Consider the following 72,089-nt stretch of genomic DNA (forward strand, 5'->3'; position numbering starts at 1 on the left):
CCAGGTAGTAGAGGCAACTGTTGCCCCCGTTTCAGAGACGCTGTAGCTAGGATTAGAGAGGTTATGTTACCTAGCAAAGTTTTCACGGCTTCTGGTGGTAAGATGGCAGACCTGTGATATGAAGCAGGTCTTCGTTACATAATTAGTTCTCCTTATATTATAAAATTTGAATTACAAAATTTAGTTTATGTAAAATGGATGGTGCCTAATAAAATTGTAAGTGCTACAGAAGCCCTTGTTGAATTTCATTGAGCTGAATTACAGGATTGGGAATATCGAGATACCCGAGCCATGCCCAGCTTGCAGTGTTAGTGTTCTTCGGCCAGTTACCGGCTTTCCCAGCTGAGATAGTTTCCTCCCTGCTCCCTGTTGCACCAGGCAGACCCAATTTCAGGTTGCCTGGTTTAAAAGCAATTATACCTCTAGAGAATCTTGTTGCCTCTGATTCCTAAGTGCTGGTTGTTTATAGAATTACTGCTCAGATCCCTTTAGTTCAAAATGAACATGCCAATGAAACTGAAATGAGAATCTGCACTTCTAAATTGGATTATCGGCCTCCCTAGTGTACCAGTGTGCACCATTCCTCCCTCAGCAAAGTTGCCAGGGATTCTCAGCAGTTTCATTGTACGGCTTCTGCTGGATGGCTGGAGCTAGGTGCATCTAGTTAACTTATTAGTTATGCTGTGTCTTGGGGATGACTGTTGCCACAGCAACAGACCAACAGACCTTCCTAACCTTTTTAAATAGGTTCTAAACCTTTTCAAAAAAAGAAAACTACATTGAGAGGAGGATAAAATCCAACTATCCATTCTAAATTAGTGTGCTTCTGTAGGGGAGGAAAACTTTTCCTCCCTTCTAGGTTCTTTGGTCGGTCTAATAAATGACATAAGACAGATTAACAGGAGAAAAACAAATTTAATTTTGTACCCATGGGAGCCTCAAAAATATGAGGCATGGAGAAGTGACCAAAGCAGGCAGCTTTTATATGTTTTAGACAAATGATAAGTTTGTGAAGGACTGACAAAACAAGGGGGTTTGGGCTTGGGGTAGCTAATTAGGGAAGTTTTTTTGTTTATAGGTTTGTTTAAACAGCTTTCTGGGCCCCGAATTTCCTATCTCTGGTGACAAGGATGACTTTCCATCTCCTGGTACAGAGAGAGGGCGCATTTCAAAGGGAAGATCTATTTCCTGCTTTCGGGGTTGGGGGGAGGTGCGGAAAGGAGAGTTGGAGTGTACTTCTTGCAGCTGTTTCTTAAGTAGCTTTAATTTAGAATAATCAGTATGCCAAAACAGCATATTTTGGGGTGGTCTATTTTATTTCCCTTCACTACAATGCAAAAAATTTTAAAAACCCAAAAAGCAAAAAAGCAGGACATTTTCTGTTGCTTTATTCCCTCCTGCTTTCTGCTTGGAAAACCCTTGTCTGCGTAAAATGGAGTTGATATCAATATGGCTATTTTGAGACAATAACAATTCATACCGCATATTTTCATTGTTAGCTGTTTTTGTTTGGTGCTAGAATAATTGACTAATGTCAACAGAGGTGGGTTAGCGTTTATCAGTTAGCTGCTGTTTCAGAACTCCACAGAGGAGGCAACACAATGCACTGTTTTCATGAACTTGATAAAAAGAGCAGGTGGGTGGTTTAATTTCCCCTGAATGGAGAATTGGAGGAATTAACAGACTTTCTGGAACACAGTAAGGTTAACTTTCGCATAAATCAGGCTTGGGTCTAATTTCAGACAAGTTACCTATTAAATTTTAGGAAAGATTTAACTGAAAGATTTGTTGAGGATGCTTTCTAAAAAATACATTTGCAGTGAAGTAGTGTGTATTTGTAATTAAATACTAAGAGAAAACTCACTATATTCCCAGGATTTTGAAAAAAAAAAAATTGAGGAAAGACAGCATGGCCTGATGTCAGAGTTGAAGAAACCAAGTGTGGGGATAGATATGTGACCTGAAAGCTGGACCCCAAGATCACATGGAGGATAATTTATGCTCTTGGGTGGTCAGAGGGAAGGATGCTGTTGGGTGCTGATGGTCCACATACCATCTTTGCCATCCTCTTGATTGGCACGTGCTCGTCAGGGAGCAATTTGCCTTCTCTGGCAAGGGAAATAAAAATATGGCAACACATTGGCAGCCGCTAGTAAGAATAAAGAGGCCAAATGGGAAAAATGGAATATGTTTATTTAGCTGGTTTGGGACTGGCTTTAAAAGATACTGTGTACCAAATGCCACTTACCCTCCCAGAATAGAAAATGTTTTCCTTTCTTTAAAAATAGGAACTAGAGCGAAGGGATCTATGCTCACCAGTGAGCTTAGATTTACCCCATGACTCACAGCACCTCCCTTGCTTACCTTGCCTACACGCAGAATGGGATGCAGTCCTGGGCTCAACCCTGGCTGCATCTCAGAACGCCTGGATAGCTTTCAAAAATCTTAAAGCCCACATCATATGAATCAGGGTCTCTAGCATTCTTATTTAAAAAAAAAATCCAGGGTGATTCTAATGTGCAACCAAAGTTGAGAACCATGGGTTTAGGGATCATACTCTCCCAGCTGCCCAAAAGGGGCAGGTTGGGCAGAGGTCTTCATTGCATAGAGCATCCGCTAATTATGGGGAGAAAGCATATTTCATGAGAATGGGAATCAGAAGAAAATATTTCCTCTGTACATAGTGATGTACAACTTTTTTAAATAGGAAAATATTTTTAAATGGATCTAAATTCTGGGCATAAGAGGCAATAATGACAAATGGCATTTGTTAGCACCTAACTTGGTCCAAGGGATATGAGCAGGTACTTTTTGTGTGATGTTTCTTTCAATCCTCATCGCCAATCCTATAAGGTAACTGGATTTATCCACTTGACAGATGAAGAAATAGAGGCTCAGGGAAAAATAAGATTACACAGCTGGTGGAGCTGGAACCAATATCTGGAGCTGAGGGATTGCAAAGTTGCTTCCATCACACTCACTGTTCTTCCCACAGCTTAACTTGAGAGAAAGCGGTGCATCTAGCTTCCTCAGTGTAGACATCTCCCAGAGCGGGAGAAACTCCGGTGCCATTCTGCATTCTTCGTACTATTTGAAATTGCCTGTCTTCCTCCCTGTTAGTCCCTCTTTACTTCTATTTTATTTTCGTCTCGTATCATATTCCTGCTCTTTTCGCTTTCCCTGCTAAGGCCAATATTAGAATATTTAAATTGTACTTTGCAAAAGCTGTTTTCTGGCACATTGAATACTTATGTGTGTCTCTCTCTGTGTGTATATATATATATATATATATACACACACACATTTTTTTAACCATGATTTGCATACATTCACTCACAACACACATTTCATTAAACAGATGGGGAACTGAGGGGACGCGATCTCATTGTTTCTCTAAGATATGAAATATTTTCCCCAATGTAAGAATTTGACCATACATCTCCCATACTATAAAACTTTGCTATTGCCAAAAGGCTCCACACTATAAATGAGGGAGAAAAAGTGAAAGACCAAACTCCTCCCACACTGTTGGTTTCTATAGCTGGCAATTTGTGCACCCTGGGTAAGTGCCTGCTATTTGCATTTGTCTGGGGAAGCACACTGAGATGCTAAGGGTATGCCCTAAAATGATGATTTGAAGAATGATGTGAAATCGAGGTGGGTCCTTGTGTGAGTCATGATGAATAATGCCTTTGTCTGCAAATGGATGATTAGCTGCAATCGAGATTCCTGTTTCCAGTATAGTTCAGGAGAAGACCTATTACAATATCAATAAGCTGCCTCCATTTATATAGAGTTGCAGCAAATATAATTGGTGAGTTTCTCATTTTTCCATGTTCCTCCTCCCCCTGACTTATTTATGAGCCTTACACAGTAATGAAAAAGATACACTGTAATGAACGACTGCTATGTGGAACATGTTTCCAACACTGCAAAGTTTCTTTTCTTTTGGACAAAAGTGTTCCTTTCTTTCTCCCCATGATCTGTGTTTTGATGAAATAAAACAGAATTAGAAAGTTGGAAATCCATAATTAATACGTTTACCATGCCAAATGGTTTCTTGCTAGAGAGAACACTGGCAGGAAGCAGTCAAAGAAGCGCTTCCGTCCTGTGACTGTCAGTCAGCAAAGCCACACGAGTTACCTACGGTCGAGGGGTGGTGTCTTCATAGCAAGGTTAAAAGTAGGGCACCACCGCTGACCACCACTGACTTTTCTTGAGTGGAGTTTCCTGGGATCCTCAAGGCATTTACCGCATGTCTCCAGTTCTTTATTAAATTTTTGTCATAATTAAAATGTAGAGGCAACATTTTAAAAAATCTTGGGAAAAAGTCATTACCCCAGCAGCTGCAAATTTGCAAAGCCAAACCAAACCAACAGTACAGTTGCCCAGTGTGGCAGTTCCCGCAGACATTCCTAAAAAAAAAGATTGCTATTAGGCACTATTTTGGAACCTTAGCTTCTTCATACTTTCTACATTGAAAAAAGCCCAAACATTCCCGATGGAAATCAGAGGTAATGTATGGCCTGCCTCAAGAATGATAGCTTTGTATCTGTTCCTAGAAATCATTAAGCCTCATCTTCTCTCTGCTGTATAACCCCATGTTGTGCTGGAGCCATAGAATTTTCATCCTGCTACTTTTTATTTGTGGTATTTATGCGTTTTATTGATTATGTGACATAATAAAACATAGCAAGTCAGAACCGTATGTGCTATATATTTTGTTCAACAACGATACAGAATGTTAGGGCTCTGCTCTCCACTTGGAGAAACATCTTGCTGGGATATAAATAGATTTATAATGACTGCTAGGCTATGTACCTGCAAAATATGCTGGTAGGTAGCTCATTATAGAGCTAACATCATTAATAAAATAGCTGAACAATTTCACAAGTACAGGAATATCTTTTATATCAGTAGCTGTAAGGAAAATACCTAGTGTATGCATAATTTGAAACTCATTTTAAAGGTATAATTTATCATCATTATCTACATATTATAGTGGCAAAACAGGTTTAATTGCTTTTGACTGGACTGGCATGATGATGAGGAAAAAAAGTTAGTAGCAGATGGCCCCACTGTCAAAACTGCATCTCTTCGCCCAAAATAAAGTAACAGACTGAACAGAGGATGTTTCTGGTTTCTAGCTCGATCGTATCTTGATAAGTATGAATTAGCATTTTCTGGTATTATAATTGTCTAGAGAAAAGTGGAAATAGTAATTATTTACAGAAGACTAAAATAGCTGTGAAATTCAACTTTAGCAGGTTTAAATTATCTAACATTTTTGGATTAACAGAAGTATTTACTTTTGGTATGATTTAGTAGGTTTCCAAAATATTTCCATTCCAGTTTACAATATTAAATTGCTGGCATGTGGACATTGTAGAGCACATCCATTTTGGTATTGCCTAATATTTATTCTTTTCCTCTTCCTAAATGTTCTCCATTCTTTCAATAATATCAATGACAGCAATTATTTTATTTGGAATAACCAACCTGTATGTGAAGAAATAACTTATCCAGCAGCCCTTACAGATATCCCCATTTTACATCTCACCATGTTTGAAATTTCAGTATTGCTGCATCAGTTACAAGACAACCTGAAGGGGTCCTCCTACTTTAAACACAACACAGATAGATAAATGTGATTTGAGATTAAAAAAAAAAAAAAAACCCACCCTACCCATCGTGAAGTTCCTCAGCAAGTCGAAGAATTTAAGATCAAATCATAAGAATTCAAATGATAAAATTGCAAAAATTAAGTCTTTTTCTTTGTCTTTTAAGACTTTGATGGCCTGAGAACACAATTATCAGGTGGTAGATTACACTGTTGGCTGGTCAATGCAAGTAAATTAACTGCTTCAGCTGAGAGAAGAGAAATGCCAGCTATAGCAACTTAAGTGAAGGTGACATGCTATCTGCAAAATAATGTGAATTCGAAAGTGCAGTTTAACCCCAAAGTGAAGAGAAAAAAAGAAAGAATGGAGCAATCTGCCAAACTAAAATAATGCGCGACAGAGAAATTATTCGGAAATGGAACTGGTTATAGAGATACAGATTTATTATTTGGTTGCTGTCATGATAAATTTGCCTCAGCTATGCCCATACATGTTACAGTATTCATGTCTGAGATGAGTGGAGATGTTGCAAAAGGCTTTGCACAATTGAAAATTCATTCTGAAAATATAAATGAGTAAATGTTCTTTCTTAAGAGTATATATACATATATATACACACAGGCACATGCACACACACACACACAAATTTTGTACTTAAAAAGAAAATGGTCAGCTAGTGAATTGAAGCATCCACATAACATAAAAGATTTGAGACTATGAAATGAGTCTATTATTATTACCTATCTGTGTAAATGGTTTAGAAAACTGTTTCAGTGGCCGTAAAATGGTTATTCTGATCTAGTACCAAATAGTGACTTTCAGCATTAGACCCGATGTGGATCAACATCATTAATAAGTATTGCTCATTGATTATTAGTAACATATTTAAACTAAACAATTCAATTTAATCTAGCCACATTTTTCTTGTATTTGTCTTCACATACAGCAGTTTTTGCTACCATTTGATATATTCATCATGAAGTAGATTTAGCCAAATGTTATGAAAAGCAAAAGATTGAGAGGACATGCAGTTTGGAATAGGAGAGAGATGAGATAATGCCTCTAGCTGGGATTCATGGAGCCCGCCATGCTTGGGAAACCATAATTTTGTGGCAGGTTTGGAGAGAAGATTCACAGTTTGTTTGATAGACTTCCATGAACAAATCTTACTACAATCTCCTTTTCTAATGATCTGTTTTCTCCAAGAAATATTGGTGCATATAGGTCTAGTTTGGACGGTTCCAATGATACGGAGCTTGCTTCTACTCTTGGAAGTTTTCGATCACACTTCTAGCGGAACTGTCTGAGGCTTCTATGGGCTCCACCACCATCCGCATCTCATCACTTCCTTTTAACTAAACATGTCTCCTGACTCCTCTTTCTTCAGTCACTTTGGCCTCTGACATGAAGGCATTTTACGTACCTCCCACCTAAACACTGTATTTTGTAGTAAGGGTAAGGGAGGAAAAAAAATCTTTTTGCCTCTACTCATTTTAGGCTCTTTGGCTAGGGCCTTGCAAATTGAACTGAGAAAAGACAGATCAACGGGAGAAAAACAGGAGTTTATTAACACAGGCATCACATATACATGTGAGACTACTCAGTGATGAATAACTCGTAAGAGTAGTTAAAACTTGGGTTATATAGCATCTTAGTAGAACAACAATAAAATTGTAGAGAAGTGACCAGAAAATGGAAAAGGACTTTGAACTTCCACAGGCAGCAAATTGTGGGAAGGTACATATATATAGGGAATCTAACAGTAAATAAGGCCTGGTTAGGAAGTAAAATTTGTGTCTGTAGACCCTTTCTTGGTGCCATCTCGTCTCTGTGTTAAGGTTATCCCCTTCCTGATGTGGAATATGGGGGAAAGGGTGGTAGGAAAACACCCTCACAAAAGGAATTTATATTCTGTTTTCAGGTAGATTGGAGGAGGGCAGAAAGCTAGTCCTATATCTACTTTTACTCAGTTCCCTTCAGTTCAAAATAATTGAGATGCCAAAGTGGCATGTTGTGGGGTGGCTTATTCACCTACCCTTCATACGCGATAGAATGACAAAATACATTTGCATGTGTATGCATGTCCACTTCTGGACATCTTAAGCTCAGGTATCCAGGCATCAAGAAGATCATTTCAGGTATATTCAAACGTAGTATTTTGCGGGGCATGAATCCTCAGTGTCAACATTGTTATCAGTGTCCCTGTTTTCATTACTTCATCCTTATCACATAAATTAAGTGACACCTTGTAATATGCATGCAGTGCCTCAGTATGTATGATCACATTTGAATCAGCAGCTCAGGGTGGTAGAGAATGGTATGATCCCCAATATCAGGAAACCAAGGTTTAAAGGGTTAAAGTGCCCAAAGTTACACAATAAGAGTGACATGAGATTCAAGCCCATATCTCATGGTCTCCAAAATCTATGCTGTTAGTAACTAACCTTTGCTGTTGTCTTAGAATTTCAGAATTTGGATTCCTTACCATTAAATGTAATCATATATACTTAGTCTATATATGGTTTTTGGTGTTACCATCATTCTGGAGCTATAATTGTATTTTGTTTCTTTTATTTACAAAATATATGCATGCATGTAACTTATCAATTCACTTTTATTTCAATTCTGTATTTACAAAATTCATAATGATAGATTTCCCTACAAATAGTCTGTTTCATCTTTAAACTTATCTTGAAAATGTAGGATTGGCTAGAGTCCTTGAAATGACTGGCATATGAAAGCTTATTGGAAAAAAAAAAAGAAACCAAAAGTAACACCATAAAAAGGTGGAATAGTAATATCTTTTTGTTTTATTACAGTGTACTTGTTTTACGTTTTGAACAGATTGGAACCAACAATCAAATTAATATAAAGTAGAAGCTATTAGTGTTAGGGGCAAGGGAGGAAGTTTTACTCTAATAAAATCTATTTCATCTAACTTCTGTGTGATGATTTGTAATGTTCTCCTCTAGAATAATACAAAAAGAACATTTTGGAACCATGCTGTTGGAAATGCACATTTTACCACCGTAATGTATAATTATAGCCTAGTATAGCAGCTTACATTATCCTTTAAATATTTATCCCCTTGAATAATTGGATTTAGGAGATTTGAATTCATTTGGTGAATATGTCATTAATTTTTCATGTATTTTGATAGTATACCAGTCGTTCACTCGTCTAGCATCTAGTAAATGTAACTGAATAGTGTAGAACTTCACAGCAAAATTATTCATCTTTCTGTATCCTTTTAAATATTTATATCCAAAATAAAATACCCATTACAAACTAGAAAAATTCAGTTACTGACTTACTTCTCTTGGCTAAAAATTAATTTGACTAGCCCTCTGTTTTACTTTCCTTTGTAGTTGAAAGTAATGGTTAAAAATAAATGAAGACAATATTACATCAAAACCATTCCAAAGCTCAAAGAGGTTTATAGGCTGTTTCCATGGTACCCAGTGTGGCAGCTCACCAACAGAGTTTGGCAGTAGCCGCCTCAACAAAATGGGCCTAACTTTTGTTTTCTACAGGAACAGTTAGACTCCAAAGGCCTGTGTTGACAGGTAATGAGATTTAATTCATAAGAGGACAAAAAAAAAAAAGAGAGAGAGAGAGAGAAAATATCCATATTCATTGCTTAATCAAATAAAATTCTTTCAGAGGATTCTGGGAATTCTCCCCAGTTGCTTCCAAAGCTTCCCTTTGATAGCTGTAAACAAATTACCTTACGAATAACTTCTTAATCAGGGAAAAGAAGCACAGTTCTCTACTTGATCTTTCCCTTTGGGTGGTCCCAGCCTGAGAGCACAGTCTTCCTCCCATAGCTAGGCCTCTGAAAAGCCATATAGCATTATGCTGACAGCTGTAGACCGCTTTTTTGTTAGGATAACAAACATCCTGTGTTGAGGACAGCATCAAGCCAGCTTGCAGTATGCCCAATTAGAGAAGCTAAAATCTCATTTGTTTCACCATGGGAGCCCCCTGAAAGCACACCGTTTTGGCCTCATTACAGTATTTTTAACTTTACAAAAACAATTTCATTATGGAAATTAAAGAAGCTCATTTGGCCTTAGCATGTATACTGAAGTTAATAAATTCCAGAAGTATTTCAACTGCCACAGCATGTAGTTTTGTCTTCACTTAATCACAGCCAATAGTTGCTCTGTAGAAAATATGGTGGGTCCACAGAAAACTATCATTTTCATTCGCTGTTTGCTGTGCTTTGATTAAAAAACAAACGAACCTGCAAGAAAAATATTAAAACTTCAACTGTGTTGGAATAGAATGGATTCCTGAAATTGGTGTCTTTGTGGGTATGTTGATTGTACAAATACATAAGCTTGGCATGCTCTGTTTATGTGTAACTTCTTTGGAAGGTATGCACCACCTAAAGGAAAAAATAAAAATAACTTTTCTAACCACTCAGTGCCCATGAAGTTGATGTTGGCTGTATAAAGAGAGTGCTAAGAATTTCCACAGTTACTATTATTTGAAAAAGGAGGAATTTTCCCGTTTCAAAAGTAGTAGTTGGCTTTTGCTGTACCAACCAGAAGGAAAATACAGTAGTCCCGCCTTATGCACGATTTCACTTGTTACCTGTGATCAACTGTGGTCTGGAAGCAGATGACCCTCCTTCTGATGAATTGTCAGAAAGTCAGTAATGCCTGTATCATTCACTTCACTTCATTGCACCACAGAGGGATTTTCTTATCTCACATCATCACGAGAAAAAGAAGAATGAGTACAGGACAACAAGATATTGAGTGAAAGAGACCATGTTCCCATAACTTTTCTTACAGTGTATTGTTATACGTTGTAATTGTTCTGTTTTATTATTGTTACTATTCTCTTACTGTGCAGAATTCGTAAATTAAACTTTGTTATAGGTATGTATATATAGGAAAAAACAGTATATATAGGGTTTGATACTATCAGCAGTTTTAGGCAACCACTGGCGGTCTTGGAGTGTATCCCCCACTACTGTCATCTGAGTAACCGAAGGGTGAGGTTTGGTGGTGCTGAATTTGAGATCCCAAAGAGCTTTATGTAAGATAATACTCCTGTAATTGCCCAAGTGATGGATATGCTCTGCTGGTCCTAGCTACCCTCACATTGGACCTTTGCAGGGCTAAATGAAACTCAGTTATTTCTGAGAGGAGAGGCTTTAGGCCAAAATATATCACACCTGTTTTTCTTTTTCCTCTTCAAGCTCTGATATTCTGAGGTGATCTCATCTAGATCAAGTTGCAATTAATAAATTGATAACATTAAACAGAAAACCTCTAAAATTACATTTTTGAGACTAAATTATTAAAATGTAAATACATACTTCTTTTCTCTCCATCAGAAAGCAGAAAAAAGGGTGTATTAAATTGAAAAAAAAAAGAGGGGGTGGAGAGAGGGAGAAAACAAAGATCTATTTATAAGCCAGAGAGAAACAACTGTCAGAAAACATTGCAATAGTTTGTTTAAAGCATAGAAAATAATGAAGCATAATTTCACCTTTGTGGCACATGGAAATATATTTCTTTTTGTGTATTTTCTCCTCATTCTACCTCCCTTGCTCCTTCCATCCTTCCCTTTCCTCTTCCTTCCTTCCTTCCATCCGTCCATCCATCCATCCATCCATCCACCCATCCATCTATCCATCTAAATTGCTATCTGGAGAATAGTTGAACAGTTACAGACAATCTTCTTTGTAACGTAATGTCTGAGTGCCCTTTATCAGTGAGCACGGTCCACGTGATGACTCTTCGGTAGGGATGTAGGAGAACTCACAGCAATGTAAACCCAGGAGAGATTAGTTCCATTCAGATGGTATCTGTCTTCCCTGAAGATGATTTTACTGCCTCATAGTGGAAAGTTTTATCATTGTCTCTAAAAATGTTATTAGCAATTTCAGCTAAATACTCATGGTCTTTCTCTTATCCTCAGAGATAGTGAACTGCAGCTTGGTAGAGTAGAAAGTTTACTAAGTTGGAGTCAAAAGACTTGAATTCTGCTCTAACTCTGAGTTTTGGTTAACTATTGATGCATAACATTGTACCAAAACTCAGTGGGTCAAAACAAAAAAACCTTTATTATTTTACACAGTCTCTGTAGGCCAGAAATTAAGGAGGGGCTTCTCTGAATGGTTTTGGTTTGTATTCATTTTTCTAGGGTTGTTTTAACAAAATACAACAAACTGAGAAGCTTTAAACAATAGACACCGTCTCACAGTTCTGGAGGCTAGAAATCTAGGATCAAGTTGTTGGCAAGGCCCTGCTCCCTCTAAAACTCATAGTTGAAAACCCCTTCTTGCTTCTTTGATCTTCTGGTGTGTGCCTGTAATCTTCAGCATTCCTTGGTTTGTAGATGCATCACTCTGGTCCTTGCCTCCATTGTCACATGGCTGATTTCTGGTAGGTGTCTAAATCATCTTCCCTCTGTCTGCATCTGACTCTATGTTCAGATTTCCCCTTTCTATAAGGACAGACGTTATGTTGGATTAGGGCCCACCTTAATGACATCACTGAAACTTGATTAGATCTACAAAGACCCTATTTGCAAATGAAATCACATTTACAGGTACTGGGTGTTGGGACTTCAACTTGTCTTTTAGGGGGGAGAAAATTCAACTCATAACAGGACTCTTTTCTGAAGTTGCAGTCAGGATGTTGGCCAGGTCTGCAGAAATCTGAAGTATTGACTGGGGCTAGCAAATCGTGACTAGTGTGAAAGACCAGAATATGCCACCCCAAAATATGTCTTTTGGCATAAAGATTATTTTGAGACCTAGAAAACACAGGAGAAGCTCTGAAGACAGAGAATAAGTTCCCCTTTTGTGAGAGAAATTGACATTTGTAAAGGAAATCTCCATTTGTAAGGATCTCTCCCTTTCTGTACCAGGAAGAGAAGGGTGACTCCTAATCACAACAACCCTTAAAAATGGATAAGGCATTGATTTAAATCTGAATAACAGACCTTAACCTGGTTTATCATACTTTTCCTGGTCACCTTCCCACAGCTTGCTCAGAAACCCAAGCCCCTTTTTCCTTTGTTTTAGCACAATTTGGATTTAACCCAAGTTCTAACCACCCCTTTGAGTTACTCATCCCTGAGTTTCTCCCATGGATATATGAGATATACATGGTAATAAACTTCTATTTTCTCTTGTTAATCTGTCTTTTGTTATGAAGCCTCAGCTGAGAAAGTAGAAGGATAGCAGGAAAATATTTTTTTTTCCTCCCCTACACTGGTATTCCTGTTTTCACAGGGAAAAAAAAAAGTTTTTTTTCCTGTTGGACCTCACTAGAAGCTGCTGGAGGTTCCTCACAACATGGCAGCTGACTTCTTTCAAAACAGGCAGTCCGAGAGAAGGCAAAGCAGAAGCAGTAATATCTTTTATTTTCTAAATTTGGAATCACACACCATTTGGAATCACACACCACATTCTGTTTGTTGGAAGTGAGTCACTAAGTCTAGCCCATATTCATGGAGAAGGGAATTAGACTCTAACTTTTAAAAGGAGATGTGTCAAAGAATTTGTGAATATATTTTAAAATTCCTCTACTTTGTTATTTAGTAACTGTGTGATCTTGGGAAAACCATACCGTGTTTGGAGCTATGACATCAACTCAATTATACTGCAGTTTTGAGCACTTTTTGGCTGTTTTGTATGCCAGGATGACCATAGTCCCAGTCATAGAATCAGAGCTGACAGGGCCTTAAACACCCTTTCTTCTAAATATTTTACATAGCACGTGAGAGTCCTAATCCCAAAGCAACAAAGTCATATAGCGAGTATTTCACCTACCTTTCTAGAATAGTTGGATGAGAGATTTCCCATCTTCTGTTAAGGCCTATGAGAGTGCTTTCCTACTCTGTCAGGCTTAACATGTCCGCTCTTGTCCCTGGTGTTAGGGACAGACATCAAGCTCAAAATTTGGATATGGCAATGGTCTCACTAAGTTTATAAGTCAAGGTTAAGTGAAGAAACAAACAAACAAAAAACTCTAGATACTTCAAGCACAAAGGGAATTAATACCCAAATTACAAGTTTTTACAAAATCGTGGTCTGATGGTTAGTTTTATGTATCACCTTGACTGGGCTAAAGGATGCCCAGATAGTTGGTCAAACATTTCTGGGCATGCCTGTGAAGGTGTTTCTGGAAGGGATTGGCATTTGAATCAGTAGATTAAAGATCCGCCCCCACCAATGTAGCATCATCTAATCCACTGAGGGTCTGAATAGAATGGAAAGGTGGAGGAAGGGCATATTTGTTCTCTGGCTGAGTTGAGATATCCACCTTCTCCTGCCTTCAGACATTGGTGTTCCCGCTTCTCAGGTCTTCAGACTAAGACCAGGACTTACACCATTAATAGCAGATCATGGGATTTATCCATCTTTATAATCTCATGTAAATGATTTGAGAACAAATAAAGGAAGAGAGGGAGAAAGGGTTGGAGGGAGAAGGTAGGAGTAGTTGAATGAACGTAGAGAGTTAATAGGAGAAAACACAAACATTTTCTGTTTCTCTGAAGAACTCTAATATACAAGAGACAAGCTAGAAAAGCAGAAGTCAAGAGGGCTCTACCAGACTGCTTGGTGAATGTTTAGCACTGTATCTATAATCCAGACACCAAAAACCTGTGACAGCTGCCTTGTACCCATGGAGTGGACCTACTACATAGAATGAAGTCTACCATTGTAAATGCCATGTTTGGAGGTTGCTTTTAGCAGCCAGCCACACCCACAGGAAGATGACCACTACCTCACTATGCCAGTGAAGTCTTAATTTCTGGAAGGTGTTTCTAGCTAGCAAAACACAGTTCACACTAAAAATCCTAGCTGCAAGGGAGTCTGGGAAATGTCCTTTTACATTTCGTGGAGGATCCAAATAGAAGTGAGATGAAATGAAGATTGAGAGTGCCAATGCAAGGTTCTACCACATCATGCAATCCAACTCAAGACTTAAGAGGCTCACAGTCACATAACATGATAACTAATCATTGTGGCAATAACCCGACGCTTTGCACTACCATGCCCCCAATCCTTTCTGGTGAATGTTTACAGTCTTTCAGTGGTTGCTAGTGATTATGAACCCCCACCTTCCCACCCACTATCTGAGTTGCAAAAATTTGAAGGCAAAGAGTTTGTCTGCACACACTCCCAGCATCTGATTCAGTGTTTTTGCTTATTAAGAACGCAACACAAAATTGATATGTGAATGAAGGATTGAGAACGGTCAGTGAGCCTTCAGGCTCTTTGTGCCTTCTTGTTGGTGAGGACAGGGGTTGCAAAGCATTTATAAAGGACAGACGCTCCCTCAGTACCAGAACCAGTGCAGATAATAATTCTGAAGAGTGGTCTACAGAGGTTTATGTAATAAAGAAACTGATTTTCAGCTCGCTCTTCAAATCGCATGACAATCAACTATCTGGGTCAATTTAGTTGAAGAGTTCTCTTATTGAGTGCCATTATCCTATACTTTGAAATTTCACTTGATTCTGGATTGGTTTTTAACTGTCTTGTGATACCCTTTTTAATGGCATGACTTATTTATCTGCTTTTTACTTATGCATCTTTTTCACAGAGTCTGCCTATGTTTTAAAAAGTTATTTGAAGGAGGCCAGGATAGTCATCCAGTACAACCTTGTGATCCAGTGTTTCATCTTCAACATTGTTAATTACAATAATGCTATAAAAACAAACTTATGCCAAATAGATCTTCCTTGGAACTATGTGCCTAGAGTAGTTAACAACTTAATGATATACCCATTTTCACTTCAAGTAAGATCCCTCATCCTCTTTGCTTTACTTCTGGATGTTGTACCATTTGCATTTGTGATTTCAGGGACCCACAGAAAATGTGTTTCTGGTCTCATCGATGCCTCTTTTCTCGCTTCTCCCTTATTTACCATGTGTTTTTGTTGATAGGGCAAAATGAGAACTTAAAAATTTATTCTCAAAATGTATGTGATTCGAATTCTAGATCATATCAAAAGAATTTTTCCTGTGTATGCCACTTGAATCAGTTCTGTTTTAGTTGTCTCTCCTGTTTATACTTGAAGCTCAGGTATTTGCATTAGTGGTTCCAGAATTTTACATTGGTGGGTTTGAGGAATAGAAGTCTAGCCTATGTTTTTGTAGCTGTATGTATATTGGGGGAGGAGGTCAGTACATATCTACATATGTGGGGGAGTGCCAAAGAGTTTTGTTCTTGAAGTTGCATGTACATAGCAAGAATACTCTGTTTAGGTTGTCTGTTCTTTATTTGGCTTCCTATGGAGAGTTGGTAGAGATTTTGGGAGAGGGTATTCGAATGCCCCTCCAAACCATGCCACAGCATACCCATTAGGAATTTGACTTTAGTCCCCAGAAAAATAGTGCTCTGTGTCTGAAAAACTGGTCTTTGCATCTAACATATTGATAAAAAGGAAATACTAGAATCCTAGAATATCAGAACTGCATGAGATTGTAAGGGATTTTCCAGTTTTATTCTCTCACTTTACAAATGAGAAAACTGGGGTCCAGAGAGGTTAAATGATTTGTGGGAGAAAAATGAAAAAACACAGTTGGGAGAGTTGATCCATTTTTGGGGCACCCAGGCTAGACGAATGTACTTTCCATTACAGCTCTACTTACTCCAATGTTAAAAGACAAATAGCCTTTCATTGTCTTTCATTGCCACTCAGCAGTGGGAAAATTAATTCAAAAGGCCTGAGATATACTAAACATCAATACTCTAGGCCTATGAGTACCTTATATTAACTCATTTAGGAGAGACAGGCTATTGATAAATAGATTTGGTTGCCCCGGCAGGTGTAAACAGCTCCTTCATTGTCTTAGAAGTCAACTATTCTTTTTAAACATGAGACATACCTCCTGAGAGATACAATTATCACTCCTAGAAGTTACTGAAGAATTTGAGGCTTTGAAGAAAGTTTAAATAAAAATCAAAAGAAGGAACTAATATTGTGCAGTAGGCAGTCTACCCTGTGTGCATTTGATTCCTAGGAGGAACAATTTTTTATAGATCAAGGGTTCCATGTTCATGCTCTATACACCAATAAATTTGAAAAGTGTAGCTGTTTTCTCTCTCTCTCTAAACTGAGGCTAAATTTCAAATAGGGGCATTCTCATGATGCTAAATTTTTTTTTAAAAGTGGTAGAAAATATCGTACAAAGCAACCAAATATAAGATTTTGACTAGTCACTTAACTTCCCTAGTTCTCCAGTTCTGCACTTATAGTTAAGGACTTCTTGATGCCTCCAAAGGAAGTGGGATAAACAGTGATTTATTCATTCATCTATTCATTTACTAACTCATTTAACCCATTTAACCATCCTTCAACAAATAATTGAGGCTCTCTGATGCCTTTTATTTCTAAAAGTGCCCCATTCCTTATCTCACAAAGTGACATTGTGTTGTAATCATTTCCTGCCTGAACCTCTCTTGCTACCAACAGATGATAAGCCCCCTGAAGGCAGGCACTGTATCTTTCTTATTCATTGATAAACTATGGGTACCCAGAAGGCTGCCTGTCACGTAGTACATATTCAATCAATAGCGATCAGTGAACGCAAGTATATACCTATGAAGCCTGCAGCACCCCGACAGAGACAGAAAACCACACGGCAACATTCATGGCTCCGGGTTCTGGGGCGTAGAAGGAATGTATGTTCAGTTTTAAGGAAGCTGAGAAGGAGAGGCATTGATGCATTCTTGATGGAATCCGGAAGAAAGTATTAAATCTTTATAAAAACTGTGAGATAAGTGCTACTCTATTCACTTGTATGAAATGAGGCTTGATACTCTGAAGACTCAGGGATTTCAGAAGTATTGAATCTGGGTCTTGAACTCATATGTCTGTATCTAGACCCCCCTCCCCGACGCTGCCGTGTCCCTTCCCCAGGAAGTGCACAGGTTCCTCTTTCCTAGGGATGTGGCCAGGAGCTCTGCGAGCATCTGAATCACTTGAGATGGAAGAGAGTTTGTGTTAACGTATTTGAGCTGATGGAATGCTTCCAGGCTGTTCTCCTTTGTTTCAGGTGGTCCTCGTGAAGGCAGGTGGTCTGGTAGGCATAGCATTCTTGGGTATCTATTCTAGATTGTCTACATAATGGCCAATACTATTTCATTTTTTTTTTACCTTCAGGTTTGTATTGATTGATGGATCCATAAAGTGCCTTTTCTTCTCATTTTGTGATTACAAAATAAAAGTATTTAAATTCCAAAAACAAGATTTGTGTTTCCACCCTCTTTCCTTGCAATTATACCTTCTGTTTTGATCCCTCGTGCTTCAGATATCCTTTCAGTGGTTTCAAAATGTTACTTCAATGCCATTGGTTACCAATTTAATGATGGCTTTTCAGTTTTCTGCCCACTGGATCAAAACGTTAACCGACCTTTGTCTCTGCCATAAATCCCATCAAAGTGTTTACATCTACCCCCAAATCTCTTTTAAATGCAAATAAATAAGTTTGGCAGACACAAACACCACGTGGATCGTTAACCGAAGCCTGCAGACTGTTCCAATCCTTAACTGCAGCTTGCAGAGATTCTTGACAAAAAAAAAGAAAAGAAAAAAGAAAGAAAAAGAAAGTGTGGATGGTCTCTTTAATGAGGTTTTCCCTCTCATTTATCAAAGATGGCGTAGCTTTGCCTAGCTGGCCTGGTTTGAAAACTGGAAAATAGCTTAATCTGATTCACACAGAAGACCTTTGTAGCAGGTGAAGAAGTACATGTATTAAGGTGTATGTTTCTTTGATTTATTTTTTTAACCCACGCCCTTTACTGCGGGTCAGGCTTAGGGTCTATGATAAAGATGATTAAAGGACACAAAATATTTGGCCATTTGAGGCAGTGCCCTATTGAGTAGAAAATGTATTTTTTTCTTTCTGATTATTTCTCAAATGTCCTCCCTGTCAGGACTGTTGGGCAAATGTTAGAGTGGAATTTTGGGGCTGGAGAACCCTTAGAAATTCTCCAGTTATCTCCTAGAGAAACTCCTCACACATGTACACTGACTCAGTGGCTTGACAACCTTCTCAGATGGGGCAACTGTGGAACCAGAAAGCAGGTCTTCCCATTCTTGAGCAGGACCCTTTCCCGCTGCTTGACAGTGGTTAGTCAGGTATGGAGAGGGTTGTTGGTATTTCCTTCTTTGGAGGGTGAAATATACAGTACAATTGAAAATCTCTTTGGCTTGGTCTTTTCAGATAAGGATGCACAAAAAGCCCAGTTCAGATGAACTTAAGTGAAAAGACGAACTTAGTGATTCATAAAACCTCAAACTCTAGAGCTTAACATGGACGCAGGTCTCTTGGTTTCTGATCTTCTCCCTGGTGTGGTTTCACGGTAGGCTCCCTGCAGTGGCTAATGGCTGTCCTCAGTGCCAGGGCTACATCCTCCCAGGTTGAAATCCAAGGCAAAAGAGAACTCCTTTCTTACCCAGCAGTTTGAACTCATACCCACTTCCAGACTTATCCTTATGACCCAGGGGAATGTGATGCTTTCCATGGAAAGGCCTGCATCACACACCCTCCCATGGAGCCAAGAACATCATCAATTCTAACAGAAGCATAGAAAGTGAGGGAGAAGATGATTCTCTGGAGGAAGACTGCGGTATGTTTCCTTCAGGAAGGTTGAGTGAATGTGGACAGAACAAACAACAAATAATCATGACAAATGACATTCTATGACAGTCTTTTCAGAAGTCAGCATCTTCCTTCCCTTTGTTCATTTGTAAATTTCTGTCAGCTTTCGCCCAGCAGAATCATAAATATGCAAAGAATAGTTAAAGTCCTGTGGGAAAGGAATGTGCTTGAGTATGGTAATGGTTCTTTCATTAAAATGTAAGTTATTATTTTAGAAAAAAATACATGGTAAAATTTTAAAGCAGTGACTTGAGTTGACCACCAATGGGCTTCAGAACTCAGGGTGCATAGACAGAGGCCTCTGGAGGAGAGGAATTTTGTCAAGCTCTACTGACTCGCTCTTCCCCACAGCTCACAATGTACTCCTCAATGAATGTTGCCGCGGTGTGGTGGGCTTCTTAGCATTCGACTACGCAGAATCTCTTTCTCGTTATTCCAACACTACTCTAGCACACAGAGAACAAGTCATCACGTCCTGACTGAGAAATTTCCAGTCTCCCTTTTCTTTTCTGTCTGTTCGAATAGGTAAAAAGAAGTTTAGATTTAGTTTGACCTCAGAAAAATCCAGTGGGCTTGACAGGAGTCTTCTTCGTTTTTTGGTAGTATCTTTTAGATCTCTACGCTTGTTCTGGTTTGGTGGGGTGCTCCCTCTGAGTCTTGGTATTTCAAAGTCTTTTTTTTTTCTTTTTGTCCTGAGGATGAGATGAAGGACTTATGTGGCCACAGGGTGATGTTATTTGAGGTGTTCCGTTTGGGAACTGATGGGCCCTCTGGAAAGTGGACCCCATCCATGTCTTCTGGATGAAAATGGCTTTGCGTGCCTGGGGTCCATGCTACTGTTTGTGGTATTACCTTCAAAAGCAAGGCTGAGAATGAGTCATTTAAAACCCCACCTGGAACTATTCAAACAGGTGTCTGTCCATGCTGATCAGCTCTCATTTCCACACTCGCAGAGCCCTCTGGAATTGGAATGGATACAATAGTGTTATTTAACCCATTCAAATATCCATCAATTAGCAAGTACGTCTGTGTACTTATAGCACACATTTTGTTTGTTAAGTGATCTTGTATGCAGATAATATTCTCCAGCTAGGCTGACCCTCTCAATGAGTGAGAGGTGGGTGAGAAGCTGAATACCATAATAGCAACATGTGCCCAAAGCATCCCTTTTCCTGTGAAATCTCTCATTTGGGCACAGCATGAATATACTTTTACTATTCAGCCAAAAATGGGAGATTTGCTTGAAGCCTTTGATTAATGCAAATAATTGCTGCACTAGAGCAGCTCTGATGCTTGGGAGGCCATTAGTGGTGCACAGCTGCCATCAACCAGGAACAAGCTGCGCATACAAAGATGATTCATGGACTGATGCTGTGGCTGGAGCATACTGAGGGCCCTCCCGGTTGGTCTGGATAACTCTTAGGGTTGAGCAGTGTGTGCATGGGGGTGGGGGATATAGGTGGCTGGGAGAGAGTGCCAGCAGAGGTGGCAGAGCACAACGGGCGCTAAGGAAATGTCTTTAATAACAATTTCTTTTATTATAGTTCTGGCACATGATAGTTGATCTGTTTTGTCTTGGACTCTCACAATGTGGTGGTAAGTAAGGGACTATTAATCACCTTCATTTTACCACTAAGGAAAATGAGGACCATGAAAATGAATGACTTATTCAGAAATCACAGTGATGACAATTGGTGGAATTAGGACACAAATAAAGACTGAATCAAAGTCCACTGTTCTTCCTACTCCACCAAGTGGTACCATTGGTCTTTGTTTGGACGTAAGGATGCATGTGACTTCATCCCTTAAAGAGCATGGTTGAAGTGAACGGGCATGAAGAGTAGGTGAAAGGTATATGAACTCTGTATGAATATTGAATGCTGTGCCCCAAAATAAATATCCAGTTGGCCAAATTTGAACATTATTATCTATGGACTATAAGCTTAGTTGCATGGGTCATCCCTGGACAGTTCTTGGCAAATACCTTGAAACCTGCAACCTGACTAGTCAGTCCATGCAAAATGCATTTATTTATGGAAAAGGCTGATATTAATTAAGTTTGCAGAGACTGGGATGCCAAATTATTCGTTTACTGTAAGAAATGTAAGACCAAGAAGGTTAGGATGGCCCAGTCTCTTCCTGTGCACATGCTGCATGGAATGATTTTTTTTGGTGTGTGTATTATTTGTTCATAGTTCTTCCCTCTTTTCCCACCTTTGCCATGATTGACTCGAGAGCAAAAAACAATATTTATCTGCTCCCACTGATTTTGGGCTTAGCCCTGTGACCTGACTTGGCCAATGGAATATTAGGGGCATGCTGTACAAAATATCCAACTCAAAGCTTTAGATGTACTTTTGTGGTTTGACTTGCACTTGTATTCCTGCTCTGAATAATGAGAAGAGTATGCCTAAGTAGCCATGCTCCTTCAAACCTGAATCCAGGAATGAGAGACACATGCAATAAATCTGAACCCAACCTGGAGTCTAAAATAGAGCAACCACAGTCAACCCAAAGATCTATGAACAAGAAGCAAATGTTTGTTATTGAGAGCTGCTGTTATGGAGGACTGTGCAACAATAGATGCCAAGTCATAACCACAAAGATACTTCTTGATGCACCCTGATGTTTATAGCAGTATTATCAATGATAGCCAAACTATGGGGAGAGGCCAGATGTCCATTGACTGATAAATGGATAAAGATGAAGTATATATACACGATGGAATATTATTCGGCCATCAAAAAGAATGAAATCTTGCCATTTGCAACAACATGGATGGAGTTAGAGTGTATTATGCTAAGTGAAATAAGTCAGTCAAAGACAAATACCATATGATCCCATTCATATGTGGAATTTAAGAAAGAAAACAGATGAACATATGGGAAGGGGGAAAAGAAGAAAAGAGAGGGAAACAAGCCACAAGTGACTCTTAATGATAAAGAACAAACTGAGGGTTAATGGAGGGAGGTGGGTGGGGGATGGGCTAGATGGGGGATGGGTATTAAGGAGGGCACTTGTGATGAGCACTGGGTGTTGTAAGTAAGTGTTGAATCACGGAATTCTACTCCAGAAACAAATATTGCACTGTACGTTAACTAACAAAATTTAAATTAAAAAAAAATGGAAGGAAAGAAAAGAGAAGGAAAGGAAGAAAAAGATAGATACTGCTTGAGCATGGGATGGAATCAGATGGTTCAAGGCCTCAGTCTCGTTTGTCTCCTTCATGAGGACATATCTACTACCTGGCCCAGATGGGATGAGTCCTTGGGTCTGATCACCTTCTCTCCTGAGTGAGCATTCCCATGATTAGCTTTCTTTTCCTTTGTTGCTATGGCTTACTAACTCCTCTTCTGATCAACCTAGTCTTTTTTTTTCCTTGGGTAAGAAATACTTTCAAGTTAATTCACCTACCTCTTCTGCATTTATTTTAAAGTTGTAGTTGTAGAAAGTAACCATATTTCCCTGATTTTTAGTTGGTTAAGGGTCTGCTTCATTTGAGCCTCTTTGTAGCAAAATACACTATAGTTAAGTCTAGACCATTTGGTAGGTGTGAAGGAAGCCTCTGCTAAGCTATAATCATGGTTAAAATTAAACTATAGTTATACTACTCCTTTTTAAAATTATTGTTTAGAAATAGTAATACCCCAATAGCAATTAGCACATTTAATACTGGATCTTGTTTTCTAAATACCACTCTCCACTCAAAGCAACCAAAACTCATTAGAGAAATGGCTAATTCCACATTTGGGGTAGGGAACAGTATGAGCAAGGAGCATGTTGTGTTCTAAGACAAAGAAACACTCAAAGACTAACAGGAACACATCGGAGAACTCAGGAGCCAAGTCCCTGGGGCTGCCACTGGTCCAGATTTGTGCCAGTTTGCGGATTAAACCTATTATGAGAATAATAATTATAAATACATTTAAAACACTGAGTAAATAAAACCATGAATCTGGACTAAGCGCAAGAGTCCTTTGGCAATATTGGAGGTGGTTATTACATAAGCTCTTTACTCTGAAATGTAGTGATTAAAAACGAAACAATAAAAATAAAGGATTTAGTTTATGCTTTTTAGGAAGAACTGTAGTTCATCCCTGGTTTTTGAGGAAAAGCTCTTCTTTTTTTTTTTTTAAGATTTTATTTATTTATTTGACAGAGAGAGAGACAGCGAGAGAGGGAACACAGGCAGGGGGAGTGGGAGAGGAAGAAGCAGGCTCTCTGCTGAGCAGGGAGCCCGATGCAGGGGTTGATCCCAGGACCCTGGGATCATGACCTGAGCAGAAGGCAGACACTTAACGACCGAGCCACCCAGGTGCCCCAGGAAAAGCTCTTCTTTACCAAAAAATAAAAAAAATAAAAAAAAGTAAAAAAATACATTCCACAACTAAGTGTAGAAGAATGGTGAAATTAGAAAATTGCCATTCTGCAGTCCCCAGTGAAAGTCTTGATTTGGACTTGGATGGTAAATGGATGACAAAATCATTAGGCGAGACGTTATTGGCACAGGGGATATTCACACGATGCCAGAGGAGCAGCCCACAGGTTGCTGACTGTAAAGGGAGAACATAACTTTATCATCAGGAGATGTGGCAAGGATGATACACATACTCTCATTAATACTAGGACAACCTAACCTTATGTGTCTCTGTGGTGATGCAGTCTGAAGATACAGAATTTCTTATAAGTTCTCTTTCCCCAAATATTTAACCTGAGCCTAATCAATGTTTAGATCGAAGTTCCGGTTTATAACAAGTGAAGGGAATGGGGAAGCAAATTAAACGATGATATGAGAAAACATTAAGTCAAATCTAGGGTGTGAAGCTATCTACCACAGAAAGGCTGATATCTCTTCAAAAAGTGTCATGAGGGAAACATAGGTGGGTGAACTGTTATAGGATAAAGGAGCCAAAGGGACAGAACAAATGCAATGTGTAAGAACCTTGATAATCCATGTTAAAAAAAATTCTTTAAAAGCCATATTGGGCATGATAGGAAAATTAAACTTACACTGGGCAATAGAAGATATTATGGAATTATTGTGATTTTCTTAGGTGTGATGGTAGAATTATGTTTATGTAGTTGAATGTATTTTTTAGGAGCTTCACACTGAAGTATTTATGGCTAAAGTGTTATGTCATCTGCAATTTATTTTTGATCGATCTAGGAAAAAAACCAAAACTTATGTATATACACATATATTTATAGATAAAGCAAATATGAAGAATATAAATGATTGTTGAATCTAGGTGGTAGTTAAATTGATCTTCATTGGACCTAATTTTTGAAGTTATTCTGTAGGTTTGAAATTTTTTATAATACAAAGTTGGAAAAAAATGGGGAGTCTTAGCTGTTTTTAGTGATTTTAATGATTTTCAAATGTCTGTATTATTGACAAGCTCTTCTATTAGATTTTAGTGAAGTGTAAACAACATTAATGCCACCACTAATAGTGTAGATTTCTCTGTTACAGAATTTATTTCTTTGCTATTAATAGTAACTTCCAGGCAAGATGAGCTGTGAGGAGATCCATCCTTTAGTAACACTGGTTTATGTTTTGTCTTTCCGTGATTGTCATGTCAGAATCCAAAAGAAAACCCACTTAGCCCACATGTCACCACTGATCGCGTTTGAGAGGATGTCATATTTCTTTTCTCAGAACGTTTGAATATGAGTTAGATTCCATGTAAAAGAAAGCTTGTTTGCAAAACTCACACATTAGAGATGTTATGCATTATTTTGGGGATTTGATGGAACTTACTGACTTTTTTTTTTTAATGGTCTTACTATTCAGGCGATTTGGTTTAGGGATCCAGTGAGATGAAAAAAACCTATGATAATTCATTCCAGAAATAATGCAGAACAAGATTAATTTTCATACTATCTCAGGGGCCTTGGCAGACATTTGTGAGCGCCGTGCGTGCATTAACTAGGGCGGAAGAGTCTGAACGGAGGATGTAGTGGTTTTTTTCCATCTATGTGGTTCCTTCAGTGCTTTCTTGTGCGTGGTCTGCATGTGTGTGTGCATGCGCACGTGTGTGGGATCCATACATATTCCCTTCCAGATGTCACTCCTTGTCTTCCCTTCCACCCTACAGCAGCACGACTCAACTGGCTCACTCACTCTCCCTCCCCTTCCCATCCCACTTCCCCTCCTATAGCCGGCCTCCCGCTGTCAGTCATTATATGCTCAAGCATTCCTGAGAGTCTGGGCTCCCTTCTTGGCAAGGCTTTCCTGTCACGAAGCTTAGCTGGGGACTGGATTTCTTGGAGCAAATTGAATCTGCAGACAATCCAGAAGAGCATGGTTAGCCCTGTTATTGCTGCCCTGCTGCTTTGATCCCCCCAGCAAGGGAAGAAATGCAGAGGGGGAACCTCTGTGGCAGGTAAGCAGGAGTTTTCAAGTGAGACCTACCTGCCTACAAAAAGAGGCACCTTGAGGAGGAATCAAGTGGTAATTTTCACTAAAACAAACAAAAACCAAACCAAGAAACAAGGACCAGGTTGTTAATAGTATTTTATTTAATTAGAAGTGGTTATTTGCAAAAAAGGAATATTGGAAGGACAAAACAGAAGCTCCTGCTCCTCGTTTAATGGCTTTAATTTGTTTTGAAAACCTTGCCAGTAAGTGAAAAGCCATTAACTAAAAACATTTTTTCCTGTTAATTTTAATAGGAAAAAGTTGTGATACATTCCACCCAGCCCCAAATACCCAAACATTATTCCCAAGTAGAAAAATATTATCAATTGAACAACATAAATAAGTTTCTATAACTAATAACAATTTGAAAGTAAATAAATGTCATTTACTTAAAACATGAAATGTAATGAAATGTTACTGTAATGAAGGTTACTCACCAGGAGGGGAGAAGATGGATTGGGGTGCCAGGAAATCATCCTTTGGAAGGTCATGAAGAGTCAGGTGGTCAGCTGTCTTGCTCTCAAGCTGCATCTGAAAATGAAGTCGATAGCACATACAAAACTTTAGGGCAAAATCAAGCCAAACATGAGAGTGCTTCAACACACGTAGAATGCACATGCAAAACACAGTAGAAACCCAGAAAACGCTACCTATTCATCCCTCTCACTTGGTATATGAATACAAAGAAAAATGTTTACAAAGCACACAGTACAAACTCATTCCATATGGTATGCTCTGACTAGAAACCAGAGAGTCAAGTGAATTAGTAGGCGTATCTTTGCCTGGAACCATAGGGTCAAGATAGCCTTTCTTAGAGCATATTTACTTGGTGTCTTTGACGAAAATGTTGATATATAGCAAAAAATGAGTTGTTCAGAAGTTGTATGGTTTTTCATGTGCCTTCACGATGAAGCCCCTTATTGACTCAGTGGCTCTTATGTGAACATATGTACGTGTATGTATGGCACCGTTGGTGACAATATATTTCTTAAAATTCATTCATTTTTAGTTCGCTTGGGATAATGGTAGCACTTATTAGTTCCCCCATAAGACAACACTACAGTTTTAGAAGTATCTCTATGTAGAAATTTATTTCAGGTTTCCTCTACCTTAGTGCATGTGAACATAAGTGAAGCCAACAAAGACTAGACTGTTGTGTTCCCAGGGAAGGTGATAAGTCTCTATCTTCTGGGCTGCTCCACTGCCTACCTCAGTCCCTGGTCTACAGCAGAGCCTCCTCCCCAAGCTTATTGCACGAAACCATAAGGGTTGGCCCGGACTCTTTGCACCTGTTACAAAAGGCACTTTGCCTTCTCACCTGCTTTCACTGCCCTTTACCATTGGACCTAGTGTTCTTGGTGGTTTTGCTACTTTCTGCAACTCAGAGGATTTACTATTAGCAGGAACTGTTCTGAGCACAGGAATAAAATAGACAAGAATTCCTGCCCTCGTGAATCATATCATAAAATATTAGAAAAGGATAAGTTTTAATAAGATAAAGTGAGGAAGGGGGATATATGAGCATTGGGGAGAGAGAGATGAAGTTTTGGATACGGTGGTTGGGATGGTCTTACTGCAAATGTGTCACGTGGGCGTGGCCTTGAAAGGACTAAGTGCTGATCAGCCCAAGTTTCTGGGGGACAGGTGTGATTAGGAGGAAAGAGTAGGTACAGGGTAGACCTGTGCATGGTGTTTTCCTGTGGTTGGAATGGAGTGGAGAAGACAAGAAGGGAGGGCAGTAGTAGAAGAGGTAAGAGCTCACAGGTGCCCGATCGTGTAGAATGTCATAGGTCACAGCAAGGCCTGGGACTTCTGTTTCTCTGGGATAGGAAGCATTTGGCAATTTTGAACAGATGTTATGATCTGAGTTACATTTTACCAGGATGAGTCTGGCTGCACCGTTGAGACTAGACTGTAGGAAGAGAAGGACAGAGAGGGCAACTATTAGGAGGAAACCATTACAATACTCTGGATGCCAGAATGGTATTATTAAAATATACATCCAACCATGCCATCCTCTGACTCAGAATTCTCCCTGTATTGGTTTCCCAATACAGATAGGATAAAATTGAAAGTTCTTTGAATAGCTTCTAAGCTTGGTCAGGATTTGGTGCCTTCTACTATTTTGACCCATCCCTTGCTAATGCTGTCACCCCTCCACCGTTTTCTGATCTCATTGACCCCCAGTAAATGCTTATTGAGTCTTTAAGTCACAAACGTTTCCTTCTCCTTGATTTCCTTGAATTTACCCACGTAAATTTACCAACATTCTTTTTGAACACTTGTTCCTTTCAATATTAATGTGTTTGGCTTTCTTGCTACTATGATGTGTGCTTCCTAAGGTTAATATTCTGCTTTTCATCCTGTTGCATAGACAAAAAAGCCAAATGAATGCCTTTAATCATGGAATATGTTTTGGCTTTCTCTCTATATAGTTTGAGGCAAGGGAAGGGGAGGAAAAGTGGAAGAGAAGTACTGGCTTTTGGAGTGCCTGGGTGGCTCAGTTGGTTGTGTCTGCCTTTAGATTAAGGTCATGATCCCAGGGTCCTGGGATTGAGTCCAGCCCCGCATCGAGCCCTGCATCAGGCTCCCTGCTCCTCAAGGAGCATGCTTCTCCCTCTGCTTGCTGCTCCCCCTCCTTATGCAAGTTCTCTCTCTCTGTCAAATAAATAAATAAAATCTTTTTAAAGAAAAAGTACTGGCTTTTGAGATCATGTGAATTACTAGATTCTACCTTTTCTTTTTCTTTTCTTTTTTTTTTTTTTAATCTTAGTTTTTAAAAACTCAGAGACCACTGAAATCCTTCTTATCCGGGCCTGGGGTTGTGGGATTTATAAATGTGGCCTCTATCTGCTGATGTCATATCCTCCCCCCCTTCACAAAAAATCAAATCCCTTTCTGTTGTTCCTTGTCTTCATTCTCCCACTAACACTCCAACAGAAAAAGAAAAATTGAAGAAGAAAAAAATGACTTTTATCTAGCTGCTACTTTTTAATGCCCTGTGGTTATTTATTTATATATTAGTTTTGTTGGGGAACAGATTGTCCTAGGCATCTAGACGAGCATTTAATTTCATGGTTGGGTTAAATGTTTGTTTTACTCAAATCTGTAAGAATGCTATTTTATAAAACTAAAGAAATGCATTTTGTCAAAATCTTGCAAACCATTTTCCCCCAAATACCAGCTTCTAAGATGTTTCCTTCCAGTTGTTTCTGCATATTTATTTTCTTATTGCAAACCTCTCAGTTGAGACTGGAATTCACAGCATCTCCCCACAGTTTCTTCAATAACATTCATTAAGATACTCTTTTGTCTCATCCTGCAGATCATTAATGAAGCTGTTAACTAACACTAGAGCTTCATTGATTCCTGGGGCAGGGCTACCACACACTTCTGTAATGTCACACATCGCCTTTATCCTGGGTTTCTATGTCACCAGCTCTCAGCTTTCAGCCAGTATAGAATGCCAGAGTTCAAATCCAATCCAATTTGAATTCATTTTGCAAGTAAGACTTTATTAGATACTGTATTAAGTTCTTTACCAAAATTAGGTTATGTTACATCTTCATTTTCTCTCTTTTATTAATCATGCAATTCCCAGTCCCTTTTAAAAAAAAAGAAAAAAAAAGCAATTAGGTTTGCCCAGCTTGATTCAATCTTAAAATCCAGGCTGCTTATTGCCCCTGGTTCCATTATAATCTAAATGCTTACAGATGCTAACTGTCAGGCTCCCTCCTCTTGCATCTCTATGAAATCAGTGCCAGATCAGTTTCTATCAAAACTTCACACCCCCTTAAGCCTCAGTTGTTTTCAGACTGAAAGTCCCACCTGATTAATGATGCTTGGCACTGGAAGTCTCCCCAGGTGCATTGAATAATGTGGTTTTCAAAGCGCTTTTCAGGAACTCCTGTTTTCCCAAAGATGCCTTAGGGACCACAGGGGAATGATAAGGCACAAAGCCAGAGGAGAGGGTTCTATCCCTGTTTTAACCAAAGCAATACAGTTTTCACCTGCCCAATTATTCATCTTCCATGCAGGGTTACCTCTAGTCCATATGGAACCTTTGTGCAACTTAGAAAAAGTCACCCATCCTCTGGGCACAACAGGGTTACCACAGTTTGTATAACATCTGATTTCCAGAAAGGGGCTCTGCAGCTAAAAGTTACTTTGGGGAATCTTTAACCTTGGCCAGCTTCTTAATGTTACCCAGGACAAAGCCAAAACCAACAAGACTGACTTTTCACCATTCTGTATCAAGGTAGTGTGGTCAGCTCCTTCCATCTTGAGTATGTAAATATTTTTGTTACTTTAAGTGGATAAGCACTCCTGCCTTGACCACACATTCATGCTCACTGATAAATGAATGCATTCAACACATATTTATTAAGCATTCACAAAGTCCATAAAGCTTATATTCTAGAGGAGGAAGACAAGTGATAAACAGAATCATACATAAATGAAATGTCAGGCGGTAAAATGAGCTACAAAAAAGAATAAGGTGGAGTAAAAGGACAGGGTAAGGAAGAGGAGTGTTGTATCCCCTAAAACAGTAATCTCTGAAAGGGGGGAATTCGTCTTTTAATTTTGAAGTTTTCTATAATGCGAAGTCAAAAAAAAAAGCAAACATATTCCCCTTTGCCACTTAATATTCATAATATACTAATAATATCTGCAAGCATACAATGGTTTTTATATTCATTCAATACATTTTACTGAGTAGACACTGAAAGGGATACATGCAAATAAGATGTGTAATAAAAGCATATTTCCTGCCCTCAAGGACCTTAATGTCTAGTGAGAGATTCCTGTACATGTGTACATTCCTATACATTTAACCAACTGCAACATATTTCATAATGAAGTAATTGTTCAAAGGTTTTTCCGGGAACAATGATTAATTGCAACTGGCAAGAGATACTGGGAAAGTGAAGGTTTTATTCAGTAATATTCAACAAATGTTTATATGTTCATATTCAGTAAGTGAAAATGAGTCATATGAGCTAAATATCAGAGAGGAGAAGGAGGCCAAGGAGAGAAAGAAAAGCAGAGAGAGAAAAGCTAGTCTAAAAGCCTGATGAGGCGGAAATGTGCAGTTGTGGAGACAAGACCTTGGAGGCATTAAAATACATGCTAAGGAGTTTTAGGCAATAAGGGAAAATGGAAGAATCTGATGAAATGAATGAATCGATGTAAAGGAGATTTGCAAAGAATTTGAAACAAACATATTAGTCAACATATTGACTAGTATATTGGATATATAATACAAATATATTGTATTAGGGTTCTCCAGAGAAACAGAACCAATAAAATTTGTGTGTATAATAAATAGTTATACATTTATATAAATATATTTAATATTGTATATTAAATATAATTGTATTAATACTTTTAGATATTAGATATTTAATAAGTATTTAAATATCATAAATATATCATATATGGAGGGATATATATTATAATGTAAAAGAAACTATATACAATATATATCTTATTAATATATATGTGGCATATGTGTGTATATACATATGTGTACATATACACATATATATAGAGTGAGGGAGAGAGATTTATTTATTTTAAGAAATTGGCTCTTGCAATCGTGGAAGCTAGCAAGTCCACAATCTGCAGGGTAGAGTGGCAGGGCTGGAGGTTAGCTGCTGGCAGAATTCTGTCTTCCTTAGGGGAGATCAAGCTTTTTTCTCTTAAGGTCTTCAACTGTTTGAATGAGGCCCACACATATTATGGAGGGTAATCTGCTTTACTCAAAGTCTTGATTTAAATGTTAAGCTCACCTAAAAAGTACCTTCACAGCAACATCTAGATTAGTAATTGACCAAATTATCTGGGTACTGTAGGCTAGCCAAGTTGTCACATAATATTCACCATTAGACATCTTCCTGCCCTTTTTCTATGGTGCTCGGTAGATGCTCAGTGAATAGTTGTACCCCTGGCCTCAGCAAGCAGCAGGTTTGTGGACAATGTATGTTGCAGCCTGTAGCCAAATGATGGGAATGGAGGAAGGCATTGTCCAGGAGCTCAGCACCTCCCAATCACTAACTTGCTTAGGAAGCACCTGGACATCTTGTTAGATGCAGATTCTGATTTGGTAGGAATGGGGTGAAGCCCAAGATTGTCACTGTTAACAAGGGATGTGGATACCACTGGTCCATGGTTCACACTCGGGGCAGCAAAACAGAATTTCTGAAGCTTTAATTTTGGCAAGATGGGTGGGCGGTAGCCTGGGTATCTGTAGAGGAAGAGGAGCCCTCTGAATTGCGATTTGAGAGGTAGCAAGAGTTCTCTGTAGTGTCTCTTGGAAGACAATGGTTTTCAGACTGTTTTATGTCTCACAATTATGTGGGGAGCTTAAAAAAATGTAGACACTCTGTGTCCCACGGTCATGACTGAGTGTGTCTAGTTTAAGGCCAGGATTCCCTGTTAACAATAATAGTCCGAGAAGATTTTGATGCCGATCTGGGACTACCCTTTGAGAAACCCTGGTTTAAAATTTTAGGACTCAGAAAAAACTACAGGTATATTATCTTGGAAAAGTCTTTGAGTCATCTGTAACCATATTTGCTGGAAAAAAAAGTGGAAGGGTGGAAAATAAATTTTGGCTTATTTAGAGTTTTGCTGAGGATAAGAGAATATATAGCCCTGGGGAGAGGTCAGTCTACAGCTATGTGGAAAAAATTCCTAGCCAGACTGGGTATTGATTTCTCTCCCATTCCATGGCTTACTCAGGGCAAAGACAAGGAATGGCCCTCTAAGATATAGAAAGTCTCTTGCTGTACTGGTTGTAGTATTTAGGATTAAATCTAGCTATTATATATTTTTTTTAAAAAGCTGAAATAATGCTTACTTTATTGATTTTTTTCCCCTCATATAAAAGAAGTCTGGCAGTAAGCTGTAAGTGTGGTATGGCTGGGATGGGGACTCCAGAAAACTCAGGAGCACAGCCTCCTATAACATATTGCCCCATGGTCCAGCATGGCTGCTAGAGAACCAGCTACCGCTTCCACATCTGAAGCAGCAAGCAGGAAGGATTGAAGGAGGGTGTGTATTTTTCCTTTTAAGAATACTCCCCGGAAGTCCCATACAGTATTTATGTTTACATTTTAATGACCATAATTATTCAAACGGTCAGTTTAGCCGGAGTATGGGAAATGTCTCCCTCTCCACCACCTTATTTCAGTATTCTCTGCTAAAACTCGAGTGTTCTTTTACAAAAGAAAAGGGAAGAATGAACATTAGGAGGCAGCAACAAGTCTCTGCTAGAGGAGTTGCTAGGGGTTAATCAATATGTAGAGATGCCGGACGTGGGTAGAAGTAAGGAGGTCATTAATGAAATGACCTAGGATGGAATAATATATAAAAGGGATTCTGCAGGTAATTTTGCAATCATTCTGGCCTTTATTCATTTATTCAGAAAATGCTGATGGAATTTCTTCAGTGTGCCATGCCCTGTACTGTTCAGTGATACCACCATGAGTAAGGTACTGTCCCTGTCATTTAGGAGCTTAATTTCTAGTTAAGAGTCACTGATAAATTTATAGGCTGTTAGAGTCTGTCGGTTGCAACATTAGTGCTAAATGTTGGTGCTGAAGTGGCCCATAGGAGTGATATTCAACTAGTTTTGGGGATCAAAGAAGATGTCCTAGGGGAAGTTGGGGGCGGGGGTGTACTGAGAGCTGAGGGGTGAGGAGGAATCAGTAGATGTGTTTGCGTGTGTCTGTGCTTCGTGTGTCTCTGTGTGTCCGCGTGTGTGTGCACGCACATGCACATACTTGGGGGAGTGTTCCAGAAGCAGGGAAGTGCCTTGTATTAAATGTGGAAAGATGTTAAAGGGATACAGGATAGCAGGCTGCAAAGAAAGTTGGCTAGATCCTAAACTGCAGTATGCATGTGCGTCTAAACCGGCTGGCAAGGCAGTGAGTGCGTGTGCTCCTGTGTGCAGGCGTGCTCACCGAGGGGCTTTCACAGAGAGGTGGGATTTAGTTAGGGACAAGGCTAAGAGAAACAATTATTTGCAAGACTGTGTAGCTAATTGTATTTTCAATATTCTGTACACAAAATAAAATATGTAGGTGATAAAAGACCTTTTTTTTACATACATAAAGGATCATGGTAACTGTGATTGTGACAGTACAGTAAAGGTTTGGGGTAGGGAGATAGAGCAAAATCTAAATCTGCAACTTTGAACATTTTACATGCAGACATGCAAAAAGGCTAGAGTAGTTCTCTTAGAGTTATTTTTCCAAAAATGGAATTTTACATTCAAAAGAGCAGGAAGAGCCATTGAAATCAAGGATTAATTTCTTTTGAAAGTTACCAAATTTGAAAAGTTAAAAATTTGGTGAAAAGTGGTTTGATCGTTGAGGTCTCTCTGGTCCGCTGCAGTGGATTCATCACAAATCCTAAAAACCCAGGATGGAACTTCAGCATACTGATAAAACTTATCCACAACCTCAAAGATGCTGTCATAATTAAGCAGTTTTTGTTTCTCCTAATGGAGTTTGATGGTCTTAGTTTATCAGCAACCTTTGAATTGAATTAACAACACGAAACTAATTAATCCTGGTATACCCTAGCAATCCACTTAGAAGCGGCATGCAAAATTCAATTAAGTCCCTTTGCCTTTTATGAAGCATGCACACTCGAGGAGCTTCGGTTTACAGCTGAGAATTAGGTGACAAAAAAAAAGAGCTTGTCATGTTTTTCAAACCCAACTTTTGAAATTAGACAATGGGTTTTAGAATTCTCCCCTGATTTGGAAAGTTGGAATCTAAAAGAACAGAACAAAAACCCTCCCTCCCTGAGCTAATCAGCCCTTTCCTCTCTTGCCTTTCCTTAGATCAGAAGAGAAAGATGGTAGTATGTGCTTCTGCCTTGCTGGCCCTGTTTTGTCACCAGAACCTTAGAGTTCGGTCTGTTTCTTGAAAGCTTTTTGCAAACTCTTCTTTTCCTGGCTTCTGGCATGCTCTGCGCTGTCAGTCTTATTGATTAAAACCCTTGGTAGATTTCAAGACCTTCTCGCCCTGTATTGTCACAGATCTACTTAAAATGGATTTTCTCTCTTTGCCAGACCTGCATTTCTCAGTCGGTCGAGCAGATGCAAAGCAGGTGGTACTGAGATTTCAAAGAGATGCTGTTTCTAGTTACTGGGGGATCAATGGTGGCATTATAACTTCTTTTGTTTTCTTGTCTTTTAACATTTTATTTATCTAAAAAAATCTTTATACTTCTCAGTATATATGGTTAATTCAAATAAGTAGCATTTATTGCTGTTAATAAAAGAGTATTTGGCAAGGGTAACAATCTGAGTCTTTGAATATCTGAGACCCAATGTGGGAAAGATGTGCTAATACACTACAAAAGAGAAAGTGTGCTGTGTGTTGTGCTAGTTGCTTCTCCCATATTTATTTTCCTTTCCCCCTTCCCAGCTGTCCTTGGCACTGGAAAAAATTCGTGGAATCTGGTAAATTTGACTTTAGGTTTGGAACCCACGACTTAGGAAGAGTCAATCAGATCATTTCTTCCCCCGGCCACACTGAATGGTTCAGGAGCAAACAGTGGTCTAAGATGGTTCTATCAGAGTGCATCTCAGGACTTTTGTTTGCAGTGCTGGGATAAAGTCACTCTTCATCTCTCTTTTCTTCAAGATGAAATATGCAAGACATGCAAAAAGGCTAGAGTAGTTCTCTTAGAAGGTTAAGTATGCAAAAAGGCTCAGAATTTCTGCCATTTTTGCTCCAAGAGAGTACCTTCATCTGAGGACAAAGCTCATACACAGAAAAGTCCAAAGTCCAGAGACTGCAGAGAAATTTGCAGAGATTTTCAGAGGACGTGCTGAAGCTCTAGGTCAAACTGCACCTGAAGCCAGAGCTATCACTGGCCTCAGTTTGGTGAAACCATACATTTTCTAAATGCTTAAGGTAGTTAGGGTCCCATTTTATATTATTTAAAATGGAAAACATTCTAACTATATGAGTCAGCTTTTGCTACATAACAAAACACCCCCAAATCCAGTAGCTTATTAAAAATAAGTAAAATAATTCATGAATATAGCACAACTGCCTAAGGGTCGGTTAAGGTCAGTTGATCAGACTTAGCTTTGCTGGGCTACTCCTAGACTTGTTCACGAGCCTGCTGGGAGTCAACCAGCCTGTTCATTCTTCTGAGGATAAACCAGAGAGCTGTGTTTGAGTCTGGGCTTGGTTGAGGCCATTTACTGGCACTGCTCCATTCCCTTGGGTCTCTCATTCTCTTCGGTCCTTCAGACTAGAAGTCTTGCATAGGCACGATTTTTTTTTTTTTTCTTTTTGTATGGTAGAGACAGACAGAAACATACTTGGCTTTTTGAGGCCTAAACTTGTTACTGGCTCATTACTGCCTCATTCTTTTGGCCAAAGCAAATCACATGACCAACCCCAAAGTCAAGAGGTGAGAAAGTAGACTTGACCTTTGGGGAAGAAGTGCAAAGTCACATGGTAAAGGGCAGGGAAAGAGAGAGGGGTGAAAAATTGGGGCCAGTAATGCAGTTGGCCACACTACCTGAAGCATGATCCAAGCACCAACATTTACTGCTCTCTTGATAGCTCAAGATGGTTAGAAGAGGTTGTAAAGCTATAGAGAGCTGTCGTGCCAGATGTGGCAACCATTTGAAACCTACCTTACATTAGGTAATCTGTACCCATCTTTGCAGTGATTTTTCTTTCAGTGAAAAAGCAAATTTAATTTTCACTTATGCTTTGTTTTCTATATAAGCTGATCTCTGTTCAGATGTGAGTTAATCATACTCTAGATTTAAAATATTTATTTTCCCTGCATATACTATTGATTTGATGATTATAAAAACCAATGATTTTTTTGGTAAAAATAACACTTTTGTGTATTCATGGAGCTAACAGTGCACCTTTATGTATGCACATGTTTAATTTGTCTTACTAGGGAAAAGGCACAGGGATTGAAAGCCTGGAACTTTTCACCTTCTTCATTCAGTTTATACTCGGATACTCTGTTGAGATTATGACTGTAACACTAACAACAACAATAATAATAATACCTAATGCTTATATAGTACCTGTTATGGACCAGGCACTATCCTAAAGTGCTCTACATAAATTACGTCATTTAATCTCACAACAACCCTATAAACCTATCATTATCCTCATTATGCAGACAAGAAAGCAGAGTACCAAGTCAGATACCCGGTAAATGACAGATCTGAGACTCAAACACAGTTCGTTTCCAGATTTCATAACCTTAACATGATCAGGAACGGCAGTTGAAACATGTATTTTTCTCACAGAAATTGGTAACCAGAGTCATAAAGGTGATTATTAAAAATGCAAGGCAAAGTGTGTTTTCAAGTATCCATAGCACAAATTATACTTCCAACTGAGCACTGTCTATCAAACCTGGGAGGCGGACCCCTTATTTAGTCCTATTTTGCTGCCTGTGTTCACAACATTGTTGCATTTTCCTTGAAGGTGATATTACTCTCCCAGACATACATTTGAGTGTGTTTGTTGAAAGTCATTCGTCTTACTTTGTAGCCACATGCTCATATTTTATTAAGGTCAAAAGATGACATCTAAAAAAACGAGATGACAGAGGTAAAAATATTAATTTTATTGAACTAGTGAGATAATATGGTGATCAGCTGGGGGATGTGATGGCCAAACAAAAGTTTCAGAATATTTCTTAGAGTCGTTAGCTACAGGTCAGTGATAAAATATGTCAATTACAAGACTGGGCCTCATCTGCCTTTCACTGTGAAAAGCTGCATTTTCAAAGAACTCATTTTTTGCTCTTGCTGCCTTTGATTTATGTTCCATAATATTTAAGTAGGTGGCTAGATGGAAGAGTTGGAAGCTTGCCTCAAACACCTGACGATCATTTTCAAGCTTCTTGCATGAACTGTCTTTAAAAGCAAGTACCATTATCCTGTGTACCTTCATGATAAGGACATTTTGACATTTTCCTAATAAATTATTGATAAGTGCATTGAGAGACTAAAGAGCTATGTCACTGTTGTTATCAAACTTGAAGCATCCTATAGTTCATTTTTTAATGCCCACTATTATCCTCTTTCTTCAGATCATTTAAACTGTGAGAATTCTTTATGTTCACTAGAATTTGTATCTTACAGGATCTTTGGGCTTTCGTGGCTTCTATGGAGGGTACCAATTATCAAGGAGAAACTCAAGATTTTTTTATTTATATGGTACTTTTATTTTCTCTAGCATAACTTTTTTAGAGATCCCGCTCTTCCTCACCCCAGAATAAGGATTATACCAAAAGATTTGAAATGTAACTTTCCATTTTGACTGTTGAAATCCTGGGATCATGATTATCCTGTCAGCTATATCACAGTTATATATATCATAGTTACTGTTCTAATGGTGACCAAACTTCCCTTCTAGAACCTTCTTTTTTCTCTTAAGCACATTTTGTGTATCTTTTTAAGAACTACCCCCATTTTCTTGTGGAAAACCGTATTCTTTTCCACAGTTGGAACTCACCATCTTCAGCCTCTACCTGGGCTTTCTTTACCACCATAACTTTCCAGGTCCTGGAGATTTAAATCACCGATTTGTGTGTCTCCTTATTTATTCTGATTTTTTTTTTTTTTTTTTTTTTTTTTTTTTTTTTTGTTCTACCACCTCTAAGCAGTTGCCTAACTTGTCCAATAGTGCATTTATTTCTATGTCTTCTTTTGTTATGGATACACCTTCCCTTTTAAGGATTCCCTTGCCCATTTTTTTTTTTTAAATCAAGGTCCAAAGAATTCTCCTAAAAATGGGAGGAAGAATAAAATCCTCTGGAGATTGAGCATAGACAGGAATTCACCTAATTAACAAATGCAACTTTAGAAATTAGAGATGACATAGGAAAATGGGAAAGATTGTTTTCTGTGATAAAATATCACCCCCCCCCCAATCCCCTGCCTTGCCAAATCTTTGAGAGTGGTATAATAAAACAGGGGAAATAAAGTAGTCCTTTCATCTCAACACTGTCATCTTGTTATTGCCATTTTAGGTTGTAGGTTTGACTCTGACACTGGCAGTAGTCATTATGAGATATGTGGATTAGAGAGAGAGTGACAAGAGCCAGTGAAAAGATTCAGGGTGCATCAAGGAGAGGGGCTTCTAAAAGCTCTGCTGCTCACTAAAAAAGGCTTTTGTTAAAATGGAAATCTCCAGTCATCTCTGAAATAATTGATTGGCAAATACAATGAGTGACCTAGCTGAACCAGAAAGAATTTGAAAAGTACCAACAACAAAATTATATCCTTTTAGCCAAATATGTTTTCTTTTCACTGAAATATGATTGACTCATAATAATGCTAATTATGCCTAATTATCATCTCAATTATTTTACCTTCGCAAGAACATTTCATCATTGTGGTGTTTATCAGTTATCTAATAATAATTTATATTGTTTCCACTCTTTTAAAAGAAAAGTTTCACTGGTTTAAACATACCACCATGGTTTGGTGAGATATATAATTATTATTATTGGCTTTTATTCTATTGTAGGCCTTTGATGAGTTGGAACAGATTTCTCTAAACTCTTCTGTAAGGGGCGCCTGGGTGGCACAGCGGTTGGGCACCTGCCTTCAGCTCATGGTGTGATCCCGGCGTTATGGGATCGAGCCCCACATCAGGCTCCTCTGCTATGAGCATGCTTCTCCTCTCCCACTCCCCCTGCTTGTGTTCCTTCTCTCGCTGGCTGTCTCTATCTCTGTCAAATAAATAAATAAAATCTTTAAAAAAAAAAAAATCGGGGCGCCTGGGTGGCACAGCGGTTAAGCGCCTGCCTTTGGCTCAGGGCGTGATCCTGGCGTTATGGGATCGAGCCCCACATCAGGCTCTTCCGATAGGAGCCTTGCTTCTTCCTCTCCCACTCCCCCTGCTTGTGTTCCCTCTCTCGCTGGCTGTCTCTGTCTCAGTCAAATAAATAAATAAAATCTTTAAAAAAAAAATAAAAAATAAAAAAAATAAACTCTTCTGTAAGTTCTATCAAGAGACTAGTTTAACTGGCATAACTGGGCCTCTGTGGGAAGGCCACCTGTGGCTTTACTCATTAATTGGGAGAATTGAATTATTTTTTTGTGGGATGAATGTGACCAAGGGCCTAATACAGAAGCAATAACAAGGAAATGTCAAGCTACTACGAAAGCTTCAGAATCGTTAAAAGAAAAAAAAGAAAAGAACAAACAAAAACCACCGGAAAAAACCCATCACACTTACAGACCATAAAAGGGAGAATTGCACTTTAATATCCCTGTCATGTGTTCAGCTGGTCAGCCTTTGAACATCTCTAGACTTGAGAAGGTCACTTGATTGAAACAGCCCCTCTCGTCCGTGGACAGCCCTTGTCTCTCAGTAGAAATGCTTCTGGCTCTTAGTTCTAGCTCTACCTCGTGGGGCCACACAGAACATAACTAAAACCCTTCTACATGACAGGCCTTCAACTGTAATAATGATGCTTAACATTTGTAAAGCATTTGCCCGTGGACAAAGTGATTTCACGTACATTATCACACTTAATCAGATCAACGGCCCTGTGACCTAAGCATCCTTATCTTCTATTTCACTGAATATTTTTCTCGTTCTGCTCTCTCACCTTCACCTGCCTCCAAACCTGTCTCACTCAACTTTCGAGTCTTTGAATGCCCTTCTGTTCCAGCTGCTGCCCTCTGAATTCTTTCTCTCTTTGCTGGTTTTCTTTGTTTAAAAGCGTAACTCTGAGAACGGAACGTCCTGCTTTATGCTTAGTGGTCTTGAATGGTGCTTTTACCTCCTGGGTCAAAGACCGTTCTCTAAGACAACACGATTTGTGTTTTCGGCAGTGCCACCCTGTGGAGGATTGATTTGGGCTTGACCTCAAGTAGGACTTTTTTAAGAATTTTAATCATGTGACTGCTAAGTTACCTTTTCCCATCCTGTATTTGTGAAGGTTTTTTGGGGTTTTTTGTTTTGGTTTGGTTTTAATTCTAGGACAGCACCACTTTACTTCTGTGGGATCTGGGGTGAAAGCACCCACCACACTGAGTAAGGGCAGTGTAACATGAGTTCAAGTTTCTGTTGTACCACTAGTTGTCTTTCCATCTCAATAAATGGCAGCCTCATCCTTCCAGTAGCTTAGGCCCAGAACCTTGAAATCAGATTCGGCTCCTCTCTCAAAACTACTGCCAGTCTCACCTTCAGCCATTCCTAGAAGCTGACCATTTCTCCCCACCTTCATCAGAACCTCCCAGTTTGGGGCTCCGTGGGCTCCCGTCTGGATTGCCATTACAGCCTCCTAATTGGTCCCTCACTTCCACGTTTGCCCTTCTACGGCCTGTTTTCTATACATTAGCCAGAGTGAGCCTTTTAAATCATGTCAGAACATATTATTCCTCTGCCCAAATTGCCCCAGCATCTTCTCATTTAATTCAGAGCAAAAGGTAAAAATATTTACCATGCCTACAAGGGCCCCACAGAACCTGTTCCTTGCCTCCCACTGCCATGCTTCCTTCCCAAGTAGTCCCAAACTACTTTCCACCTTAGTCACTCCATCCGGCCCTGGCCTCCTTGTCCTCCTCAATCTCACTAAGCCTTGTTCTTCTCAGGGCCTTTCTGTTCACTGCCTCTACACAAAACCCTCTTCTACCAGGTTTCTGCTTTCGGATCTCTGCTCAAATGCCCCTGTATCAGAGGACCCTTCCCAGACCTAGCTGTATAGAACAGCACCCCCAGTCCTCCATAGCCTGCTTTATTTTCCTCTGTAGCACTTCCCCCTGCCTGCCACATTACATTGTTAAAAGATAAACGGAAGCATATTAAAAATTTTAAGAGTTTATTTGAGCAAAATTTAATTTGCTTGGGGTAACGCCTAACTGAAAGCAGGTAGGAGTGCTTTACGGGCAGCTGCTGAGGGAAGGACCTACAGAGAAGGTGTGGCTGCAAAGAAGATGCTTTTGATTTTCTGTAGCTTCGAGTCTAGCTGGCTGTTCTTGACTGGTTGTCCTCAGGTTTTGATTTCTTAACTTTGAGACATTTACGGGCTTAGCTTTCAGGTTGTTGACATCAGTGGCCCCAGCTAATTACAGCCACCTCAGTCTAATGGCTTCCTTGTTTAATTAATTTAACACATATTAGCTTGGTTTCATTACTTACTCTCTGTCTTCCTCAATTAGAATGGAAATTCCTTACGACCAAGTCTGTTTTGTTTACTGTTGAAGCCCAACGTCTAGTATAATGCTTGGTACATAATAGGCACACAGCAAATACCTGTCAAATGAAAAATATTTAGGAATATTGCTACCTTTCTGACTTTGGCTTCCTCCTTTGTTTAAAAAAAAAAAAAAGCGTATTAATTTCCTAGGACTGTGGTAACAAAGTACCACAAACCTGGTGGCTTAAAACAATAGGAATTTATTCTCTCACAGATCTTGAAACCAGAAGTCCAAAAATCAAGGTGTCAGGAGGGTTGGTTCCTTCTGGAGGCTCTGAGGGAGAATCCTTTCCATGTTTCACTAGCTTCTAGTGGCTGCTGACAACCCTTGGTGTTTCTTGGCTTGTAGATGCATCACTCCAATCTTTGCCTCCATCTTCACATCACCTTCCCTGAGACTTATCCCCTTCTCTTCTGAGGACACTTTTGTTGTTGGAGTTAGGATTCATCCTACTCTAAGATGATCTTGTCTCAAGATCTTTAACTTAATTATATCTGCAAAGACCTTCTTTTCCAAATAAAGTCACGTTAACAAGTTGTGGGTGAACATATCTTTTTGGGAGCCACCATTTTGTCCATTACAGCACCATCATGAGAACTACAGAAAATAAGTTTTAAGGGAGCTCTTTGTATAATTTAATGTAGCGCTCATAAGTGAGTCATTATGTTAAAACATTTCATCCTCTCAGATCTGATCTACTATCCCAGTCTATTGAAATATGTTTAAATACTAACTCTACCTTCCAGGGTATTCATTGCCCTTCCTGACTCCAGATCATTAGTAAAATTGCTAAATATGTCTTCTATATACTCATCTCAGTTATTGATTTAAAAGACATATTGAATAGAGCAGAGCCATGGAGAGAGCAGTGAGGTCTGATCAGTACCTTTTGGGTCTAGGGCTTTGCCAGTTGTGAATCTCCTTCAATGTACTTCCATTTTTCTATTTCTCCATATTATCTACAGTAATTTATGATACTCTGTTGAATGGCTTAGAGAAATATAGAGATAGCTGACCTATTCCATTTCATTTATTCATTGATTTACTCATCCACTTATTCAACTAGGAATCATTGAATGCCTACTAGATGCCAGGCATTGAGGGGTTGGCAGGGAACAAAAGAGACACTGTCCCTATTTTAATGGAGCCCATTGTCACTCATATCCCTATTTAGTAACTTGATTTAGACTAAAAACTGTGTGATACTGGGTGAAGGAGACTGGAAATGAAGTCAGCTAGTCACGACCTTTGCAGCTCCTTCTAGCCATCACTGTTCCTTTTCTTTGTTTCAAACCATCCCATTTAGCTGCTTTGTTCTGGATTCCATCTTTTTCCTTACCTTGTTTAAAAATTTGAAGTGGATTTATTGGCCTCCTGTCTTAGAGTGTCTATTTAGGTCTCTGATTTTTCAGATTCTGTGGAGGTTTGTCAGTCCCCTTGGAAATTTCTTTTGATCCTTTAAGGTACAATTGATGCAAGTCAGCAGACCCGAACTGCTTAAGAGAATCTGGATGCCCTTTATTATATCACTAATATAAGTATTATTTTAAAGACAACAACCACAGCTGTAATTTATTTAGCACTCCACTGGGCTAAGTGCTTAACAAATACTATCATTTTTTAATCCTCACAAATTTCACGTACGAAGGAAGCATTTTACCTCTCCTTTATAGAACAAGAAGCTGTGACAGCGAGGGTTTAAGCAATTTGCCCAAGGTTACATAGCCAGTGACTGTCAGAGCCAAGTTCAAACCCAAGGCTCATATTCTTTTACCACTGGGCTATCCTGCCTCCATTCTATGCCTTTGATCTCAGAGCTGTTTTACTCCCTCCTACTGTTCTTTTTTACTGATCTGCGCTCCACCCCTTTCAGTTTGGAAATCCCTCACTTTTACATCGCTGCTGTGTTTTTCCTCTTGGTTATCCATTGAATTAGACCACCAGCCCAAGGCAGAAAGCTGCTTATCCCTGTCAACTTCATGTGCTGAATAAAACTGTAAAAGCTTCCTTTGTTGTCCCTCACATTTTTCTCATCAAGCCTCAGTTCACTTGGGGCCTTCGCCTTTCTGACATAGTTCTTATAAGTCCATGCCTCTTTCATCTGGTTAAGAGCCCTTCTTACCATCTTTTGAATATTTCCATTTTAAAACCTAAGTGTCTCAGAGAATTGGTTTCTTTAGATGCTCCTTTTCTTCCTGATGGGATTTATTTGCAATTGTATGTCAGAATTACCTTTTTTTTGTATGAAAACTTCCTACTTTTCTTGAGTAATCTCCTTTTTAGCAATTTATAGTCACAGCATCACCAGCCAAAAAAAGGTGTAGATATGTAAGTTGGTCAAGCAACTATGTTCGGTACAGAGGTCTATGAATCTGGTCCCTCAGTCTCTTAAAGGAGATATTATAATATGTGCGGCTGCATATACTGACATACAGATTAAGCTTCGAATGTGTGTTTATTCATGAGGAGTCACAGGATGGCTGGGGGGAATAGATGTGGGCTGGAGCAGTAAGAGAAGTTTCATAAAACAGAAAGGACCTGAAGGGTAATAATAGAGTATATATAACATTATAAATCCACTTAATTCTTCCCACAACACAGTGAGTTAAGTATTTAGAGTATATTCATGTCTTGGATAAGACAGTGGAGGGTACTGAGAGGCGAAGCAAGTTATCCAAGGACACACAGCTTGTAAGTGGCTAAGCCAGGATTTGAACTCTGTGAGTGTGACTCGAGTTCAAATTCTTTACTGCCCAGGTCTCCTGGGAAACTTCTAGATAAAGAGGAGGAAAGGAGGCCCACTACATGAGAAATGTTTAGGACTTGTTTGGGGCAACACTGAGAAGAAGAGTTTTGCTGAAGGATCTTTACTTTCAGTTAGAGGAAAAGGGTGTGGGCTCTGATAGCATTATACCGTCATACCTGTACTATATAAACCAGCTGAACCACAATGTGCTCAGAGGAAATAGCACCAGATCTCACTGAAGCCCAGTTCTTATAACGTGACCAGAGTGAAAAAAAAGGGAGAGATTCATTCTATGGAAAAAAAAAATAGTGTCAATAGATGCCCCTTGCAACTATTCAAATGGATTCGATGTGAAAAATCGTTAGAGTACATTTTGACATCTTGGGCCATTCTTGTGCCCACAAATAGCTGTATTGTTAGCAACATTGTCATTGAAAAGGAAGAAAAATGACACACATAACAGGTAAAAATAAAACCATGTGAAAGGTGTGGAATTTCTCAGAAAAATGAATTTGGAGAAAAATCAAATACCTCTGTTTCAGCATTCAATTATTAAACACCTTGAATGCAAAAACAGATGACTTTGAATATCAGTTGGCTACATTGTCAGCTGGTTGAACCTACCCGCAACAGGCAACTGTGTGAAAATACTCCTCTTGTGATCTGTCCCATGTTTTTCATAGAGCATTAAGTTGCTTTCTAAGGATTTCCAAATACTGGATTGCTGACTGGGCGTGATTATTAACAGTCAAAGAGTCCTGTTCACGAGTGTGAGGGCTGCAGTCCTGGGAATCTGGCTAACTTCCAATTGGGTAATTACCTACAGAGAATCTTGTTGAATCCCCATTGGAGCTCTAGTTATGAAAGCAACTTATAGGGTGATTTGTAATTGTGCCTGTGGCTGGAAAAATAGTGCAATGCACCAAAAATAAAATAAGCAGTAGTGTTCACTGGAAGAAAAGAAAACAAACCATCATGCCTGCTGCGGAAAGCTAAAGGTCACCCTTAAACTCAGAAGCAAAGAAAAATAAAATGATTACTGACACACCCAAAATATAATGTAGATGAGTCCTTTTAACTTAGTTTTGCTGAAGTTAGTGAACTATCAAATTATAGTATTGTATCAGAGAGTGTTTGTGGGTAATGACATATTTGCTTTTGCATCCTATATCCTAGAGTCAATTAGAGTCCAAGTCCTCTTAATTATAAGAAGGCAAAAGGCATTTTCTTTGATAAATTATATCATCCTAAACATTGCATCCAGTAGTTAAGGATGCAAATAACATTTTTGTTATTGAAAGATTTGATAATTTGCATTACCAGATCCCAAACTCAACTGTATACAGGAATCACCTGGGAAACTTAAAAACATTCCATGTTCCCAGGTCCCATACATGATCTACTTAATCAGTAGTTGGGGTAAGATCTGGTAATCCTTTTATTTTAGAAACTCCATCTGGTGGTTGTGATGTACAGCCAAGCTTGAGAACTTCTGATGAACTCCACTCAGCTTTTAAACAACTGCTTTCCTTATGAGCTATATGTTTTTAAAATTATCTTTGATGAAGGAATGATGGTGACCAGGAAGACTTCCCAGTATAAGGAGAACCAGGAGCCTGGGAATTAACAGCAAGCGCCGGGGACAAGGATATCTAGAACCACAACCTTCTCTTTTAACATGGCCTCAGAGTCATTGATGAAGGTAGAAATACTTTTTAAAATATCTGATTGTCTCTAATTATTATCAGATAATGATCATCAACTATTGAGAAACCCTTGTTCTTAAATGCATTTCATAGCAGCTTCTTGAAAACATGCTACAGTCGTCTACAAAAAGAATCTCTTTAAAAAAAGAGTAAGTAGGGAATTGCAGCATTTTCTGTCAAAGCCTCAAAAGGGAAACCAAGCAAAAGTTTATCTGTTTTTCTTTCAGGGTACATTTTTTTTTTGCTCCCACATTTATAGTATATTTATAGAAGTGATGAAAGCTACCTAACTTAAATTGACTTTGTTTATGAAGAAAGTTTATTTTTTGTGGTGTGGAGAAACTCTGGTGTCTTAGGCTGAACCATGGCCGTCTCAATTCATCAGGCCACCTATAACTCAAAAGAGTTGTATTCATCAGATTTTGCCAGCTTATTGGCAATGGAAAAGAAAAGTTTATTCATCTTGTTGGATTACGTGATCTCTAAGGTCCTTTCCATCTCTAAAATTCTATTATTCTTTTCTATCTCAATGATAGACAAAGTACAGAAATTCATCACATCTCTCTGGTGTAATAGAAACTAGTAGAATCCACAAGTATTTTAACCCCAAAGTTTGGGTCTTTCTTTTATATTTCACTGGTGAAGCACCTTATACAACCTTAATTTTTTTATGATTCAGAAGTAGAAATTCATCAATAATAGTCGTTACAATCAATATGAAGTTACTGAGTGGCGATGGGAAATAATAGATGCATTGCTATTCTGTTGGGTCTTACTCCTAGATGCTGATGAATAACTTTCAAGATTATATAAGATCCTCAAGGATATTAAATTATATGAAACCTATGGAATGTCAAATAGTTGTGGCTCTATTTTTGGTACTCCTATATTTGTTCATATACCTATTAACATTTATCTCACTATTTTGCATTTTTTGGGGGGTCATGTGTCTGTCTCACTTCCTAGGCCATGAGTTCCTTACATTCCCCAGACATAATAACAGTGCTTAGTGTGTTTTTAGTTGGCACGTGATTGGATGTCTCTTGAATATTAAATAAGTTCAGCTGCCTTCAAATAACTGCTACATTTTTTTGAAATACAGCCCTAAAAACAAAAGCCTTCTGCAAAGTCTATGGTGAAGCTTAGAAAAGAAGCTAGGAGAACCTCAGGTATTTAGAACATGTTAAATCAAGAGAAGCAGGCTGGAACGTTTACTTATTAGGTCAGATTTTTCTTACTTCTGTTTCTAGCAGGGATAGGTCGATCAATTAAACATAATTTTATTTCATTGCAATTTACTGCCTCTTAGTGTTTAGATCAAATGACACCTTGGGTACCATTGATTTATTGGGGAACTGATATTATTAATAGTGATGAAATCTTTCCTATTTTAAACACATACTTATATGGAACCCTTTAGGTGAAAATGGTAAATACAGTACTGTTTAGATTTAAGGAAGAATGTATTAGTTAATTATCATTAGTACTGTAATAAATGACCCTGAATCTCAGTGTTGTAACAAAATAATTTTATTTCTCACTCACATAAAGTCAGCCTGTAGCCAAGAGTGAGGGGTGAAGGGTTAAGCCTCTCTCTAGATCATCACTTAGAGACCCCAGTAGACAGAGTCTTTGTCACCTTCAACGTGAGGGCTCCAAGGCAGCTCAAGTTTATGACCCCAACTAGAAATGGAAACAGAGAGAGAGGGTTACCTATGGGAGGTTTTTCATGGTCCAGGCCTGGAACTGGGCCTATCAATTCCATCACACTTAATGAAAGGGAGGCTGGGAAATGTGGTCTTCTTCTGTATCGAGGACAAGCAGTAAGAGATGGGTTCATTTGGCAGATAGCTGGGCTCTGACACAAGGAATGGGGATTGGCACCCAGGAAGGCTTGCTTAGGACTCTGAAGAGCACAATTTGTCGCCTCTGAAGCAAGGTGTACCTCAGCTCCTTCAGCTTGAATGTTCTCTAATTATACCAAGCACTGTGTGTGATACACAGGAAGCATTCAATAAATACTTCAAGTTCCCTTTGTCTTGGAAAGAGAGATATTAATTCTTACTTGGTCATTTAATCTGAGCAGCAGTAACATGAGCTATGTTTTGGTACTTCCTCTCTACCTGCCCCTGCAGTATGATAACACTCCAGTTTGTTTCAGTTGACCCTTGCATTTGAGCACTTGCACAAAGTATGATCTTGCAGAGCTTCCTTCATTCTGGCTTGAAGCTGTGGAATGGAATCTAGCTGCCTTTCATTCAAATTAAGGAGGAATCAGACGACATAAATGTAAAGCATTTGATGCACCCATATAAGACAAGAATTCAAATCCATATGACATATCAGTGATTCTTGCCCTGTTTAACCACTACTACAAACTATTGGTAAAATCTTACACTACCCATGCCTGGCTGTTGTGTCTAATGGGTCAACTCTTTCATCCTTTGTCCTGTGAAGTCATTTCTTCCCTATGTCTTTCATCATTTGTGCCTTCTCTTATTAAGCTAACCACAATGATAGTTTTGGTTATCATCTGATGACGTCCAAAGCTGTTTGTTCAGTCCAGACCTTTCTCCCTATTTCTGCAGATCTGTATATGCAAATGCTTACACAACATCTCCATTTAGATATCTTAGTATATCTCAAGTTCAAATTGTCCAAGACCAAAATTTTATTATTCCCTTTCTCAAATCTCTTCCTCTGGGTTCTTGGAAGTCTTGGAAAATGGCACCATTATTCACTGGTTCATTGAATTCACGCCCAGGAGTCGTTATCTGTTCCTTCCTTTTTTCATGCTCTTCCAAGCCAAAATGTTCACAAAGTTATAATGACTTCCATCTCCTTTAAAGTGTTTCAGATTGTCTCCTTTCCCTTTAAATCACAGTAGGAACCAAATGCCCATTTTCCTTCAGCTTGACTATTCCCAAAGACTCTTCACTGGCCTCCAGGTTCTAGTCTTTCTCCTCTCCAGTCTGTAGTGCATCCATTCTGTAGTGCATCCAGTTACCAGCATACCCTCCCCCATGTAAACCCTTTGTATGGCGTATAAGACTGTTTATCATCTGACTCCTGCCAACTGTCTGTCTTCATTTGCTGTCCATCTCCCACATGCAAAATTTACAACAAACTATTTCCCTTCCCCTAAATATACTGTGCCTCTGGTGCCTCCATGCCAGGGCTAGAAACAGACACAGACAATAAATAAACAAATAGACATGGATGTGTTCCAATAAAACTTTATTTATAAAAATAGACAGGGGCTGGATTTGACCCAGGGGCTGTAATTTGTTGACTTCTGCTCTGTGCCGTTTTATTTGTTGTTCCTTCTGCTTGGCCTGTCCTTTATTCTCATTGTACGCCTCATTGTCTACACCTTTATTGCCATTTTTAGTGTCTAATTTTTCAAAGTTTACTTAAGCATTCTTCTATATGAAGCCATCCTGAATAATGCTCACTCCTAGAGCATGTTATGCACATGGTTGACATTCTTTATTCATGATTGTTATATTCTATGAAGTTGCCTCAAACATTGAATTAGAGAATTCTGAACCATTGCTCCTAAGGAAAATACAGGGTTAAGTTCCTGCAAGCCTGCAGTCACATTTTCACCAACCGGTCAGTATATAACTTTGTTTTATGGGTGTTTCTGCCTAAAGACGCCTTATTTAATATATGACGTTGGTTCATTAACATTGAACTCATGGCCAACAGCAGTACAGCTCATGCCTAAATGAACCTCATCTGACATACTTATTTTTTCTTTGAGGCACATCACAGCTTTCTTGCACTTAGGAATGCTAGATAGCACGATAGCACTACACTTAGGGGACATTTTAACCATCAACATCACCAAGAAAAACACAAAAATGTGAAAAATGTGGCACTAAATTGCTCACACACACACACAAAAAGACGATTACTTGGAGTGTGAGGGTGGAAACAAGAAGACAGAGAGCTTTAGCTACAAATGTGCACATCAGGCAACTCAGATTTTTCATAACTCTGCACATATCTGTGAAGACCATAAGAGCACCATGAGTATTGATTTTGGAGTTACATGTACATTTTAGTAAATACGGAAATTCACAATTACAAAATTGGTCAGTAAAGAGAACTGTCTGTATCTCCATAATAGAATTAACAGAATGGACGGCTAGGTCCTTGTAAACTAGTTAATTTGTTTTCTTCATCCTATTTTCATGGCCTTAGAGCTTAAATGAAAATTTAAATACTTGTATGAAGAAAGAAAGGAAGGAAGCAATTGAATGAAATATATTTTGCTTAATATTTTCAGTACAGGCTCTATATATGTGGGGAAACATTTTTTTAAATGCTTTTCTGAGCATTTGCTAAGTGATTAGTAATTCTGCTGCAGTACATAGGGAATGATGTTGCTTTTTTCTTATTTAACATCTTCATTAATGATTTTCAACAGGCAGGAAACAATAAATTAATGAAATCTGCAGATGATACAAAATTAAGAGGTGCTGAAAACACCAGTGAAAGTATTGCTGTAGCATAAATGTATTTAGAGAAGTTAAATATATGAAGCAAATCAAGAATAATGCAACCAAAAAATACAAAGTAGAAAATCTAGCCAAGCAAATTTTAAATGTCCTGGAAACCTAGACACTACTGCTTGTTGATTTTAAATGACCTGTGTATTTATTCATTTAGCAGCATTTATTGAGGGTCTATTTTGTGCCTGGCTAGTGCTCTGTCCTGGAATCATTAAAGTGAATAAGACAATCAAGGCCCCTACCTGATAGAGTTTATATTCCAGTAGAGAAGAGGAGTGAATAGTCAAGAATCTCTAAGTTTGGTGGGGAGTTGACATTAGAGTTGAAACATGAAGGATGAGTGGAAGAGTAAGGGGGAGGAAAGTCGAGGGCAGAAGCCCAGAGAGGGGATAAATAGGTGTGGCAGACACAAGGGGAAGAAAAGCAGGGTGGCAGGAGCTTACTGTAGGGGTGACCTGGAGGATAGAGATGACTTGTGACCAGTGAAAAGAACAGGCAAGGGACAGGTTATGTGGTGCCCTGTAGGTATTGCAAAGGAAGTTGAATTTTATTCTATGTGTCATGGAAAATCATTGAATAATTTTAAGGAGAGTAAGACATGATTTGACTCACATTACTGGATTGAAGTAGGGCATATATACAGCAAGGAGTTAAATTAGGAGGTTATAGCAGTAATTCCAGCAAGAAGAGATGGTGGCTTGGACCAAGAACTAGAGAGGGAAGGGTGTGGAAGGATGGGGATCTGTTTTGGAGACTTGCTAATGGATTAGTTGAGAGTGGAGAAATGATAGAAGGATAGGCTGAGTCTTAAATTTTTTGAATTGAGTAACTGGGAGGTTTGAACAACAGGAACTGGAACTACCAACTGAATTAGGGTAGAAGTTGGTCCATAATGGATATATTAGACTTGAGGTATCTGTTAGACATTTAAACACAATTTCTCTGTGATTTTAGTTTGCATTTTCTTGATGGCTCATGCTGTTGAGTGCTTTTTCGTGTGATCATTTCCCGTTCATACGTTTTCCTTTATAAGGTTTCTATTTAAGACTTTTGCCCATTTTTATTCGGTTATGTTGCTAGTATTTATTAATGATTTTTTCTTCTATGGTCATAGGGAAGTTGGTCTGTAATCTTCTTTCATTTAATGTCTTTGTCTAGTTTTGGCATCAGGGTCCTGCCGGCCTGTAATTTGCTTATTAGTTTTCATAATGTATCATTTGATGAAAAGATTTTAATTTTAATGATGTCCATTATGTACTTTTTTCTATGCTTAGTGCTTTTAGGTTTTTGTCTAAGAAATATTTGCCTGTCTTAATGTCACAAAAATATTCTCCCATCTTTTTTTAGAAGCTTTATGATTTTAGCTTTTATATCCATTCAAATCTATATTTGAAGATGGTATGAGGTATGGGTCAAGATTTATTTTTTTTCCAAATAGACAGCCATTTTTCCCAACACCATTTGTTGAAGACTTTTTTTCCATTAAATTGCTTTATTGCCTTGGTTGAAAATCAGTTGAACATATAAATGTGGTTCTATTTCTGGATTCTGTATTTTGTTCTATTGATCTGTTTAACTATCTGTACACCCAAATCTCATTGTCCAGATTATCATAGTTTTTTAGTTAATCTGAAAATCAGAAAGTGTAAGGGTTTCAGCTTTGTTTCTGTTAAAGATTTTTGGTTGTTCTAAGTCCTTCATTTCCATAAAAATTTTAGAATCAGTTGTCAATATCTGTGGAAAAGTCTGCCAGGATTTTTATTTGGATTAAGTGTCATGTAACAATATTGACTCTTCTAATCGTGAACACGGTAAATTCTTTATTTTGAACTTCTTTATTTTTTTTCCAGAAGCATTTTGTAATATCTTGAACTAATTTTGTTAAATTTTTCCTAAGTGTTTTATGTTTTTGATGCTATTTTAAATAATATTTGAAAATTTCATTTTTGTTACTGTATATGTATTTTTAATTAACCTTATATTCTGAAATCTTGTTAAATTCAGTTATTCTAATAGTTTATATTTTTGTAGATTCCCTGAGATTGTCTACATAGTCTTGACATTGGAAAAAAAAAATTGTTACTATTCTTTAAATGGCTTTTATGTTTTTGGCCTTATTGCCAATACAATATTGCGTAGAAGCAGTGAGGCTTACTAAATTTTTCATAATAGATGAAAATGGTTCAGTCCCTCACCACTCAATATAATCTCAGCTGTAGGTTTTCTGTATATTATCTTTATTGGATTGAGAAAGTTTCCTTCTATTTCTAGCATATTGAAAATTTTTATCATGAATGTGTGCTGAATTTTATCTAGTTTTTTCTGTAGTTATGTGATTATATGATTTTTTCTTTTATTCTGTTAATGTGGTGAATTACATTGATTAATTTTCAAATATTAAGCCAATCTTGCTTTCCAGTAACAAATCCCCCTTGATACACCCTTTTAAAATATTGCTGGGACCAATTTGCTAATATTTTATTAATGATTTTTGCTTCTGTGTTCATGAGGGAAATTGGTTTGTAGAATTCTTTTCTTATACTGTCTTTGAATTTGGACTTAGTGAATACACGCCTCATAGAATGAGTTGGGATAGGTTCCCTCTTCTTCTATTTTTTTAACAATTTCTGAGAAATTGGTATTATTTCTTTCTTAGATCCACCTGGGCCTAGATTTTACTTTTTTTATTGTGGTAAAATACACATAATGTAAATACCATCTCAATCATTTTTGAGTGTACAGCTCAGTAGTACTAAATATATTCACATTGTTCTGCAACTATCATTACCATCTATCACTATAACTCTTTCCATCTTTAAAATTGAAGCTATGCTCATTTAAAAATAACTCCCCTTTTCCCCTTCCCCCACAAGCTCCTGGCAAGTGCTATCAGATTTCATCTTTATGATTTTGATTACTCAAAGTACTTTATATAAGTAGAATCATGTAATCTTTTTGTGACTAGATTATTTCCTGTAGTGTAATGCCCTCGAGGTTCATCCATACTGTAGCATATGTCAGAATTTCCTTCCTGAATACTATTCCATTGCATGAATATATCACATTTTCTTGTCCATTCACTTGTGGGTGGACACTTGGGTTGCATTCAAATTTTAGCTACTGTGAATAATGATGCTGCTGTGAAAATGGGTGTACAAATATTATCTCAAGACCCTGCTTTCTATTCTTTTGGGTATACACCCAGATGTAGAATTACTGGATTATTTGGTAATTGCATATATTTTTTATTCATTAATTTTTATTAAGTTTTTTAAAATTTCAGTATAGTTAACATACAGTGTTATGTTAGTTTCAGGTGTACAAATAGTGATTCAACAATCCTATTCACTACTCAGTGCTTGTCATGATAAGTGTACTCTTTGATCCCCATCACCTATTTCACTCATCCCCCTACCCAACTCCCCTCTGGTAATCTTTCAGTTTGTTCTCTATACTTTAGAGTCTGTTTCTTGGTTTGTCTCTCTCTCTTTTATTTTTTTTCCCCTTTGTTTATTTGTTTTGTTTCTTAAATTTCACATATGAGTGAAATCATATGGTATTTCTCTTTCTCTGACTAGCTCATTCAGCTTAGCATTATACTCTCTAGCTCCATGTTTTGTAGGGGGCAAGATTTCATTCTTTTTTATGGCTGAATAATATTCCATTATATATGTATACCACAATTCTTTATCCATTCATCTATTGATGGGCAGTTGGGCTACTTCCATAATTTGGCTATTGTAAATAATGCTGCAGTAAACATAGGGGTGCATGTATCCCTTTGAATTAGTGTTTCTGTATTTACTTATTTATTTGGTAAATGCCCAGTAGTGTGATTACTAGATTGTAGGGCAGTTCCATTTTTAAGTTTTTGAGGAAACCCTGTACTATTTTCCACAGTGACTTCACCAGTTTCCCTCCCACCAATAGTGCATAAATGTTCCTATTTCTCCACATCCTCTCCAACACCAGTTGTTTCTTGTGTTGTTGATTTTAGCCATTCTGACAGGTGTGATGTGATATCTCATTGTAGTTTTGATTTATATTTCCCTGATGATGAGTGATGTCGAGCATTTTTTCATGTGTCTGTTGGCCATCTGTATGTCTTCTTTGGAGAAATGTCTGTTCATTTCTTCTGCCCATTTTTTAACTGGATTATTTGGTTTTTGTGTATTCAGTTTTATAAGTTCTTTATATATTGTGAATACTAACCCTTTATCAGATTTTTCGTTTGCAAATACCTTCTCCCATCCAGTAGGTTGTCTTTTAGTTTTGTTAATTGTTTCCTTTGCTGTACAGAAACATTTTATTTTGATGTAGTCCCGATAGTTTATTTTTGCTTTTGCTTCCCTTGCCTCAGGAGACATATCTAGAAAAAAGTTGCTACATCTGCTGTTGAAGAAGTCGCTGCCTGTGCACTCTTCTAGGATTTTTATAGTTTTGGATCTCACATTTAGGTCCTTAATCCATTTTGAATTTATTTTTGTGTATGGTATAAACCAGTGATCTAGTTTCATTCTTCTGCATGTTGCTGTCCAGTTTTCCCAACACCATTTTTTGAAGAGACTGTCTTTTTCCAATTGCATATTTTTTTCTGCTCTGTCAAAGATTAATTGACCATATAAATGTGGGTTTGTTTATGGGCTTTCTATTCTATTACATTGATCGATGTGTCAGTTTTTGTCTCAGTACCATACTGTTTTGATTACTACAGCTTTGTAGTGTAACTTGAAATCTGGAATTGTGATACCTCCAGCTTTATTTTTCTTTTTCAAGATTGTTTGGGCTATTTGGGGTCTTCTGTGGTTCCGTATAAATTTTGGGATTGTTCTAGTTCTGTGAAAAATATTGATAATTTGATAAGGATTGCATTAAATCTGTAGATTACATTGGGTGGTATGGACATTTTAACAATATTTGTTCTTCCAGTCTATGAACATAAAATATCTTTCCGCTTGTTTGTATCATTTTCAGTATGTTTCGTCACTATTTTATAGATTTCAGAGTACAGATATTTCACCTTCTTGGTTAAGTTTATTCCTAGGTATTTTATTATCTTTGGGGCAACTGCACTTAGGACTGCTTCCTTAATTTTTCTTTCTGTTGTTTTGTTATTAGTATATAAAATGCTATGGATTTTATATGTTGACTTTTTAATCCTGCAACCTTACTGAATTTATTTATCAGTTCTAGTAGTTTTGGTGTTGTCTTTAAGGTTTTCTATATAGAGCATCATGTCAACTGCAAACAGTGAAAGTTTTACTTCTTCCTTACCAATTTAGATGCCTTTTTTTTTTTCTTTCCTCTTGTCTGATTGCTGTGGCTGGTAATTATGTTTCTGTTTTTTTGAGGAAATGCCGTACTGTTTTTCACAGAGACTGTACCATTTTACATTCCCACCAACAATGCACAAAGGTTCCAATTTCTCCACATCCTTGCCAGTACTTATTGTTTACTGTTTTTTAGATAGTAGCCATCTTAATAGGTGTGAGGTAGAATCTCATTGTAGTTTTCATTTGCATTTCCCTAATGATTAGTAATGTTGAGCGTCTTTTCATGTGCTTATTGGTCATTCCTAGATCTTATTTGGAAAAAAATGTCTGTTCAAATCCTTTTCTCATTTTGAATCAGATTTTTTGTTGTTGTTGAACTTTAAGAGATATCTATGTATTTTGGATATTAATCTTTTGTCAGACAAATGATTTGAAAATATTTCCTCCCATTCTGTGGCTTAACATATTACTATATTGATCATATCTTTCGATGCACAAAATTTTAAAATTGTCATGAAATTGAGTTTGTCTGTTTTTCTTTCGTTGCCTGTGCCTTTGGTGTTATATCCAAGAAATCTTGCCAAATCCAGTGCCGTGGGGGTCTTGTGTTTTCTTCTAAGAGTTTCATTACTTCAGGTCTTATCCATTTTAAGTTAATTTTTGTATATAGTATTAGGTAAGGGTCCAACCTCATTTTTTTGCATGTGGATATCCACTTTTCTAGCACCATTTGTTAAAAATACTGTTCTTTCTCAATTGAATGGTCTTAGGCACCCTTGTCAAGAATTATACCAGGGGTTTATTTCCGAGCTCTCCTTTCTATTCCATTGATATATATGTCTGTCTTTATGCCAGTAACACACTGTTTTGGTTACTGTAGCATTATAGTAAGTTTTGAAATCAAGAAGTGTGAGTCCTGCAGTTTTTCTCTCATTTTCAGGATTGTTTAGGCTGTTCTGGGTCACTTGAAATTCCATATGAATTTTATAATTTTTCTTTTTCTTCAAAAACTATCACTGGGATTTTGATAGATATTGTGTTGAATCCATAGATCACTTTGTAGTATTTACATCTTACCCAATATTAAGTCTTCCAGTTTGTGAATATGGGGTTTATTTCCATTTATTTCTGTCTTCTCTAATTTCTTTCAACCGTGATTCTGTTTTCATTCTTCATGTCTTTCATCTCTTTGGTTAATTTCTTAGTATATTATTCTTTTAGATGCTATTGTAAATTAAAATTTTTTTAATTTCTTTTTCAGATTGTTCATTAGTATAGAGAAATACAACTGATTTTTGAATGTGACTTTGTATCCTGCTACTTTGCTGAATTCATTTATTATGCTAACAGTTTTTCATAGAATCTTTAGGGTTTTGCAGGGCACTAAGATGGTGGCAAGGTAGAAAACCATAGACTTGCCTCTTCCTCGAACACAGCTAGATAACTATCCAATCATTCTGAATACCCAAGAAATTAACCTGAGAACTGATAGAACAAATTGCACAACTAAAGGGAGAGAAGAGGCCACATTGAGGAAGGTAGGAAGTGCAGAGACATGGTTTGAGGGGGGATGAATCTTGGGTACTGTGGAGGGAATGGACCCCTGACATGGAGAAAGGTGAACAAGAATGGAGCACACAAGGATATGGACAAGGAAAGCACTTCTCCAAAGCCATTAGCTGGGAAAATGAGAAGGGCTGATTTTTGTGAGTTTTTGCAACCAGTAGGGATCAACGAAGTTCATGGCTTGCCTGGGATAAAGCCCTGAGGGTGCTGCCCTTCTCCTGGAGAGAAGGCAGGCAAGCAATCCCAGGGCATACAGCATGATCTGAAGATCACCTAAGGTGCACGAGGAGAGATTGTTTGCTCTTCTTGGAGTGCATCTGTGAGAGTTGGCATTGCTTCTCAGGGTACAAAAAAGCTGGCAGGTGCCATTTCACTCCCCTGCCTCTCAGCATAGGCACAGAGACATCTGTTGATGCTAAGACTCCTTAGCCTGCTTTGCTACAAATCCTATGCCCCTGCACTCTGGCATGATTACACTTCTGGGTCAAACCTACATCAGTCCCAGGACAGCAAGACCTCCCCCAGAAGACCAGTGCAGGCTTCTACCACAGTATGTCCTGGATATTTGGAGTTTTAAAAATCAGTAGGCTTGTCTGGAATAGATCCCAAAGTGCACTGTGCTGCTCCAGGCACGCAGGCAACTCGGGGACAGGCAGTGTGACAACGATGATCTGAAAAATGCCTAGGATTCACACGGGGAAATTATTTGCCTTTCTGGGAGTACTTCCCTGAGAGCAGCAAGCACAGACTCTGCTCTCTAGGGAGACTTTCCCTTTCCCACCCTTCACCATAAACCAACTTCAGTAAATAGCACAACGCCAACACTGGCTGCCTGACCTGCTTGCACCAAGTCCCACCTCTCTGCACTCTGCTGGTACTGCTTTTCTTGGGTAAATGTGCTTAAGGACCAGCACATTGGGCCCTTTCCCCAGAAACCTCCACACACACCATATCTACTGACATTAGAGTTCTGCAAGTCTTCAGTTCTAGTGGAAATAGCATCAGGGCTCATTTAACAACCAGACCACAGCACCCTAGTTAAAGACCACAGCACCCTAGTTAAAACTCACCATACTCTGGCCAAGGTCCAAACATTGCCCACTGCAGATGACTGACCTGAGGGATAGAGCAGCCAAAACACAGCAACAGAGTGTATGCAGCACATACCAGAGGTACTTCCTGAAGTGCCAGTCCCTGGACACTATATGACCTCTTCTTCATAAAGCCATTACCCTCACAACCAGGAAATATAACAAGGTTTTCTAACATGGAGAAGAAACAGAGACCTAGACAAAACGCCAAGGCAGAGGAATTCATCCAAAAAAAGAGAATAAGAAAAGATCACAGCCAGAGATCTAATCAAAGCGGATATAAATAATATGCCTGATGGAGAATTTAAAACAACAATCCTAAGAATATTCACAGAAATAAAAAATACAATAACTGAGATTTGAAACCAACTGGATGTAATGACTACAAGGATGGAAGAATCAGAGGAATGAATAAGTGATATAGAAGATAGAATTATGGAAAATAAGCTGAACAAAAGCGAGAAGGAAGAATGATAGATCACGAGAGACTTAGGGAACTCAGTGACTCTATCAAATGTAATAACATTCATATCATGGGAATCCCAGAAGAAGAAGAAGAGAGAAAAGGGGCAGAAGTTTTATTTGAGCAAATAATATCTGAACACTTTCCTAATGTGGGGAAGGAAACAGACGTCCAAATCCAGGAGGCACAGAGAACTCCCATCAAAATCAACAAAAGCAGGCCAACAACAAGGCATATTATAGTTAAATTTGCAAAATACAATGATAAAGAAAAAATCCTAAAAGGAGCAAGACAGAAGAAGTCCATAACTTACAAGAAAAGACCCATAAGTTTAGCTGCAGATCTCTCTACAGAAACTTGGCAAGGCAGAAGAAAGTGGCATGATATAGTCAGTGTGTTGAATGGGAAAAATCTTCAGTAGGAATACTCTATACAGCAAGGCTATCATTCAGAATAGAAGTAGAGATAAAGAATTTCCCAGACAAACAGAAACTAAAGGAGTTTGTGACCACTAAACTAGCCCTGCAAGAAATATTGAAGGGAACTATTTGAGTGGATACAAAAGACCAAAAGTGACATACACTAGAAAGGAACAGATAAAATCTCTGAAAACAAGGAGAAAACAAGTAGTAAAATGGTACTGAATACAGACCTATCAATAATTACTCTGAATGTAAATAGACTAAATGTTCCAAACAAAAAACATAGGGTGACAGAATGGAAAAAAAAAAACAACCATCTATGGGCTGCCTACAAGAGACTCACTTTAGACCTAAAGACACCTGCAGATTGAAAATGAGGGATGGGGAAACATCTATCATGCAAATGGACACTAAAAGAAAGCCAGAGTAGCAATACTTATATCAGACAAACTAGATTTTAAACCACAGACTGTAATAAGAGATGAAGGGCACTATATCATAATAAAGGGGACTATCCAACAAGAAGATCTAATAATTGTAACTTGGGTGCACCCAAATATATAAAATAATTAATAACAAACATAAAGGAACTCACTGATAGTAATACAATAGTAGCAGAGTACTTTAATACCCCAGTTACATCAATGGACAGATCATCTAAGGAGAAAATCAACAAGGAAACAATGGCTTTTTTATTTTATTTTATTTTTTTATTATTTTTTTAAGATTTTATTTATTTATTTGACAGAGATAGAGAAAGCCAGCGAGAGAGGGAACACAAGCAGGGGGAGTGGGAGAGGAAGAAGCAGGCCCATAGCAGAGGAGCCTGATGTGGGGCTCGATCCCATAATGCCGGGATCACGCCCTGAGCCGAAGGCAGACGCTTAACCACTGTGCCACCCAGGTGCCCCACAATGGCTTTTTTAAAAAAAAGATTTTATTTATTCACTTGAGAGAGAGAGAGAGAGAGAGAGAGAGAGGGAATGAGCAGGGGGAGGGGCAGAGAGAGAAGGGCAAGCATTACATGATACACTACATTAATAAAAGAAAGAATAAGAACCATATGATCCTCCCAAAGATGCAGAAAAAGCATTTGACAAAGTGCAACATCCATTCATGATAAAAACACTCAACAAAGGAGGGATAGAGAGAATATACCTCAACGTCATAAAAGCCATATACAAAACACCCACAATTAATATCCACCTCAAGGGGGAAAAACTGAGAGCTTTTCCTCAAAGGTCAGGAACAAGGCAGGGATGTCCACTTCCACCATTGTTATTTAACATAGTAGTGGAAGTCCTAGCCTCAGCAATCAGACAACAAAAAGAAATAAAAGTATCCAAATTGGCAAGGAAGAAGTAAAACTTTCACTATATCCAGATTACATGATGCTTGACATAGAAAACACAAAAGATTCCACCAAAAAATTGGTAGAACTGGTACATGAATTCAGTAAAGTCACAGGATAAAAAATCAGTGTACAGAAATATGTTACATTTTTGTACAGCAATAATGAAGCAGCAGAAAGAGAAATCAAGGAATCAACACCATTTACATCAAGATAAAGAGCTTCTGCACAGCAAAGGAAACAGTCAATAAAACTAAAAAGCAACCTTCCATGAGGCGCCTGGGTGGCTCAGTCGTTAAGCGTCTGCCTTCAGCTCAGGGAGTGATCCCAGCATTCTGGGATTGAGCCCCACATCAGGCTCCTCTGCTGGGAGCCTGCTTCTTCCTCTCCCACTCCCCCTGCTTGTGTTCCCTCTCTCACTGGCTGTCTCTCTCTCAAATGAATAAATAAAATCTTAAAAAAATAAAAATAAAAATAAATAAATAAAAAGCAACCTTCCAAATGGGAGAAGATATTTGCAAAACGACATATCTGATTGTTAGTATCCAAAATATATAAAGAGCATATAAAACTGAACACACAAAAAACAAATAATCCAGTTAAAAAATGGGCAGAAGAAATGAACAGACGTTTTTCCAAAGAAGACATACAGATGGCCAACAGACACATGAAATGATAGTCAACATCACTTATCATCAGGGAAATACAAGTCAGAACTACAATGAGATATCACCTCACACCAGTCAGAACTGCTAAAATTAGCAATACAGGAAAAACAGGTGTTGGTGAGGAAACAGAGAAAGGGGAACCATCTTCCACTGTTGATGGAAATGTGAACTGGTGCAGCCATTCTGGGAAACAGTACAGAGATTCCTCAAAAAGTTAAAAATAGAACTACCCTATGATCCAGCAGTTGCACTACTAGGGTATTTATCCAAAGGATACAAAAATACTGATTCAAAAGGATACATGCATCTGGATGTTTATAGCAGCATTATCAACAATAGCCAAGTTATGGAAAGAGCCCAATGCCCCTTGACTGATGACTGGATAAAGAAGAAGTGGTATATGTATACAATGAAATATTACTAAGCCATAAAAAAGAATTAAATATTGCCATTTGCAATAATGTGGATGAAGCTAGAGAGTATTATATGACGCAAAATAAGTCAGAGAAATATAAATACCATATGATTTCACTCATATGTGGAAGTTAAGAAACAAAACAGGTGAACATGGCTGGGGCTGGGGGTGGGGGAAGAGAGGCAAACTGGGAAACAGACTCTTAACTATAGAGAACAAACTGATATTTCAAGGGAAGTGGGTGGGGAGTGGGTTAAATAGTTGATGGGTATTAAGGAGGGCACTTGTGATGACCAATGGGTGTTGTATGTAAGTGATGAGTCACTAGAAACAAAAAAGAATCTTCAGGGTTTTATACACATCAGATCATATCATTTCCAAACAGATAGTTTTACTTTTTCCTCTTTACTTTGGAAGCCTTTTGTTTTTATTTCCTACTTGCTCTGACAAGAACTCCCAATACTATTTTGAATAAAAGTCTTGAGAGTGGGCATCCTCGCCTTGTTTCTAGTCTTAGAGGTAAAGCTTTCAGTCCTGGGTACGTGGGTGCCTCATTTGGTTCAGTGTCTGCCTTTAGCTTAGATCCTGGGATCTCCAGGTCCTGGAATCGAGTGCTGCATTAAGCTCCCTGCTGGACGGGGAGCCTGCTTCTCCCTCTTCTTCTGCCCCTCCACCTGCAGATGCTCTCTCTCTCTATCCCAAACAAATAAAATCTAAAAAAGAAAAAAAAAAAAGAAGAAAAGAAAAGCTTTCAGTCCTTTCACCATTGAGTATGATGTTTACTGTGGGTTTTTATTTAATAAATGGCATTTCTCATGTTCAGGTAGTTTCTGTTCCTAATTTATTGAGTGTTTTATCATGAAAGGGTTTTGAATTTTTTCAAATGCTTTTTCTGTGTTATTGAGATGATCTTGTGTTGCTTTCCTTAATTTTATGATGTGGTGTATTACATTGATTGAATTTTTGTATGTTGAACCAGCCTTGCATTCCAGGAATTCCACTTGGTCACGGTCTATAATCCCTTTTAATATGCTGCTGAATTCCTTTTGCTAATATTTCATTGAGTATTCTTGCATCATTGTTCATAGTGATAGTTTTCTTGTCTTTGTCTGGCTTTGGTATCAGTGTAATGCTGTCCTCATAGAATGAGTTAGGAAATATTCCTTCCTCTTCAATTTTTTTGGAGAAATTTGAAAAGGATTGGTTTTTGTTCTTTAAATGGTTGGTAAAATTCATCAGTGAAACCAGCAGGTCCAGGGCTTTTTTTTTGGTTGGGAAATTTTTAAATCAATCCCCTTACTAGTTATAGTTCTATTCAGATTTTCTATTTCTATTTCTTTGTGAATTAGTCTTTGTTGGTTTTGTTTCTATGAATTTGTCCATCTGATCTAGGTTATCCAATTTGTTGTGTATAATTATGCACAGTTCTCTCATAATCCTTTTTATTTCTGTAGAATCAGTAATAATATCCCCCCTTTCAGTTCTGATGTTAGTAATTTCAGTCTTCTCTCTTCTTTTCTTAGCCCATCTAGCTAGAGTTTTGTCAATTTTTTTGATCTTTTTGAAGAATCAACTTTTGGTTTCATTAATATTTTCTGTTTTTTTTTTCTATTCTTTTTTTCATTTATCTTTGCTCTAGTCTTTATTATTTTCTCCCTGCTGCTAGCTTTGGGTTTAGTTTGTTCTTATTTATCTATTTTTTTTAAGTTGTAAATTTAGATTATTGATTTATGATCTTTCTTATTTTTTAATGTAAGCACTTATAGCCATAAATTTTTCCCTTAGCACTGCTTTCACTGCATTCCATGCATTTTGCTATGTTGTATTCTTTTTGTTTGTAAGTATTTTCCAATTTCCCTTGTGATTTCTTCTTTGATCCATTGGTTGCTTAAAAGTGTGTTGTTTAATGTCCATGTTTTGTGAATTTTCCAGTTTTTCTTTTGTTACCGATTTCTAACTTCATCCTCTGTGGTCAGAGAAGATACCTTGTGTGAGATTGGTTGGTCTTTCTTGCCTTCTTGCATCCTTCATTCCTTTCTTCCTTCTCTCCTTCTTTCTTCTTAACTATCTCTTGGTGCTTAACTTGTGGGCTACCATATGTTTTATGCTGAAAATTGTCCCATGTGTATTTGAAAAGAATGTATATTCTTTTGTTGTTGGGTATTGTTGGCTGTGCATATCTGTTAGACTTAGTTGGCTTATTGTGTTGTTATACGTCCTCTGTTTTCTTACTTACCTTCTGTCTGGTTGTTCTTTCCATTATTGTGAGTGGGTTATTAAAGTCTCCAACTGTTATTGTAGAACTGTCTATTTCCTCCTTAAATTATGTCAGTTTTTGCTTCATATATTTTCTGGTCTGTCATTAGGTATATAAATGTTTATAATTGTTATATCTTCCTGCATATTGAAATTTGTATTAATATACAATGTCCTTCTTTGTCTCGTGTAATCTTTTTTGATTTAAAGTCTCTTTTGTCTTATATTAGTATTGCCACCCTTGCTGTCTTTGGTTTCAATCTTTGTGGAATATCTTTTTTCCATGCCTTCACTTTCAACCTATTTGTGACCTTGGATCTCAAGTGAGTCTCTTGTAGACAGCATATTGGTGGATCATGTGTTTTTATCCATTCTGCCAATCTCTGTCATTGATTGGAGGGTAGGAACTCACCAAGTTCCTACTGGGCAGGCACTGTGCTTGGCCCTGGCAATAAAGGTATAAATAAGACAGTGTGACATTAGGGAGTTATGTGTTCTTTTACATATACAAATATTAAAAAATAATTAAACAATTAATTTCTTGCAAATATATATAATCGTACAAAGGATGATATATAAGGGAATGAGATTCAGAATGACTGCTCAAGATTAAAATCAGACTTTAAGTTTTATTAATTATTTAAATCTGGAGCTGACAAAAAATAATAGGGTACATGTTTGTCTCTCTGTGGCTTTACATAATGTGCAACTTACATATAATTTTTCAACATGTCACTCTCTTTATGAATAAAATATATTAAGAAGCCATTTAAATGTTCAGAAATAGACCACAATGGATATGCCAATAATGATAACTTTTCTTAGAAAAAAATAATATTAACCTGTTTAGTACTCAATTTTATCACAAGAAGAGACACTTTGTATTTCACTTAGAACTGGATTATAGATATTAGAGATGGAAAAAGCAGAGTTGGCCACAAAAAGTCAGTCCTCCCTACTTAAAATGTCTAAATCTCCAGGAGCCTCTCTGAATTCCTCATTTTGGTTTACCACTTTAGAATGATTGCACCAGATCTCCAGTTGTGTTGGGCAGATATAAGCACTCCTAAATGTAGACGACAGAAGGTAGCTGTGGTGGGATAGGCTATTCCCCAGAGCTGTGTGATTATCAGTGGGCTGGCCACCTACAACTTGTCTGATTACTTCCTTCTCCACAATTTTGATTTTGAGTTCTCTTAGCTAAAAGTTAGCTTAATTTTTTAAAGTCTCTGAACACTGATTATTTAAATGAATTTAAGTGGATTCAATATCGACAACCTCATTATGCGCTATATCAAATCCATTAATAAATTAACCACAATTCAACTTGCCTCTGTGTAATGGAATTTTTACTAGAGGTGTTGTAATTGGAAGAACACCACCAATTGCTTGTTATTTAATCTAGCGATTTATACAGATTTTTATAAATGCATGTAATAGGAAACCAATTAGCATTAGTTGGGACTTTCATTTCTCAAATCATTTTTGGATTCCAATAATTAAACACAGCTACCTGAAATAGCTGGTAATGAGATGAAACAATATGAAAATATAAGCTATTAATTGACGCATCAACTCATGATACAAAACTGTTAAGTTAACATATTTTTAAGAATTTGAAAAAAGTTATCTTGGAGGAAGAGGGTAAAGGGTGGTCATAAGCCATGGGTAAGCAACTTTAATTTTCTTTTCCTCCATAAAGTTTGTGAAATGTTTTAGGTTCAAAAAATCTAAAATTCAGAAATGGATTTCGATAAAAGTGGCATGTGCTGGAAGCCTGTGTTGTAACAATGCAGAGAGATTTTGTCAGGTCATGCGATTTTATCACAAAAGCCCATGTCCTGCAAAGGAGGGCAGGTTTCCATGTTTCTGTTTCCGTCAGCTCTTTGCATTGTTGATTGATTCACCATAGTGCTGTTGTCAGTATTTTATCAATAGACACATAGATCTCATGACTGGCATTTTGCCTTTTAAAACCACCCCTTTGCTGTGATAGAGAACTGGAAACTTGAAACCTGTTGGGAATGGCTGGTCGCCTTTTTATTATTATTTATAAATTCATCAGAAAAGAATATTGGCCTCTAATTAAAGGCAGAAAATTACTCCTGGAATAAATTGCTAAAGGTCAGTTTCTTTGCAAAGAACTCGCTGTGTGTCTCTATGTGTCTTGTGTTATCACTATTATAAATAAGGCAGCATTCAACCTATTTATGAAAATAGGTGGATATGACTAATTGTTATATTAGTTCTTGCTTTTGGTACTGAATTTCAATTAAACTCTTCTAATGCTTTTCCTGTTCTTGGTATGTTTCTCTTCTAAGGGTGGGAAAGATGGCTCTGTACTAAATGTAATCAGAGAGTTCCTTTTTTTTTCCTTAAGAAAGGTAATGTGTATTTTTTGGTCTAAGAGAATAAAAATGGCAAAAATACTTTGGAGCCCTATTTCTTAACAAAAAAGAAAGTCTTTCTACAATTCTAGGAAGTTTAGGAAAAGCATTTGTCTATTTTGGATTAGAAAATCAAAGTGAATCAAAATACTGTAATAATCAAAAGAAATAATCAAAAGAAACAGCCTCACTTGAGATTTTGCCACAGTGAATAGATATTTAAATATTTAACAACTCTTTTTATCTTTACCTGTTCACAAGTTATAAACAGGGAGTTGGAATGAAATGAAAAAAAGCTGCATATTAAGTTTGAAATTAAAGTAGGTATTATGCCCAGGTTTTGAATAACTTCCCTTCTGTCTATCAAAAGGTTCTGCTCTCAGACTTGGGGTTAAATTAGTTGTGTGCCTCAGAGCTATTCATCATGCTGTGTGGATGCTATATATTCACTCATGTTCGTAGATTTTGAGCAGGTTTTGAATTTATCAACCCAGAAAAAATATCTTGGAGGTGATTTCCGTAATCTTGTTTATTAAATTTAGTAAGTAAATTCGAAAATCAAAGTCTTTCTTATTTAACCATTTAGAATAGAGGTTCTCAACTGCAAGTGATTCTGGTAATGTCTGGAGATATTTTGGTTGTTACAGAAGGGGATGAAGGTGTTTTGGCATCCAGTCAGTAGAGGCCTACAAAGCATAGGACAGCCCCCCCAAAAAAGAATAATCTGGCCCAAAATTAATAGTGCAAGGTTGAGAAATCCTAATTGAGAGAAATATGATTCAATGTTGTTTAATGGTAAGATTGACTCAACACTAAAATTTCACATTAGTAAATACAAATTAAACTAATGATGCCTTTTTCACCCATCTGAGTAACAAAAATCAAAGGAAATGATAACACCCAGGTCTGGCAAACATGGTGGGAAGCAAATACACTCATCCATTGCTGGTGGGAGTAATCTGGCAGTATCTATTAGCAATAAAAGCACAATTTTCCTTTCACTCAGCAAACCCTCATTTGATAAAATCAATATACAAAAATCTAGCCTTTTGTTATGGTTAAAAAGTACTGGAAAAAACCAAATATTAATAAATAGGGATATGATTTATAAGACATCTATAATATGGAGTATTATATACTTATTAAAAATTATATGTTAGGTTTATACCTAATGACCAAGAAGGATATCCATGATATTTTATTGGATAAGAAAAGTCAGTTTTATGGTAACGTGTCTATTCTGAGCTCATTTTGTAAAACAAAAACAAAAATAAAAACACCCAGCAAGTACTTTCTATACATTTGTATATTTTTAGTGAGCATGTGGAAGACTACTTAGCAGCGTTTTAGCTTGGTGATTTCATTGAAGGAGATAAAAATGAGGGTGGCTGGAGGTTATTAACTTCTCCCTTTTTATAGTTGCCTTTCTATCCAGTTGAAATTTTAATATTGCTTTTGTAATTTACAAACTATTTAACAAAGAAAACCTTAAGAAAAGTTCATATCACTCTTCAGTGACTATTTTATGTTTAGTATCATTGTCTTGTGAACCTCAGGGAAATTTACGCCTCAGCTAGTACAATTACAAGAACGATACTGGGTTTTGGTTTGGGTTTTTTGTGTGTTGTTGTTGCTTTGGTCAGTAAATAATGCTGAAATTTAAGGTGTTATAATGTGAGTATTTATGAATTTTTTGTATACATGGCAAATATTTTATTCTATCATTTCTAATATGATATAGATTCCATATGATAAATTGCCTATATTAAGAAAATATTAATGTAAAAAAAAAAGAAAATCTTAATATGATATCATATAAGGATAGCGTATAATGAAGAGAAGCAATTGGGAACTTCAGGGCTGCTCCTTAGTTTAGACCTAGGGGTCACTTTGGAGCTGCCCAGGGACCTGTTGAAGAAAGGGCACTTGTTTCCCTTGATGTCAGCCTCAAAGGTTAGGAACCTCTCCTGAATCTCATATTATCTCTCCTTATGGATAGTTTTCGTGGTTCAATAACAGAAGTTGTTGAAGGTGTAACTTGGTTGTTTTACATTTTGAGGACAGTGGTGAATTACTTTCTTTCCTTGAAAATTACATGTGAACACTTTGATGTATAAATTATGGTTAAAATATGGCACTAGTTACCATCCAGAAATGAAAAGAACAGTGAAGAAATGTAAGGTCAACACCCTCTTCAGACTTTAGTTATAATGGATACTGAAATCACAACAGGAAAGTTATTTGACTGACCGTGTTACTCTGTTCACACTCTCCCCCACAGAATCCGCCAGCATTGCGAAGTACATATTGTGTTTTGACCATAGTCCAATCAGTTTATCAGTTTGTATTAACTATTTTAATTTTCATGACAACCTAATGAGACTGTGTTATTTTTATCTTCATCTTATACATAAGACAACAGACACAGAAAGGTTAGACAGCTTGCCCAAAGTCACACAGCTTCTATGTGACATAGCCAGAATTCTGGCTAAGAAAAAGTGATCTCAGGGACAGTGAAGTGTGGTGGAAATTCAGGACTGTGGGAATTGAAGACTCTTAATTATTTTCTTCTGAGAAAGATCTTGTAAAAATCCAGCACATCATAATTCAATAACTTCTTAGCTTAGGTAATAGGTAATTTGGTAAAGAGGACCATTATGGATTGAGACTTGATAGCATGTACCATGGGCATTCACATTTGGTATTTTGCTAGGAACTGCACACAATTTTAAATAATGGTGTTTATTTTGGCTCAGTGAATAAATAACTAATGTAATTTCCTTCAATTTCTTCTCTTCTTTAGGATGAGTATGTATGCATGCATATATTCCATTAATTGCCTTGGAGATCAGTTTATATGCAACACAATCTCCTGTAAATAAAAATATTGAAAGTTTAAACTGTTTGGACCATCATCCAGCTTTTTTGGCCTGGTGATCTTGTGTCTATGGTTATAATGAATGCAGTTCTATTATCATTTAATATCTCATGTATATATCCAACGGAATTGTGACACCAATGCATCACAGAATGTAGGTTATTAGATGAATAAAAATAAATAGTTTGAGAGTGCTTTCTCACATTTGAGGTTTAATTCTCTCTCTGCTGGGAGTGTTATATTGAGAAGGACACATTTTTCAGATCTTTCTGCCTTTGCAATTCCAGTCCTTGATGTCTGTACCCCCTCCCTTTTATGATTTCCATGTTCCTATACAATTCTTCAGCCAAAAAACCTACCACTAGATGACTGGCTTTGGGGGGTCAATTTTGTATCTAAGTTTTCTTGTCACTACTGAGTATTTTTCCCTTCTCCTTTTATTACATAGATTTATCACAGCACATAAGCCACACGTCCTAAAGTGAAAATGCTGGGTATAAAGCCCAGTTATAGGATGCTGAGTACCACCCCCCTCACCCTCTTTTTTTTGTTTTTTTCTGGCCCAAGGAAGAGAGAATTCAAAACATGAAAAACTGTAACAACTTATCTACTGTTTTTGATGAACAAACATTTGTATTGACAAGGTGAAAAAATATTTAAGTGTGAAGATCTTCAAGCAAGAAGATTTCTGACAGTTGAGGCTCTCAGAGCTGAGAATAAATGAGGGGGAGGTGGTGGAGTCTTTCAGTCCTAGGGATAGCTGTGATAGGGCAGACAGCTGTGGGGTCAAGCTCCCTAAAGGAAAATTCTTCGTGACGGCACCTAGTATAATAGGGGACAGGGAGGGTAGGATCTGCTAGTCTTAACTTAGTGCTTCTCTAGAAATAAAATCAGATAATGTAACTAGCTGGAGCAAGAATCCACACAATTGTATTAACGAATATGCCACGGGGTTCTCTCTAAGTGAGAGTGATATCTTTGGTAACAATTTATCCTACTGAACCATAATGATCCCTTACCTACTAGACATAGAGGGTGAACAAAGTGGAGGAAGACACAACCCCTGCTCTCCAGGTTACAGAATCAATTGATTGTGGAAATAAGCATCCCCAGAATTAAGTCCAGAATAAGTCAGATTAATGTAAGAGCTATTATAAGGTATATAAGTTATGTGAAATTGAAAGGAAAAAGAGAAGGATTGTTCACACTCAGGGATAGGTAATCTAGGAAGATCTCATGGTAGAGGAACTGTGTGAACTGGACCTTTAAAAATGCGTAGGCCTTTGACAAGAGGAAAGTGGGATGCATGAGATGAGGGTACAGCTTGAGTAAAGTCAGGATAATTCAGGTTGTGCAAAGTGACTACTTTCTGATGGCTAGAATAGAAGAAATCAGAGGCTGGAGTAGGAGATAAATTTGGGGTCCAATCATGGAAAACTTGGTACATTTTGATCACTTGCTTACTTGAGTCTGAGACCCCTATAAGGTAGGGAAACATTGTTCCGTAATGCATTGCCCAGCGCTCAGTAGATTCCCAATGTATGTTTCTGAGTAAACATCCAGTTCTCTGTAACAGAAAGAGTTCATGCCAGTCTGGTTGTGTGCTCGAGTTTATCTTGGCAATAGTCACTCACATCCATTGTCAGGGTGAATTTCCACCGTTAATTCAGTTTTAGGCAGTATGTGTTCTGATTTTTTAATCTTACGCGGAATGGAACATTACCTTGTGACACAGCATTATGCACATAGCCGTAAATATGGAATACGTGGCACTCAACTAAAATGGGATTAACACAGTCCCCCATTTGTTTGGCCAATTTGCAGGAGACAAAACAGTTTTGTATCCAGCAGCAATACCCCCAAACACTATAACTCTTGGCATTAAAAAGAAACTGACGAGAGAAGCCTTGGCTACTCCATCTTTTTCACCCTCTCCATCTTGGACGTTGGATTGAAGGGAAGGCAGCCTCTGAATAAGAAGAAACAAATCATGTCAGTGTGATTGATAGAGGCTGTGCCTGGCACACCCCAGGTGATTGTGTTGGGTATAAGAGTCATCAATTTGCTCCCCCAAAAGGGTGTGTGGTGGAGTCATAAATATTTCACAAAATGTGGGGTGGCATCTGCTTTCTTGTTTACTGAGAACAATACCTGCTAGAATGTTCCTCCTTCGGACAGTTGTTCCCAGTTCTGATCTGTGGAAGACTTATTCACCTGCCGATGGGAAGTGTTGCTATTTCTTCTATTTTCCTTTGAGTTTCATTTTGATTTTTGATAAGGGCATATTCTCCAGAAGCTGAACTGTTTTTTTTATTATGGGTTTTGTGGGAGGCAAAAGAAAACAGAGATTCTTGGTTACGGGCTTGAAGCAGCGATTTCTAAAGGACAGAATCCTTTTTCATGTCTTGGTATTTTGTGATTCAGAAAACAGA

Source organism: Ailuropoda melanoleuca, chromosome 15, assembly GCF_002007445.2.
Source record: "Ailuropoda melanoleuca isolate Jingjing chromosome 15, ASM200744v2, whole genome shotgun sequence".
NCBI lineage: Eukaryota > Metazoa > Chordata > Mammalia > Carnivora > Ursidae > Ailuropoda > Ailuropoda melanoleuca.